Source organism: Ruditapes philippinarum, unplaced genomic scaffold (genome assembly GCF_026571515.1).
Source record: "Ruditapes philippinarum isolate M1 unplaced genomic scaffold, ASM2657151v2 ctg723_1_1_1_1, whole genome shotgun sequence".
Taxonomy (NCBI): Eukaryota; Metazoa; Mollusca; class Bivalvia; order Venerida; family Veneridae; genus Ruditapes; species Ruditapes philippinarum.
Window position 1 is genome coordinate 245,422 of NW_026866929.1, and position 72,089 is coordinate 317,510.

Below are 72,089 nucleotides of genomic sequence, written 5' to 3' on the forward strand. Positions count from 1 at the left end.
TATTTTGAGCGGTATAAGGGTAAAAGCAATTTACCAAAACATGTTAAAGTTTTTAATGTTTTTAATTAAACAAGTTTTCTTTTTTAAAATGTCGTCCATATCCATTGTATTATTTCACGAGTATTTACTTTATTACGGTTCCTGCAAAGTAAACTTGATTATTATAAGGTGATATTTAATTAAGAATAACAAGTGCTAGTAATATTTAAATACATATTTGTATCCTAACATATCCATTTAATAATTGATTACTTTGAAATTGTGTTATTTATCGCGCTTTGTGAGTCAATGAAATAATAACCAAAACTTTGGTAAAACAACGATAAACTCTGCATTTTTTTATTTGAAACAGACAAGTTTAGATGAATCATTTCAATTCTACTCAGAAATGTTCTGAAACTGATCATTACTGATTTATTAGCGATGAATTGTACTAAAATGAACTACTTCATAATTTATATTTAATCTTACAAAAATAAAGGAACATGTATTCTGGTTGGATAACTCTATCTGATTTTATCATAGTTTGCTATCATTTTTATTACCATGCTTTATATAAAAGATACCATATCTAAGTTGTTTAATAATATTTTGTTATTGTTTGGTTCACTTTATGTACGAAGTTTTTTCACTGACAGCATGATTACCTACAAATACACGTGAAATATATAGTTCGGCATTTTTATACGTCTTCCTTGTCAAATATTATCTCATGGATATCTTCTCACTGCGAGAATAAATACAAGTGCAGGCTTTATACCTCAGTATAAAGTGTCTAATTGTATTCATATGTTGAAAACATTCTTAAGTACATTTTAAGTTCAAATCATGGAAAAATGAATTGATTTTAAGTTTCCTATTGATGCGAATTCATTTATTAAATAAAAAGTACATTTTACTTTGGAATGAAAATAAAGTTTAAGAAGTTGCCGGTAGATAACACTTGTTAACTCTTCTGTACGCTATCTGTGAGTGCTTTCTTTTTTCCATCATAGTTTGATAATTAACTGCAATTTAATTAAATAAAAAATATATTTCCTACAATCATAGACAAAGTTATTGACAAAACACACAATGAAAACAGCACTGATCGTGTTTTAACAAGACACTGCAGTCTATAGTCTTTTATATGGGATACATAAAATATCATTGAAGAAAGAGAACACTGAGGACCCCATTGCATTATGGTGTCCGATCAGTCAGCCGTAAACATTACAGACCGAAGCCAAAATCTCAAGCGGTCTTTATACATTTTTGTCGGACCGCTGACGCCATCGTGAATATTATATTTCAAGGCCTATATAAAAAAGGAACATATTCATGTAAGTAGAAAAAAAGTTTCACTTAATGTGAATTGGTAATTAAAAAAAACCCCATTACTTTATAAATTCTAACGTACCTGTTTCAGTTTTCCTCTAAGCAAAGTTTTCAAAAGAAAATATTAATAAGAAGTTCAAATCTGATTTACTTGTTGTTTATTTTCTTCAAATAATCATTTCTTCATAAGTCAAAATCATTATGTGATAGAAATGTCCGCACCTATTTTCATAGTGTCATTTATTCACTGGTTATTGTTTCACATTACGAGTTAATCATAAAAAGCACGCACAGACATGCACTGTTAATATCTGCGCACATGCAGCTAAAAGAGGCCTGTATCGACTGCCTTTTCTAGCGGTGACTACAACAATATTGCGTAGTGAAACGAGATTTCCCATATTCATGTCAGCTGATAAGAATGAGAGAAAAACAAATAAAAATTTGATATAAATATGACTATAATAATGGTTTATTTGATTGAAGGTTGATCTTTTGTGCGACCTTATAGGCAGTCTGTTTATATTCGAACACGCTCAGTTATTTAATTATAAGGTCTGCAACGATCGATTCCAAATACACACACATTTTTATGTTATCAGTCTTGAGTGTGAAAAATACAATTTGAAGTGTTACCTTAAATTCATATGAAAAATATTCTTTATTAACTTTGTATTTAAATATGTTATTACTATGTAGATAATCTTTGGAGTTTATACCAGATAAATACTTTTGTTTTTAAAAATATCACAATTTCGTCTGCTCCTTATTCAAGCATTAATCAAGAATGCCAGAGTGATATTATTGTTCGAGACAAAGAAGACATTCGGCAAAGAGTTTTCTTGTTTAAGTGAAATCATTCATACGGCTAATGTCGTCTGTTATAAAATTTCCTTATAGACTGACATGATATTACAATCACATCTGGTTTAAAATCACTTTAAATTAGTCTCAATTTAGATTATAGGAATATCTTGAGTAAAGATTCAGACAGGGAAAAAAGTTATTTTTTTAACATAAAAGGTTAACAACAATGCTAAATCTGTTGAAACTGCTTGTTTTTTCGTCAACATTTACAGTGTTTAGGCTATTATTGTTCGTAATTTACTATGAGGATATCATATGATGTTAAATATGATACTGAATTCCATTGGACGGGTACACAGCTGTCAAAACTATATTGAACGATACCGCTAGCTAGATGGAATATAATATACATTTGATAAAAATATTTTGAACTCTTAAAATGGAAACTATTCTATATGGGATGTGATATTGATTTGATATGGACGTTTAAGACTCTGGAAATGAAATCGAGGCTTAATTGATAAGATTAGATCTAATAATTATTTAATTTGGTGGTGTAAATGCTGAAAGTGCATTGGTTATATTTCATAAGCTGTGAACTAAAGACTGTTTCATTAAAAATATTTTATATGTAATTTTTCGTTGCCAACTATTACATCAAAAGTTAAAGGAAAGCAGAACATAGATTTTTTATGATATAACAATTGTGTCATATCAATTATTAAATTTCAAAAAGCGCGGAATAAGGCACAAATAAAAGCAAACATTTAAAGTTAAGCATGGTAGCGATTCTCTTTTTTGTTCCTTTGTGAATCATCAGAAGAAAAAATATTCTCAAGGCTTCGAAGCTTGTGAAATACACGATTACATGAAAAAACGTGCAAATTAAAATTAAACAAAAAATACTGAGTACACAGTAACATTCCTTAAGATTGTAGTTTTATGTTAAAGCTCATATTCCTTTTAACCCTCAAGTTTTTGAAGAATAAAAATGATAGGAAATCTGAGTCAAAATTGGTCTATAATTTAAACATTAATAACAGCAACTGTGATCAAAGAGATAAATAACTAATTACATCAACCAATGACGAAACACAGAGAAGGAAAATTGCCCTTTAAAAATAAAAATCTTGAAAAAGGATGATCTTTCTGAAACAATGAAAACAACAAATTTATACGAAATTGCAGACTCGGTTTGATGAAATTGTCCATGAAAGGTTATGTAAATGTGCAGCATCTATCACGCCCCTAGCACCGCCTCAAGATGTGTATGGGGTAAAGTGTTGACATAACTTCATTTAAAATAAAATTTCAGCTATTTTCTTCAAGATTATCACTAAACACATCGATAAAACTGTACAAGTAAGAGAGTTGTAATTTATTTCAAAGACAATAAAAATGCATTGCTATAAATTATTTTATAATACTATTAATGATGTATGGTCGTTCGGTAAAAATTAAGGATTGCATATTGCTTTAACCGGGGCTAAAGGTTTAACTCTTAAATAGACTTTCAGACATTTGCTTCTGTTTTCATTTCACATCTGTCCAGAAGAAAAACTGTTTCAAAGATATTTTTAAACCGTGCATAATCTTAAAATATTATTACAGAAACATGTTCAGCTAAAATGAATGTGGTTCGTCGATATTGATTTTTCTTTTGTGCTTTCTACCTTGAATGAAAGTGAGTGTGTGATTTTCAACTATTTGTTTTTATTTCCATTGTCCTAGGGATTCCCCCTTTCCAGAATTCATAGAACGTTGTATGTGATTTTTGAAATTGTTCCTCATTTTAAAAGGCCGCTAGTGAAGAATCCTATACTCTTTCACTGACTGATTTCCTTTTTCATATGTAAGTTCAGATGATGGTAATATCGCAAACAAATACGCTAGCACCTGCCCATGAACATTCAAACTGATCCCATTATAAGCTTCGATTTGAACTATCATATATCTTTACTGTGTTATGGTTCTTTCGCTTAGATCTTACGCTGGAAATATGTATAAGTTTTATCTATTTTTTGAAATTTTTATTTCCTAAAGTGGTTTTGAGATTTAATTAAAAGAGAAAGAAAGGAATCCCTGATATTCAAGAGATTACAAAAACTGTGCGAAGGTCAGCCACTGTTTACGATGTAATGGAATGTACTTTAATAAAAGAATGACCTTAATTGAGCTAAGAAAAGGAGAAAGGAAGCAATATATATGTCATTATTCTAGAGCTTTCTAACAAGCTTTTTCTATTTATAGCTCATGTGACCTAGTTTTTGAACCGAGATCTCGATCCCATCACCTCTTCGAACTTGATCTGTATTTTATTGACAAAGTTTGATGATGATCCAATCAAATCTGTGACTGCTAGACTGTTAACAACCAAATTGTTCACGACGCACGATGACGGACGCCGTACATAGCCACATCACTATACCCCCCCTTTGACCACTTTGTGGTCATTTATGCTTAAAAGGGTAACAAAGGAGAAGCTATATATTTGAATAGATGTTATAGATCAAAATGTATTTTGAATTAAATATATTTTTATATAATGTGACGACGTAACCAAAATTGTTGAATATTTTATTCGTTTATTTAGCGGGATATCGCGATAAACATGTTCTTGCATAGAAAACTGGTGTTTTCGTGTGTTTTACCCATGCCGGAAATTTCATCTTGTATGGGGGTTGCCAGATGAGTCGCGTGCTGTACAATGGCACGCTTAGGATGACGTCATTCTACCAGTTTGATTGAAGTTGCAATTTCATACGCTGTTGTGGGAAAATAGTTACGGCTGTAATGATATAAATTTGCGTTGAAAATTAAGATAAAGAAATTAAAATATAATTGAATATTTTGGAATATGCAAGAAAAAATTTCTGACATATGTTTGCGGTTCGGAATATCCGTCCCGAGGTAACCCGCCCATGGGCGGTAACTCGGCAAGCCTCGTTACCGCCCAATGGGCGGGTCACCTCGGGACGGATATTCCGGTCCGAACCGCAACATATGACAGATATTATTATTCTAAATTAAGTTGCTTATATTGTTATAGGTTTTAATCTCATTATAACAAAATTAATTATCTGCAGCATTCAAAATTATTTATCTGGTTAATTTATCACATCAAATTAGTCAATATACCTCCCCCGAAAAACCGTAATTTAGTTCCCAGCACACTTATATGTCTGATACGAATGATAGCCAGTCACCAGCTCATTCATTAATATCCCATGAAGAATAAAGGAGAATAAAAATCATTAATATTTATATTTACTTACATTTTTCGTTCAATAAATGGCCAATAATTCTAATGACTTCCTATTCTACGCCATATTTTCCAAGTGGTCATTATAACATTTACTTCGTTAGAGTTGTTTGTTCCTGGTTTATAGGGATTCACCTGGTTACCGTTAAAAGCAGCAACATTTCAATTCTTATAACGAGCCAAAATAGAAGAAAATTATTGCTAATGGCGCCTTGTCGGATATGAATAAATTGTGAAGATATAAACAGCACGTTTACTGATTAAGTCAAATTGTATAAAGAAAATTAAAACAAACTGTTTAAAATACTAGTAATTGTATATGTACCAATTATATGGCTTGCTTCTGTTGTCCATTTCATAATATTTTCCTGTTTTATACCTTTTAGAAATTTTCATGAAAATTAGCAATGAATCTGGAAGTATGCTGCTTTAAATGGATTGTGAAAAATATTTTATGCTCTAAATCTTACTTTTCTTTTAACATTCGTTTTCTTTCATCTTGAAGCAGACAGAATTAAATATACCAAATCGATTTTATTAAATTGGAATTTCACTCATTAGCATATATACCAATTTCTATATAAATCAACAGCTAAAAGAGATGTGTGTTCTGATGAATAGAACGCTGATATTTTTTGAGCAATTTGCAGCTATTGTTGCTGTTCTAATTTCCGACAAGAACGTCGGATGAATTAAGGATTGGACAATCTACCATGATATTAATTACGTTGTCAGTAATATATAAAAACGAATACATAGGGTGACAATTGTATGATTATATCACAATCACGAATATGTACGGTAACCATTGTATGATTATATCAAAATCACGAATATATACGGAAACATTGTATGATTATATCACAATCACGAATATTTACGGTAACCATTGTATGATTATATCACAATCACGAATATATACGGTAAACATTGTATGAGTATATCACAATCACGAATATGTACGGTAACCATTGTATGATTATATCACAGTCACGAATATGTACGGTAACCATTGTATGATTATATCAAAATCACGAATATATACGTAAAAATTGTATGATTATATCACAATTACGAATATGTACGGTAACCATTGTATGATTTTATCACATTTACGAACATATACGGTTTACATTGTATGATAATATCACAATCACGAATATGTACGGTAACCATTGTATGAATATATCACAATGATGAATATGTACGGTAAATATTTTATGATTAAATCACAATCACGAATATGTACGGTAACCATTCTATGATTATATCACAATCACGAATACGTACGGTAACCAGTGTATGATTATATCACATTCACGAATATGTACAGTTAATATTGAATGACTATATCACAATCACGAATATGTACGGCAACCATTGTATGATTATATCACAATCACATTTTGGAATCAATACAAAAAAGAAACACCAAGTAAACGAAATGGATCTGAATAAAGAAATGGCAGCAAAATGAGTTTGGACACTGCATGAAGTGATTTTTATCACTATCAAAATTTAAACATTGAAGTATTTTTAATTTCCACCAAAAAGAAATCCCAATAAAGATGGTGAATAATTATATTTTTAATTGTGTACGATATAATCTTAATTTTGTACCTTTGTTTGAAAACAATTATCTGCTATGGAAACAATGGTCACCGTTGTAAAATAAAATTGTGTTGCAAATAAGTCTTACAGGAACTTCACTGAGGTAAAAAGCCTGAAGGTCGAATAAGTCTTAAAGGAACTCCATTTAGGTAAAATAAAGCCTGAAAATCTAAAATTTTAATTTCATATTTTTAGCACTTGAAACAGAAAGAAATGCAATAGATTGCAAAGAAATAAATTCATAAATTAATTGAAAATCGTATTTGTGTGCTATTTTTAACTTTGAAGTAACGAACAATGAACTCTTTCAATTTATAAATGTGCATTAGTTTCAAATCCAAGTGCACTCAGTTGCCAAAATACACTATGTCTTTGGTATTGAAATGAAACAGTATTTGCAAACTTTTCTTAATAAGAGTGTTCAAATTGCAAGAATGACTTTTGTAAAAATATAGATCCACATATAGTTAAGATTGGCTAACAAAATTAAATTGTAATCAAACGTCCTGCTTCCTTTGTGAAAAAAAGAGTTAATTTCCCAGTAAATGTTTATTCAATATGATATAAAAATTAACAAAAGTGAGCGAGCTAATGATAAGATAGTACAAAATTATCATTTGCGTACTCAAGGCTTAGTTAGAGGGAGCCAGTTCGTCAGGAAAACAAATGAAGTTCATACAACAATCACCAGTTTATACAGTTTCCAGTCATTAAACGTATACGTTTGGCAAAATACGGATTAGAACATTCGCAATTTAGTGCAGTGCTTTTTAATAGAACTAGTATTTGTATTAACTAATATCAATACAAACATAATTTAAGAAACAAGAAGTGATTCAATTATTGTAAATACCAACGACGTATGCTTAATGTATTTTAAACCTACTCATAAAAGTTGTTTGATTTGACTCATTTCTATGTACACATTGTTCGTGACTGTCCTCCTTTGATGTTAACCATTTTTATTAGTTCTGGTTGTTGGGCACATTATGCCTCAAAAATCTGTTATTAAAATATTTTTAGAAATGTGTAACATGTGTTTAGAAATGTTTTGATAATGAATTGAGAGCATGTTAGATATTTTACATCTGAAGAAGTAGCACTGAATATGCAGTTATGTACTGTAAAGGTAGCAAAATGTAAACAAAGTAGTATTCTGACTTCAATCTAAATTCTAAATATCTATAATTATACATATTGCGAACATAAAAAAAGTCGTAAAAGAGTTTATATATATCCCAAATGAGTATTTTCTTGAAATTGTAACAAAGTTTTTGGGAAATGAAAATGATAGCATTTTCTGAGGCATAATAGGCCTTTAAAGTATAAATCGTATCATTTTAAACACCACTGATTTCACGGAGAGCTTCATCATTTTTCTGTCAGAATGATCTTACTTTCATCGTCAATTAAACGTTGAAGGTGACATTGTTGCTGCCATCCATTCAGAGAAATGTTTCTTCACTGTGTGTACTTTCTGCAGATTCTACATCTGAAAGTTAGGTGAATTTAATCCGGAGGCCCGATCTGAGCTGGCTGTCGATGAACCAAAAAAGTGGGACAACTCCAACAGTTGACGCTCCAATCCATGTTATAACCTGATTTAATCCGGTAGAAGGAATACATGATGCGGTCTGACAAAATGATAACAGAAAACTAATACACTGAAAAGGAAATGACATTGCCGCAAAGACTGTATTAACTGTGCACAGAGAAACAATGTCATCTTTTTTCTCCTTATTGGGCATTAAACTCGTGCTTGGCAACGGCCTTGACATTGGGGAGCATTCACTTTCAAAGTCAATATCATTTTGCTGGCTGTGATAGTTTTTCAACGACATGCGCGTGCTTTCTATAGTTACAGGAGTAGGGGTGGATAACTCGATCTTCAACAATAGTAATCTGAATATTAGTGCTATGATACAAAATAATGGAATGAAATATGTTACTAATGGACATAATATTGCAGATTCCTTGCTGATGATAACAAAATATTCTCCACGGAATTGTTCCAGATGTCCAAATCGGAACCACAACAATAAAGGCTATAACCCATGCCATACAAACAGTTATTGTTTTGAACGTCTTCTGAAATATCCAGGAATGAAGATTCAGGTGAATTATTGACATAATCCTTTCTACATTTATGATGATGATAATTGTGAATGAAGTAAATGGTAGCAAAACATCACTTATCACATATATTTTACACAAAGTTTGCCCTAAATGCCATTCTTTCTGAATATGATAAATTGTAAGCGGAAGTACAAATACACTTATGAATAAATTTGAAACCGATAAGTTTACTATATGACAATAATAGCCACACATTCGAGGTTCTTTGTTCCGAAAACATGCTATTATTACAAGTACATTTATGATGAAAGACCACACTGACAGAAACACGGCAAATGCAGACGTATGCTGATGGATACTGTTAAGAAATTCCTCGTGAATCTCTGCTCGGAAATAGTTATAATCGTCGTACATCGAATCCGTTTCATAATCTCTGTTGATGTCGGAGTCTGAATACTAAACATTTCCGGTTTGTCCACCATCGACTGTTCCATTTTCATGGTGCGGTGGTTCCAAGTCACTAGTAACCGTAATATTGAGCAATCGGAAGTCAGTCATCTGAAATAATTATTAAAATTGTATACTAGATAGAAATAGCCTTAAATAGAAAACGTTTTGTCTAAAATCATATTTAAACCAGATTTGAACACAACAACGCATATGTATATCTTACATTGAATAAAAAGACCAGTATATCATTAGAAATTGACTTAAATGGTAAATTAATCCAGATTTTATATTCCACATGTTCAGCTTTCTTATTGTCAGTATTCATGAAGTATTGATACAAAAAAACGTGTGTTGTTCAGAAAATCATGAATTACTCCCTCCGTAAAACACAATGTATCTTTTACTGATATTTCACGAAATTGTGTCGTATGAATCCAATTAAAAAGTCGTTTGGTTCCGCTTTATACAGAATGTTATATTCCTAAAATATAACCTACTCCCTAATCGATATAAATCAGCTAAAAGTATCCGGAATTTTCTGATAAAAAATGTAAGAAAACAAAAAGCAAGGTTTCACCTTTCTCCTTGCTGATAATGTTCAATATAATTTTCATGCCGCTAATTTGGACCAAAATACTTTTTATATCTGTAATCAATTTACAAAACACGAGAGTCTTATTCTCAGGGGAAAATTAATAAATAAGACGATTTGAAAATAAATATTTCTGAAGGTCACCGGTTTTTCTTTCCCATTACTACTTGGAGGGTTGTCCTTGTAGTCTGCGGAATTATAAACATGCATTTTAATTGGCTTAAAATTTCTATTGTTTAAACTTTTTTTTATAACATTAAGCATTTGTTAAATATTTTCATTAATCAAAAGCTATTAGATACTAACTTTCTGTTATGAAAATATTGTACCTGTATGTAAACATAATAATTGTTAAAGCGAAGTTCTGCAAACGTTCAGGACGACCCTCGTTTTTCTATTTAGATTACAGATAAATGGGCCATAAACATTTATGTAACCTACGTAAACTCGGTCAGTGATGGTATTATTATTTTATAAACTTTAAGGTAATACGAGTATATTAAGCTGTTGAAATACTTGGTACTCTTGAAAATTCAATGTATTTATCTTTCAAAAGCAAATTGTCTATTTTCATCATTAGAATATATTTGACATTTTCATTTGTTTGATATTTATTGCTTAATGATAGTCACCTTCAATGTCATCACTTACACATATGATGCATTATACTCATATTGCTGTTTACTTCAGTTTTGTCACTTTTCTGTGGACTAAATTGGATTTTTTGTTTTAAATTGTTAGATTTTAAATGAAAACTTTAAGAATCATTTGTTGCCTTTTATCCTTGATATATTCTTGGTATATTAAGATTAAATGCTTAAAACTGTCATTGAATTACGTCCCGTATTTTGCTCTATTATCCTCGTACTTTTTTGAATTACTGTTCTGTTCAAATTTGTTACATTTCTCTGTTTGGTCTTTCTTAATAATAAAATAAAGTCATTTTTATTAGTGTTTAGAGTAAGAATAGCGTCGTTTTGTGTCAGTGTTTTTGGTAAAGAATAACATAATTTCTGCTAGTTTTTCAAAGAAGAATAAGGTCATTTCGTATTTACTCCTTTGAAAAAGATTAACGTAATTGTGTGCTTAGTGTTTCAAAATAGATTAACGTCATTTAATTAGTAGTTTTTTTAATAGATTAACGTTATTTTCTTCTTAGTGTTTCAAAATAGATAAAAGGTAATTTTGTGCTTAGTGTTTCAAACAAGGTTAACGTTATTTTGTGCTTAGTGTTTCAAAATAGATAAAAGGTAATTTTGTGCTTAGTGTTTCAAACAAGATTAACGTTATTTTGTGCATAGTGTTTCAAAATAGAAAAAAAGTAATTTTGTGCTTAGTGTTTCAAAATAGATTAACAACTTTTGTTTTTAATGTTTCAAAATAGATTAACGCCATTTGCTGTCGTTTTTTATAACCTTGAAATACAGATGTTTAAAAAAAACATGCTTGATAAAAAAATTCGAAACATAAAAGACAAAATTTGATATTGTTATCTACATTGAAAATGAAAAATGAACTATTTGAACGTTAATATATATCAAACTAGCCTTACCTAATAAAATAAAGAACGTACATTTGTGTTTGCATTTTGTTCTATAATTCGCACCTTATTCTTGCATTCTTTGCTGAAAATCACGTAAGTATTGTTAGTTATTTAAAAGAGTCTAAGATGAATTATTATTATTCAGTGTGCTTCAAGGTAAATCCTCCCTCATCGCTTCTTATACTAAAATTATTTTCAAATTTCACAGATTTTGCAATATATTTCATTGTGAAAATAAATGACTTGAAACAAATGTAGTTTAACGAAGTTACATGCTCACATTTTGGCTTGATGTGATTCAACTATGATTGCAAACAATTTATTATTTAACTCTAAGTCTGCTTGTGGCTACATAATCTACCCATGTAACCCGTGCAAACAACGACCAGCCGGCTAGTCAAAATTTTCTCTAAATTGAAGAACGGTCTATTCCTTTAAGCCCATCTCACACAGAACACACGGCTTATACGGTTGGCCACCGGTGTAAACCGTACATACAACCGAACTAACCGTGAGTTTAACCGAGTTACACTCGGGCCATTCGAGTGAATCCGTGTAAGCCGTGTATGATTTTTAAAACTTTTAAAAAACTGGCACGGATGTAATGTCCGTATGTAATCGTTTAAACGACCGTACAAAACCGTAAGAGACCGTGTGAGACCGTATGAGACCGTATATACAACCGTATTTGAAGTCCACTCCACGAGAGAGCCCAACCGTGCAAAGATCGTATATAAATCGTATGGAATCGTTCGAGACCGCCCCCAAGTCCTACATTCAACGCCCGATTAACACCCGAATGTCTTACGATCACGGTACGATTCACTCGAGTGCACACAAGGTTTCATACGATCGCTATACGACCAATACGATTCAAGTAAGAATTATACATGGCAGACACGGTATAGTACGGGTAAACACGGTCTTACACGGCCTCTACATCAGCATGAACTGTACAATGAAAACCACAACTACCTGCTGCCACCCTCAATTGCTAGATCTACCAAGAGTCCTTGCTGCATCATACTAGAATGTATCCAAAGATGAAGGTTCCCACGCACAGAAGGAATGCAAGAAGGGCCCGCCGACCACTCCAACCTTCTGACACATCCGAGCCTGATGAGCAGGGGGACCTACCAATGTCTATCAGTCTTACCATGATTTCTAATTCCCTTATCCTGTCATCTGTTGCATCTGGCATTGTTTTATATTACCAATATCGTTAAAAGTTCGAATATTTATGAAGCCATGCCATCAGAATGGGTCAATTTATATCAAAACATACATGGATATGTGATAATTCGAGCAAAACTCGAACAAAGGTCGGCGGGACCCTATGTAAACCCTGTGAAAGTCGAGTAAATCGAGTAAAAATCGTGTTTAATCGTACCAGGCCGTACTAGACCGTACTTGGAACCGTGTAACAGTCGTAAGTATTCGTATGCAAATCGTGTTCAAACCTTGCTTGACCGAGTATATCCGTCCTTTATTCGTACATGCTCGTGCTACATTCGAGTCTAACTCGTGCCAACTAATCCCCAGGCACGGTTGGAGGGACATTCTCGTACATACTCAATCCGTGTATACCCGAGTATACCGTATAGGAACCGTGTGCCCAACCGTGTTTTGTGTGAAACGGGCTTTATTGAAAGAGCGACAAGTATATTTTATATTTTAAGCGGGATAAGTGTAAAAGCAATTCACCAAAGCATGCTATTGCTTTAAATTGAATAATACTACTAGTAATGTTAGAATCACACGGACTAAGACCGTACATAAAATATATAGATCCCGATCAATAATAATAAATATTTTGTCAGACTATCTATCATATCAATCATCTAAACAAACAAGTTTCTTTTTGGTTAACATGTCATCAATTGCAATTGTTCTATTTCACGAGTATTTACTTTACTCCGTTTTCTGTAAGCCTGATTATTATATGGTGATATATAAGAATAACAAGTGCTAGTAATATTTGAATACAAAATTACTTTGTATCCTGAAACCTCTATCTAATGATGGATTATATTGATATTTTGTTGATTATTGCGCTCTGTGAGTCAAAGAAATTAAAAATACAAGTTTGGTAAAACGATGAACTCTGCATCTATATTTTAATGTTAAACATGCTCTCACATATTATCTGAAACTGATGATTTTTGATTTGTTAGTGACAAATTACTGTACTACCAACTGTACCAACCTGAACTATTTCACAATTTATTTTTTATCTTACAAATGCAAAGGAACATGCGTTTCCGTTGGATTCGTATGATATTATCACATTTTGTTATCATTTTTCCTCCCATGCTTTATAAGATGATAACAGGTCTAAGTTGTTCAATAATATTTTTGTTATTGTTTCGTTCACTTCATGCACGAATTTTTATTTTTACTGACAGCATGATTAACTACAAACACGTAAAATAGTTTGGTATTTTATAGTCATATCTCATGGATATCTTCACACTGCGAGAACAAATGAATGTGTAACAAGTGCAGACTTTATTCGTCAGAATAAATACTCTGATTTTATTTATATGCAGAAAACATTCTTAAGTACATTTTAAGTTGATTTCATGAAAAAATAAATTGATTATAAGTTTCCTACTGATTCGGATTTATTTATGAAATAAATAATACTTTTGGAAACAAAATGAAATGAAAAGAAAAACACTAATTGATACACGCCAATATTATATTAATGTTCAATTCTGCTTTAGTTGCCGGTAGATAACACTTGTTAACTCTACGTTACCTGAGAGTGCTTTCTGTTTCCCCATCATATTTTGATATTTAACTGCAATTTAATTGAATTAAAAAGTATTTCCTACAATTTTTTTTCAATACCTATGTTTTGGTGTATTTTCATACTATAAATACTATTTAAAAAAAACCCATTTAAAACACACTATCACTCCAAAATTATAGACAAAACATACAATTAAAACACCCTCGTTAGTTTGTATTAAAGCTACAATTGATTTATATTCTAAAAGTCAAACAAAAGTCTAAGAATAGTTTGATATATGTTATGGTGTCCGATCAGTGAGGCCGCAAACATAACAGACCGGAGCCGAAATCTCAAGCGGTTACTAAAAATTTTTGTCGGACCGCTGACGTCATCGTGAATATTATATTTCAAGGCCTATCTAAATAAGGAAGATATTCATGTAAGTAGAAAGAAAAGTTTCACTAAATGTGAATAATTAATTAAAAAAACCGATTACTTAATAATTTCTAACGTACCCGTTTCAGTTTTCCTTTAAGCAAAGTTTTTGAAAAAAATTATCAATAAGAAGTTTCGATCTGATTTACGTGTTGTTTATTTTCTTCAAATAATCATATTCTTCTTAAGTCGACATCATCATGACTTGTGATAGAAACGTCCGCACCTATTTTCATAATGTCATTTATTTACTTGTTATTGTTTCACATTGAGAGTTAATCATACAAAACACGCAGAGTCATGCACTGTTAATATCTGCGTACATGCAGCTACCAGACGCCTGTATCAACTGCCTTTTGTATGTTAATATTGATACTTTAGCAGTGACTACAACAATAATGCGTAGTGAAGCGAGATTTCCCATATTGAGGTCAGCTGATTTGGATGAGAGGAAAACAAATTAAATATTGTCATAAATATGACAGAATGTTTTATTTGAATTTGATGTTGTCAAGAATGGACAAGTATAATAATAATAATAATTTCTTTGGTGGATAAGCGAGTATCAATTGAACGGTTAATCATAAAAGCACTGGATGTAGTAATGTGGTTACGACACTAGTGTAAAGTATCTAGACAATTGCCGTTCAAACTAGCTGATCTATGTACATTCTTCTTTGATTTTGTGCTTAATGTAATTAGAAAGAATAATTTTCACACGTTTTGCTCCAAAGAAAACAAGTGTTGCAAAAGGTTGATCTTTTGTGTGATCCTTTAGGCAGTCTGTTTATATTCGAACACGCTCAGTTATATAAATTATAAGGTCTGCAACGATCGATTCCAAATACACACACATTTTTATGTTATCAGTCTTGAGTGTGAAAAATACAATTTGAAGTGTTACCTTAAATTCATATGAAAAATATTCTTTATTAACTTTGTATTTAAATATGTTATTACTATGTAGATAATCTTTGGAGTTTATACCAGATAAATACTTTTGTTTTCAAAATATATCACAATCTCGTCTGCTCCTTATTTAAGCATTAATCGAGAATGCCAGAGTGATATTATTGTTCGAGACAAAGAAGACATTCGGCAAAGAGTTTCCTTGTCGAATGTTCTGGTTTAAGTGAAATCATTCATACGGCTTATGTCGTCTGTTATAAAATTTCCTTATAGACTGACAAAATATTTCAATCACTTCTGGTCACTTTAAATTAGTCGCAATATAGATTATAGGAATATCTTGAGTAAAGATTCAGACAGGGAAAAAAGTTATTTCTTTAACATAAAAGGTTAACAACAATGCTAAATCTGTTGAAACTGCTTGTTTTTCGTCAACATTTACAATGTTTAGGCTATTATTGTTCGTAATTTACTATAAGGCTGTCATATGATGTTGAATATGATACTGAATGGACGGGTACACAGCTGTCAAAACTATATTGGACGATGCCGCTTGCTAGATGGAATATGATATAAGTTTGATAAAAATATTTTGAACTCTTAAAATGGAAACTATTCTATATGGGGTGTGATATTGATTTGATATGGACGTTTTAGACTCTGAAAAAGAAATCGAGGCTTTACTGATAAGATTAGATCTAATAATTATTTAATTTGGTGGTGCAAATGCTGAAAGTGCATTGGTTATATTTCATAAGCTGTGAACTAAAGAATGTTTCATTAAAACTATTTTATATGTAATTTTTCGTTGCCAACTATTACATCAAAAGTTAAAGGAAAATATATCATAGTTTTTTATGATATAACAATTGTGTCATATCAATTATTAAATTTCATAAAGCGCGGAATAAGGCACAAATAAAAGCAAACATTTAAAGTTAAGCATGTTAGCGATTCTCTTTTTTGTTCCTTTGTGAATCACCAGAAGATAAAATATTCTAAAGGCTTCGAAGCTTGTGAAATACACGATTACATGAAATATAAATTTAACAAAAAAATACTGAGCTAATCCCTTTTATACACAGTAACATTCCTTAAGATTGTAGTTTTAGAGGAATAAAAATGATAGCAAATCATAGTCATAATTGATAATTGGTCTATAATTCATACATTGTTAACATGAGCTGTGATCAAAGAGATAAATAACTTTCATAATCTGAGGATAGATAAAATTACATCAACCAATGACGAAACACGAAGAAGGAGAAAAGTGCCCTTTTAAAATAAAACTCTTGAAAAAGGATGATCTTTCTAACACAAAGAAAACACCAAATTTATAAGAAATTGCAGACTCGGTTTGATGAAATTGTCAATGAATGGTTATGTAAATGTGCAGCATCTATCACGCCAATAGCACCGCCTTAAGCTGTGTATGGGGTAAAGTGTTGACATAACTTCATTTAAAATAAAATTTCAGCTATTTTCTATAGGATCATCACTAAACACATCGAGAAAACCGTACAAGTACGAGAGTTGTAATTTATTTCAAAGACAAAAAAATGCATTGCTATAAATTATTTTATAATACTATTAATGATGTATGGTCGTTCGGTAACAATTAAGGATTGCATATTGCTTAAACCGGGGCTAGAGGTTTAACTCTAAAATAGACTGTAAGACATTTGCTTCTGTTTTCATATCACATATGTCCAGAAGAAAAACTATTTCAAAGATATTTTTAAACCGTGCATAATCTTAAAATATCATTACAAGCTAAATGTTAAGCTAAAATGAATGTGGTTCATCGATATTGATTTTTCTTTTGTGCTTTCTACCTTGAATGCAAGTGAGTGTGTGATTTTTTAACTATTTGTTTTTGTTTCCATTGTCCTTGGGATCCTCCTTTCCAGAATTCATAGAACGTTGTATGTGATTTTTGTAATTGTTCCTCATTTTAAAAGGCCGCTAGTGAAGAATCCTTTACTCTTTCACTAACTGATTTCCTTTTTCATATGTAAGTTCAGATGATGATAATATCGCCAAAACATAAGCTAGCACTAACCCATGAACATTTAAACTGATCCAGTTATAAGCGTCAGTATTTGAACCATCATATATCTTTAGTGTGTTTATGGTTCTTTTGCTTAGTTCTTACGCTTGAAAAATGCATAAGTTTTAAATATTTTTTTGATATTTTAATTTCCTAAAGTGGTTTTGAGATTAAATTTTAAGTGAAAGGAAAGAATCTCTGTTATTCAAGAGATAAAAAAACTGTACATGAAACTTCAGAAGCGTGTGGTCCCCTCTCAAAGAATGAGATTTTGAAATCAAATCTGGGGTTGAAAATGGTGTTATTTCCTTGACTTTCTAACGCTTTTAATGGTAGCTGTTTATTCACATCCATGAATCTTTTTTAGATATGAATCTTTATAATACTTTTATAGATATATTAGATATTAAAGAGAACATAACAATTTAAAATAAATGCAACAATCATTAAATCAAATGACCAATTATTTTATCTTACTATCTGTAGTGAAGATGTTCTGTACTATATATTTGTTTTGAATATTCACATATAAAAATAAAAGGTCAATATAACAATTAAATGGAAACAAAAAAATCATGATTTGAAGAAGAAGTTTTGAAACTCTTTTCAATTTTTAAAAATATCTATACCCTTCATTTAAACTTCAGTAGTAAAGGGAAAAAATAAGTTCACGTCTTGTAACCCTTTCCACTGCTTTATTCTATTAGTGCGTAGGTCAGTCACTGTTTACGATGTAATGGAATGTACTTTAATAAAAGAATGACCTTAATTGAGCTAAGCAAAAGGAGAAAGGAAACAATATATATGTCATTATTCTAGAGCTTTCTAACAAGCTTTTTCTATTTATACCTCCTGTGACCTAGTTTTTGACCTGAGATAGCCCATCTTCGAACTCGATCTGTATTTTATTGAGACAAACATTCTGACAAGGTTTGATGATGATCCAATCAAATCTATGACTGCTAGACTGTTAACAACCAGATTGTTGACGACGCACGACGACGGACATCGGACATAGCCCCATCACTATATCCCCCCCTCCTTGACCACTTAGTGGTCAGGTGAGCTAAAAAGGGTAACAAAGGAGAATTTTTATATTTGAATAGATGTTATAGATCAAAATGTATTTTGAATTTAATCTATTCTTATAAAATGTGACGACGTCTGTTGTCTTTAGGTGAACCTGCAAGATGCCCAATGAACAACTAAATTTGCCATACCAATTTTAACAAGCTTTTTAGAATGCCTGACCCACGTCTTCTTGTGTGTTAGGAGATCTCACATAACAAAGTCTATAATCAAAATTGTTGAACATTTTATCCTTTGTTTAGAGGTATATCGTGATATACATGTTCTTAATTAATAAATAATTGTCTGCAAAATTCAAAATTATTTATCTGGTAAATTTATCACATCAAATCAATCAATATATATCCCCCAAACCGTAAATGAGTTCCCAGTACATTTACATGTTTTTATTTTTATGTTTATACTAATGATAGCCAGTCACCGGTTCATTAATTAATATCCCATGAAGAATAAACTTTAAGGAGAATAAAATTCATCAATATTTATATTTTTTGAGTGAGACTAAAAAAAGGATTGGAGCACCACACTAAATACCGTATTTCGGTATAAACCGGACAAAGCACTTGAATGATAAAATGCTAAAATCTTGCCTTTTTACCCAACGGAATGAACTTTTATAGGTCTAATTCATCTTTTCACACCGACTTATATATGATAATGAATAAAAAACGTAAAAATCGGCGAAAAAACGATATTTGTCTATTTTGTGCAAGCATCTAGAGGTACTGCTCCAATCCTGTATTGAGTTAAATCCATATTTTTTACATTTCTCATTCAACAGATGGCCAATAATGCTAATGACTTCCTATTCTACGCCATATTTTCCAAGTGGTCATTATAACATTTACTTCGTAATTTCAAGTTGTTTGTTCCTGATTTATAAGGATTCACGTAATATGGTTACCGTAAAAAGCGGCAATTCTTAAAAGAAGAGGATATAAGGAACCAAAATGAAAGAACGTTATTACTAATCGAGCCTTGCCGAAAAAAGAATCTATTGTGAAGATATAAACAACACGTCTGCTAATTTAGTCAAATGTTATAAAGAAAATTAAAAAAAAATATTCAAAATACTTGTTATTTTATATGTACCAATTATATGGATTGCCAACTACACTTTAACTCAAATGATAAGCCTCAAATGTTTTTAAGATATGAAAACAATACCATTTCTTAGTTGGTAAAGACGAAGAAATACGACAATAAATACAATAAATTTACACAACGTAAAAGCTGCATGCCTCCAGATGAGCCAAAATATTTCCAGAAAATATACCTGAATTAACATGTTTATAATATGTACAAATAACAACTGATTTTGCAGTATTTATAACCATATTTATACTGCTTACTAACGCAGTACTGATTTATTTTTGCATATTTTACGTCTTTTTTAAATTTTTCGTAGAGTTAAGGTCCCGTTTGCAATGTGTAAATTACTTTCGTTGTCCATATGACAATATTTTACTGTTACATTGTGATACATTTAAAAAGTTTTCATGACAATTAACAATGAATCTTGAGGCATGCTGCTTTAAATGGATTGTGAATAATATCTTTTGCTCTTAATTTTACTTTTTTTCTGACGTTTTCTTTTAACATTCGTTGTTTTCATCTGGAAGCAGACAGAATCTTATATATCAAATCGATTTTTTAAAACTGGAATTTCACTCATAAGCATATATACCAATTTCTATATAAATCAGCAGCTGAAAGAGATGTGTGTTTTCATGAATAGAACGCTGATTTATTGAGCAATTTGTAGCTATTGTTGCTGTTCTAATTTCCGCCAAGAACGTGGATTGAATTCAAGATTGTTCAATCTACCTTATTTATAACGCTGTCAGTTATATATATATAAAACGAATATGTACGAAACCATTGTATGATTATATCACAATCACGAATATGTACGGTAACTATTGTATGATTATATCAAAATCACGAATATGTACCCTTAACATTCAACAGTTAAAGAAATCTCGAGTAAGATGGTGAACAATTATATCTTTAATTGTGTCAAATATAATAATAATTTTGTACCTTTGTTTGTCAAAAATTATTACTATGGAAACAATGGTTGTAAAATAAAATTGCGTTGCGAATAAGTATTAAAGGAACTGCACTTAGCAAAGAAATAAACTCATAAATTAATTGAAAATCGTTTTTGTGTGCTATTTTAAACTTTTAAAGTAACGAACAATGAACTCTATCAATTTATAAATGTGCATTAGTTTAAAATCCAAGTGCACTCAATTGCTAAAATATATAACATTGTATATCTTTGGTGTTGAAATGAAACTTTGTTCAAATTGCAAGAATGACTTTTGTAAAAGATTTAGACAGACAAAAATAACTACAGATGTTTATGTCTGCATTGGTTCATTAGAGTTTATAAATACATCGTTATTACAGATACACAAATAGGTAAGATTTGCTAACAAAGTTCTGATGTTGTCAAAATATCTGTTTCCTTTGTGAAAATAGATAAAAGATAATTTCTCAGTTAATGTTTATTCAATATGAATAAAAAGATTAACAAAATAGAGCAAGCTAATGATAAGATAGTTGAAAACAATATCATGTGAGCACTGAAGGTTTGTTTAGAGCTAGCTAGTTCGTCAGAAAAACAAATTAAGAATGTATTAGCTCTCATACAATAAGCACCAGTTTATATACAGTTTCCGGTCATTAAACGTATAGGATTGGCAAAATACGGATTTAGAACATTCGCAATGTGGTGCAGTGCTTTTTAATAGAAGTAGTATTCGTATTATCAGTACAAACATACTTTAAGTTACAAGAAGTGATTCACTTATTGTTAACACCAACTACGTATGCTGAATGTACTTTATGGCTACTTATTAACTGTTGTTGTATTTGACTCATTTTTATGTACACATTGTTCTCATGACTGCCCTCCTTTGATGTTGAACATTTTTACTCTTTCTGGTTGTTGCATGGGCACATTATGCCTCAAAAATCGATTTTTTAAAAATTCTTAAGAAATGTGTAACATGTGTTTAGAACTGTTTTGATAATGGAAAGTGAGCACGTTAGATGTTTCACAACTGAAGAACATGCAGTTATGTGTTGTAAAGGTAGCAAAATGTAAGCAAAGATATATTTTACCTCCATATAAATACTCATTCTCTATGATTATACATATTGCAAACATAACAAAGTCGTAAAAGAATTTATGTATATCGCAAATGAGTATTTTTTTAAAAATTGTAACAAGATACAAAAAGAAAAAATTTTGGGAAATGAAAATGATAGCATTTCTGAGGCATAATGGACCTTAAGAGTATAAATTATATCTTTTAAACACCATTGATTTCACGGAGAACTTCATCATTCTTTTGTCAGAATGATCTTCATATCATCGTCAATTAAACGTTGAATGTGACTTTGTTGTTGCTATCTATTCAAAGGAATGTTTCTTCACTGTGTGTACTATCTGCAGATTCTACATCTGAACGTCGGGTGAATTTAATCCGAAGGCCCGATCTGAGCTGGCTGTCGATGAACCAAAAAAGTGGGACAACTCCAACAGTTGACGCTCCAATCCATGTTATAACCTGATTTAATCCGGTAGAAGGAATACATGATGCGCTTTGACAAAATGATAACAGAAAACTAATACACTGAAAAGGAAACCACATGGCCGCAAAGACTGTATTAACTATGCACAGAGACACAATGTCATCTTTTTTCTCTTTAATAGGCATTGAACTCGTGCTTGGCAACGGCCTTGACATTGGGGAGCATTCACTTTCAAAGTCAATATCATTTTGCTGGCTGTGATAGTTTTTCAACGACATGCGCGTGCTTTCTATAGTTCCAGGAGTAGGGGTGGATAACTGGATCTTCAACAATAGTAATCTGAATGTTAGTGCTATGATACAAAATAATGGAATGAAATATGTTACTAATGGACATAATATTGCCGATTCCTTGCTGATGATGACAAAACATTCTCCGGGTCTATTTTCATACGGAATTGTTCCAGATGTCCATATCGGAACGACAACAACAAGGGCTATAACCCATGCCATACAAACAGTTATTGTTTTGAACGTCTTCTGAAATATCCAGGAATGAAGATTCGGGTGAATCATTGACATAATCCTTTCTACATTTATAATGATGATAATTGTGAATGAAGTAAATGGTAGCAAAACATCACTTATCACATATATTTTACACAAAGTTTGCCCTAAATCCCATTCTTTCTGAATATGATAAATTGTAAGCGGAAGTACAAATACACTTATGAATAAATTTGAAACCGATAAGTTTACTATATGACAATAATAGCCACACATTCGAGGTTCTTTGTTCCGAAAACATGCTATTATTACAAGTACATTTATGATGAAAGACCATACTGACAGAAACACGGCAAATGCAGACGTATGCTGATGGATACTATTTAGAAATTCCTCGTGAATTTCTGCTCGGAAATAGTTATAATCGTCGTACATCGAATCTGTTTCATAATCTCTGTTGATGTCGGAGTTGGAATACTTAACATTTCCGATTTGTCCACCATCGACTGTTCCATTTTCATGGTGCGGTTTCCAGTCACTAGTAACCGTAGTATTGAGCAATCGTAAGTCAGTCATCTGAAATTATTAACAAAATTTTTATTCTAGATAGAAATAGCCTTAAATAGAATGTTTTGTCTAAAATCAGATTTAAACCAGATTTGAACACAACAAAGTATATGTTAATCTTAAACTGACTAGAAAAACTGGATATCTTTAGAAATTGACTGTAATAGTAAATTTATTTAGATTTCATATGGCACATATAAAGCTTTAGCAGTATTCATAAAGTACTGATTTTCAGAAAATCATGAATATAAGTTCCTACGTAAAGCACAATTTATCTTTTAATGATATTTCACGAAATTGTGTCGTATAAATCCAATTAAAAAGTCGTTTGGTTTCGCTTTATATAGAATGTGATATTCATAAATCTGCTAAAATTATCCGGAATTTTCTGATAAAAAATATAAGAAAACAAAAAGCAAGGTTTCACCTTTCTACCTGCTGATAATGTTTAATATAATTTTCATGTTTCTTATTTGGACGAACTTACTTTTTATATATGTAATCAATTTACAAAACACGAGAGTCTTATTCTCAGGAGAACATTAATAAACAAGACGATTGGAAAATAAATATTTCTGAAGGTCAGCGGTTTTAATTTTCCAATACTACTTCAAGGGTTGTCCTTGAAAGTTCTGGAATTATGGTCAGGCATTTTAATTGGCTTAAAATTTCTTGTGTTAAAAACCTTTTTTTATCACATTAAGTATTTGTTAAATATTATCATTATTCAAAATCTATTAGATACTAACTTTCTGTTATCATAATATTGTACGTGAATGATACTAATAATTGCTAAAGCGAAGTTCTGCAAACGTTCAGGACAACCCTCGTATTTCTATTTAGATAACAAATAATTGGGCCATAAACATTTATGTAACCTACGAAAACTCGGTCAGTGGTGGTATTTTATTCTTTTATAAACTTTAAGGTGATACGAGTTGAAAGACTTGGTGTTTCTTAACGTCTCCTCTCGAAAATTCAATATATTTATCTTTCAAAAGCAAATTGTCTCCCCTTTTTTTCAATTTTGAATATTTTTCGACTTATTTGTTTTGATACCCTTTTTGTTTAAAGATAGTCATTTTCTTTTGACAACGATTCCACAATTGATCCTTATACCATATTCCCCGTTTTCTTTTTTTTTGCACTGTTCTAAAGGACTAAAATTTAAAATTTTTTTGTTTTAAATTACTAGATTTAGAATGAAAACTTTAAAAGTAATTTGTTGCATTTTTCCTTATATTTTCTTGGTATATTAAGATAAAATGCCTCGAACTGCCCTTGGATTAAGACCAGTTGTTTTGCTGTCTTTTTTTGCTTGTACTTTTATAATTACTGTTCTGTTCAAATGTTTTAAATTTCTCGATCTTTTACAAGCATTGATTTGAAACAGATATTTGTCATTTTCTTTCGGTCTTTCCGAACAGAACGTTGTCGTTATCTGTTAGTGTTTCCAAACAAAAAAACAAAAAAACACGCCAACTTTTTATTTGAAACAGACACGTTTAGATTTCAATTCTACTCAGATATGTTCTGAAACTGATCATTACTGATTTGTTAGTGATGAATTGTACTAAAATGAACTATTTCACAATTTATATTTTATCTTACACATATAAAGGAACAAGAATTGTGGTCGGATAACTTCATCTAATTTTATCATGTTTTGTTATCATTTTTTTGCCATGCTTTATATAAAAGATAACAAATCTAAGTTGTTATTGTTTGTTTTACTTTATGCACGAACTATTTTCACTGACAGCATGATTACCTACAAATACACGTGAAATATATAGTTCGTCATTTTGATATGTCTTCCTTGTCAATAATTATCTTATAGATATCTTCTCACTGCGAGAACAAATAAAGTTTCAGTATAAATTGTCTTATTACATTATAAGCAGAAACAATTTTTAAGTACATTTTAAATTGAATTCATGAAAAAATAAATTGATTATAAGTTTCCTACTGATGCGAATTTATTTATTAAATAAACAATACTTTTATAAACAAAATGAAATGAAAAGAAAAAAACTTATTGATAAACGCCAAAATTATATATAAATGTTCATTTCTGCTTTAGCCGGTGCCGGTAGATAACACCTGTTTACCTTACGTTATCTAAGAAAGCTTTCTTTATTTCCATCTTGTTTTGATATTTCAATGCAATTTAATTAAATTAGAAAATACTTCCTTCAATTCATTTTTCATTGACTTTGTTTTAGTGTATTTTTATACTATAAAGTAATATTTAAACAATCATTAAAAACAATTAAAACACACTCGTTACCAAGAAAAACAGTTTGTATTAAAGCACTATACTGTTGTTTTATATATTCTTAAAGTCAAACAAAAGTCAAACGAACGTTGAATTAAAAATTGTTTGATATTATCTTATATATATTTAAAAAAGTAAATAAATCTGTACATATCATATGATATTTGGATTGATATACACCAATTAAATGTACACAATTATATTCACAAATTTAATGTACATAATTATATGCACACAATTATATACACCAATTAATGAACGCAATTATATACACCAATTAAATGAACGCAAAAATATACATTACAGAAGTCTGAATTAATTAATAGGTTTAGGTAAATATTTGTATTATGCTACAAAACATCGAATTGAACTACTAAATGCTCTGTAAATCAATGTATAAATTTGTCTCATTGTATTTAAAAGTGATATTGTTTATTTCTTCAAATTACTTGATAATGTGTCTAGTATGAAACATTGTTAAATGGAATCTTATCAATGCATATGATTAAGTTTAAAATCCATTTTTTTATATCTAAGAATGTAAACGCTTTATAATAGATAAGCTCACTTTAGTACTAAATGGTGTTAACGTTCATTCTCCAAAAATATGTAAATTGAAAATTTGTGCTACAACTTTGTTCATGTACCATGATATTGTGTTTGATTGTACTATATAAATGTGTGTAATATGACTATGTACTGAATGTATACGTCAATAAATTATCTATCTATCTATCATTAATTGAATGTACACAATTATACTCGTACATATACATATAACAGTACTTATCGTGTTTTTACAAGACACTACAGTTTATAGTCTTTTATATGGGATACATTAAATATCACTAAAGAAATAGAACACAACACTGAGGGCCTCATAGCATTACGGTGTCCGATCAGTCTGACCGCAAACAGTACAGACGGAGCCGAAATCTCAAGCGGTCGCTATACATTTTTTGTCGGACCGCTGCTTTCATCGTGAATATTATATTTCAAATTCATGGAAGAAGACAGATAAGTTTCACTTAAAGTGTATAAGTAATTAAAAAAAAATGCTTTCTAACTTCTAATGTACCCGATTCAGTTTTCCTGAAATATAAATAAAATAAATAAAAATAAAAAGATAAATAAAAGATAAGAAAAAAAATAATATCAATAAAATGTTCAAATCTGATTTACGTGTTGTTTATTTTCTTCAAATACTCATACTCTTCATAAGTAAACATCACCATGTGATAGAAATGTTCACACCTATTTTCATAATGTCATTTATTTTCTTGGTTATTGTTTCACATTGAGAGTTAATCATACAAAACAGTCATGCACTGTTAATATCTGCGCACATGCAGCTAAACGACGCTTGTATCAACTGCCTTTTCTAAGTTAATATTTGTACTATAGTGTTGACTACAACAATATTGCGTAGTGAAGCGAGATTTTTAAACATTTGTATTAAGGTCAGCTGATAAGATTGAGAGGAAAAAAAATAAAAGTGTTCTTTTTGTCAATATAACAGAATGGTTTATTTGATATAATGCTGGCAATAATAATAATAATAATAATAACAATAATTATATTGATGATGATAATAATAACACAGATATATATTTACCTCCATGATAATCATCTTATAGGCAGTCTTTTTATATGCGAACAAAGTAAAAGGCCTACAACGACCGTTTCAAAATGTATACATTTGTGATCCGATCATTTTTCAGTGTTGAAAGTACAATTTCAAGTTGTGCCTTAAATCCATATGAAAACTTATGTTTTATCAGTCTTGTTTTTTAAACATGAAATAACGATGCAGGCAATCTTTCCAGTTTATACAAGAAACGTATTTCTGGTTACAAAAATACCACAATCTCGTCTGCTCCTTATACAACTATTAATCAAGAAACTTATTCTTGCTGCATCATTTGCCCAGAGTGATATTATTGTTTGGAGACAACGGAAGACATGCGACAAAGATATTTCTTGTTGAATGTTCTTGTTTAATGAAATAGTTTATACGGCTAATGCCGCCTGCTATGAAGTTTCCTTATAGACTGATATAATATTGCAATCACTTCTGGTTTAAAATCACTTTAAATTATTCTCAATATAGATTTTAGAAGTTTCTTCAGTACAAATTCAAACAGGAAAATAATTATACTACTTTCATATAACAGGTAAACAACAATGCTAAATCTGTTAAAATTCGTCAGTATTTACATTTTCAGGCTATTCCTGTTCGTAATATACTTTGAGGTCATTATATATTGTTTAAGGTAGCTCGCTACTTTCCGACCGAAATATGACAACATCTCAGATCTTGATGAATTTTGGTATGCAAACATATAAATATGTGAACTTTACTTCTGCAGTATTATTTTATAAATAAACAGCGTTACTATGACGTCAAAGCGCCCTCTATCGGTGGCGGTGAAATTGCGTCTTTTTTATCAATAAACCGGTCTGTTCTTATCAATTTTCATCCGATTTCCTTCATTTTAATATCATAATGTTCAGTAAATGTATGTCTTTGTAATGATGTCTTTCTTTAACATTTACTTAATAGTCTGCGATTTTACGTCATTTTTCTCTACTTTCTGACGTCCATATTTGATGCAAATATCGCGCGATATCGCATTAAAGATTGTGTAATAAAAAAAATTCAACACGGTGAATTTTGCTATAATTTTCCGAGCGTGTAGTGAGATAGTGACGGAAAATATTTATGCAATAAAAATATAGGGTCAACGCGTAAGATATTTTGCTATTACTGTTTTAAAATAAAATAAGGGTGAGTGAAACGTTATGATTTTGGTGACGTTAATAGTTGTTGGAGTTCAAAGAATAATACCAAATAACAATTTTCTTACGTCAAACATTACGATAGTAAGTATAAACAACACAGGGACTTGATGAAATGTATATTTTTTAAATTGTTGATTATTTTCTCATTGAAAGCATGCGCTAGATGAGCACATTTACAATGTTTAATCCGACAATCCCTTTTTAAATACTTTTTTAATTTGCAGGACACAGTCTCATACATCTTTTAATTCTAATTTTATAATGTGATGTTGTTAAAGTGTTATATTATTATATGAATTAACTAGTTTCAGCGCAAAAAATAAGATTCACATATTGCTGTATGAATGTAGTAAGAATATAAGGTCGCTTACCCGTAGAATATTTATTTTACGTTACATTCAGTCTTTAAACACTTTCATAAAATCACATAAAGGCAGACGAGCCTTGGTGTCAAAACACATCGTAAAAATACAATTCAGATAGATATGCATACAAATGTGCCGAAATAAGTGATAAATAAAATTCAGAAATAATATTCAAATATGTTAAAGGGACTGAGGTATTTTGACATGATGGAACTGAAAATATTTTTTCCAGATAAATGTACCATTTGATGTAGGTTTACACCACGAATCTTTGTGCAAAATTTCAGAGCATTCGCGCACTTCGTTTTTCCAGAATAATTATTCAAAATGAAAAGTGTTTAAACACTTTTCACCCAAATCGGGCCAATAAAAACATAAAAATACGATTTTCAATTTATTTCAAAGTATATTTCTTAACTATCTTCGCATATATTTCTGTTTAAAGTGCCCAGCTCATTTATGTAAGAAATTCAAATGTTATGTGTTTAGCTTTTCAACCTCATTGGAGTCCCTTTAAGAATATTTAAAAACAAACTGTACAAGAAACAAAAACCTTTATTTTGTTTTTATTTTTGCTTACCATTTCTAAGTCTGTGCAATACATAGATTATATAATTATAATCTAATTAAAATGTCATGATAATTAGAAAATGAGCACTTATGTGACAAACTATAAACTATTTTGGAAGCAAAATCATACTGAATAAAAAAATATATATGCATATTCGCAACTGCAGACTCGAATGTACACCCAATATAACCATTACTCAACTCGGATTCATTACCGTTTTTTCATTACTGTACAGTATAACATAGCGGCCCTCAAAGTATTATTTATTTCTAAAGAGTTCCACTACATTTTACCTCTGTAGAGCAACCACTCTAGGCAACAAAGGGCATTTCTCTGTAGAGGTTATACTGTATATTTTAGTTAAATACAAAATATAATTATTAACTAACTTGTGCAACTTTTGTTACCACTGAATACGAATAATGTATTATGTTGACGTTATCTTGTTCATTTTTTAATACAATACAGTTTGCTTTAAAACAAAAATAAAAAAAAATAAAATAAAAAAACAACCTCAAACACACACCAACAACACGTGTTTATGATGTTAGCAATAAAATGGACTTCTCCCTTATTAACGGAGATCATAATCAGGTTTTTTTTACTTTGAATATTCTTCTGTTGCCACGTTGTAATCGGTAAAGTGGTCTTACGCTGAATTCGGAAGGCATGGATTCGAGACACGATTGCTTATTGTACTAATAGATTATATTTTAGAATTGTTTACTGTCTATGAAATGTTTCAAGGTCCACCTCGGACTCCTGTCATTCATTTCCAAAAAGAAGTTGATACTGTGAGAAACACTGGTACCGTTAAATTCCCTCCGCTTTAATTGAAATACGTTGAAAGCGGCGTTAAACCCAATATTAAAAAATAAGAAAATATAAAACATAAAATGCATAGTTCATTATTTTCATAGGCTCTACATAGCACTGCATTATGTGCAGACAAAAAACGAGCTTCTCCCACAACCATATTCTCAAAAATTGAGGATCCTACATGGTCTTCAATACAAGGGAATCTGTATTTAATATGCAAAATTCTCCGCTTCTGAACATACAAAATAAATCAACGGAACTTTCGCCTTTAATCGAGAAATGATCGCGGCTTCAGATCGCCTCAAAGATGCGCTAGTAAACGCATACCGCGAGTCAGCTAGTTTAAAATAAATAAGAATATCTGTAATTATGTGAAATACGTGAGAAATTAAAGCCATAGCATGAGAGCGTGATTCCTGCTTTAAATGTGAGTCTCACGCTTAGTGCAGGGTATTTAGCTGCGAGAGAAAATAGAATATCTGATGGCTGTTAATAAATAAATTTTTATACGTGTAGAAAATTTTTGAATTAAATGTCTGCTAGATTTTAGAATATAATTAAGACTACCAGTGAATCATGGCTTACGTACAAATCGTTGCTACTTCCAGTTGATCATATATTTTTGAAACGTAAATTTGATTTATTTCCTACCACAGACATAGATGTTATCTATGTCTCTGTTCCTACTAACTGATATATACAATTCAAAATTGTTACATATGATAACATGGAAGTTTATGTTGTACCGAGATATACATAACATGATGACATTGCGACTGCATCAGCCTTTTCATTCTTTTTTTCTGACATTCTTTGCAAAATTTATGTTTTTATAATTTCCACTTAGGTGGCCCTTTAATTATATCTTTCAATATTCTGAATTGTCTTTCAGTCCTCGAGGTATTTATATCCATTCGTTGCAGTTTTTCAGCGATTGATACCAACTTTTGCAGACAGTTATACCCTGATTTGTTGTACATGTATATAATTGAAGATATTCATCGAAATGCAGGCATCTGCCAGGACTTTTAAAAGAACATTTTTACGGAACATGTCTACAAACTATTGTTGTTGATGGTTTTCACACATTTTTATTCCTATCAGTATGTTATTTATCGAAAAAGTCGTGAAAATTTCCTTGAGAAAAATATTTGACGTCACCAAAATCATTACGTTTTACTCACCCTTTATTTTATATTCAAATAGTAATAGCAAAATATCTTACGCGTTGACCCTATATTTTTATTGCATAAATATTTTCTTTTATGACTTCACTACATGCTAAAAAAATTAAAGCAAAATTCACCGTGTTGATTTTTTATTATTTCACAATCTTTATTGCGATATCGCGCGATATTTGCATCAAATATGGACGTCAGAACGAGAGGGAAAATAACGTAGAATCGCAGAGTATTAAGCAAATGTTAAAGAAAGACATCATTACAAAGACATACATTTACTGAACATTATAAAATTAAAATGAAGGAAATCGGATGAAAATTGATAATAACAGACATGTTTATTGATAAAAAAGACGCAATTTCGCCGCCACCGATAGAGGGCGCTTTGACGTCATAGTAACGCTGTTTATTTATAAAATAATGCTGCAGAAGTAAAGCTTACATATCTACATGTCTGTATACCAGAAATCATCAAGATCTGAGATATTGTCAAATTTCGGTCGGAAAGTAGCGAGCTACCTTAACATAATAATTAATTCTATTGGACGAGTAAACAGCTGTCAAAACTATATCGGACGAGACAACTAGCTAGATGTAATATGATATGCATTTGATAAAAATAGTTTGAACACGATTGTATATGAGGTGTGATATGGATTTAATATAGACGTTTGAACTCTGGAAATGAAATCGAGGGTAAATTGATAAGATAAGAACTTATAATTATAGAGATTGGAACCTCACGTGAAGCAAATGCTGAAAGTGCATTGGTTATATTTTATAAGGACTTTATCACTGAAAACACAAGTAGTATCATGAAATTTTTATATGTAAACTTTCGTTGCCAATCAATACATCAAAAGATAAAGGAAAACAGAACATGGATTTTTAAGAAGTAAAAATTGTATCAATAATTATTAAACTACAAAGATCGCGTAATACGGCACAAATAAAAGCAAACATTTAAAGTTAAACCTGTGAGGGTTTCTTTTTTTGTTCCTTTGTGAATCTCCAGAGAAACAATTATTCTCATGGCTTCACAACTTGTGAAAATATCATCCTGGTACACGATTACGTGAAAAACGATCACATTAAAATTCAACACAAAATACTCAGCTAATCCCTTTATACTCTTAATGCTCAGTCACATTCCTAAAGTTTTATGTTAAAGCTCAATATATGACTTTTAACTATCAAAATTTATTTAAGTGACTATGTTTGGTATACTTGTATTAAACAAATATTAACTCTATCCCGATACCATGTTTAACAGATCATTCAAGACCTGTGCGATAAGTACATAATTATTTAACATGTACATAAACATTAATAGTACATAAAATGATGTATTTATAATTAGAAAATGAGTATGTTTTTTAGAAATACAAAATACCATTGAGAAATAAAAATAATAGCATTTCTGAGTCTTTATGGACCTTTAATTCATAAATTGTTTAGAACAAATGTGATCAAAGATACAAATTACTTTCATAACCTGAGATTAGATATATTCACATCAACCATTGACTAAACAAAAAAAGGAAAATTGCCTTTCTTATAAAATCTGAAAAAGGATGATCTTTATGAAGCATTAAAACTACAAATTTATACCAAATTGCAAACTCGGTTTGATGAAAATGTTTATCAGAAATAATGTAAATGTACAGCAATTATCACGCCCGCTAGCACCGTCTGAAGCGGTGTAAGGGGTAAAGAAATGACGATAAACTACATAACATAATTTAAAATAAAGTCTTCAGGTCTTCAAAATCATCACTAAACACATCGTTAAAACTGAACAAGCAAGAGAGCTGTAGCAGTTGATGATTGCATACTGCTTTTACCAGGGCCCGAGGATGTGAGAGATATTTAGCTTCCCTTATCAGTAATAAACATACTTGAATACAATTGCTTCTGCTTTCACACAGTCAGAACAAAAACAGTTGATAAATTGTTTAATTAGCCCATTCTCTTAGAATATGATAACAGAAAAAACAACTGAGTTAAAAAAGGATGGAGGTCGTTGAAATCGTGTTTCTTTTGTGTTCTCTGCCTTGAATAAAATTGAGTATGTGACTTTCAACTATTTGATTTTGTTTCCATTGACCTCGAGAGAACCCCCTCCCTTTTCAGAATTCATAAAATGTTGTCTGTGATTTTTGTAATTGTTCTTCATTTTAGAAGGATACTGATGAAGAATCATATAATATTTAACTGACTGATTTCCTTTTGTCAGTTCTGTTGATGGTAATTTCGCCAAAATTATAAAATTAGAAATACGTGTGTATTTAGATATTTTAGATAATAAAGAGAACATTACAATTTAAAATTTATTCAAGGCATATAAATTCAACTGCCGTATTATATATTATTTGAAAAAGATTATTAAGTCAAATGACCAATCATTTCGTCTTACTATCAATACAAAAGAAGCACAGGTGTTTAATCTCATTAATTAAAATGTGCCGGAACGTGATATGATTTCCGTAATGTACTAACGATTTACTGTATTATATACATTTGATTTTTTTTCCAAAGTCACAAATTAAAACTAATCAAATGGATAATATGTTCATGATTTGAAGAGGTGGTTTCGAAAATCTCTTCAACATTTAAAAAAAAATCATACCATTCATTTAAACGGAAATAATTTCACGTCTTGTAACTCTTTCCCCTACTATATTCTATTAGTGCGTAGGTCAGCCACTGTTTACGATGTAATGGAATGTACTTTAATAAAAGAATGACCTTAATTGAGCTAAGAAAAGGAGACAGGAGGCAATATATATGTCATCATTCTATAGATAAAAGATATTAATAACAAACAAATTTATATTAAAAACAATATGATTTGTGTTTATTAAATGTAATAATGCAATCATTTTCTTATCCTAGCCGAGAAGTTCTCAACGATAACAGAAATATAAAAGAATTAATGGAAGGAATCTTTATGACATGACGTTACTAAAGACGTGTGTACCTACGCTGGATTAACAGGTATTACTGAAATATTTGTGCAACAATCATATCAACATTTTGTAAAAATCATGTGAGTAGACGTGAATCATAAGGATTTGATAATTGTACAAGTTGCATTAAATTTTAATTTATTATTTAAAATATCTATGAAAGCTTTATTCTATATAAGCCCTGTAAACTTTTTGTTTTACATTACAGACGCATTCCATTAGAAAAATGAGGAAAACAAGAAAATAAAAAAGCACAAAGTTCAAACAAACCTTTGTTTAATAATCCTTATCCCGGTCGGAATGAAACAAACAATTAATATCTAGTTCATTTGATATACTCTTTATTTTAAAACATCGTTTCATTTCATTACAAACTATTTCCATATGATAAATAAATAGTATGAATATATGTTCGCACATCTTCTCACAGTCATTTCACAGGTTATTATCTTATTGGTGTGTGGTAATACAGTTAAGCACGCACACTCTTGTACTGTAAAGCCGCTTGGAGATACTCGTAGCAAAGCGATTGCTTTCCAAGCTTGAATGTATTGGTTAATGATGTTATTTTATTGGCATATTGTACAGCATTCCATATAAACTGGCGTGGAGGTTTTCTGATATTGAAAAACAAATTTGTTTTCTCACCTGAAAATATGGCAATTTCTGTCAAGCAAATTCCCAGACAAAAAAGTGATTTAAGAAGATGACATTTTAGTCTGATTAATGACAGGTGTTACATTGAAGACATAACTTGGAATATGTAATGAAATATTAACGATTTATTGACAACTAACATGTTATTATCAATGATATCTGCAGTAAGAATGGTTAAAATGAACAGACACACTATTTTCAGTTTTGGAGCTAATGTTTTTAATTTTTTGACAGTGATATAAATGAAAATTAATAAAAGTTATTTAGTTCACATAATCTACCATTAAGACATAATTCCATAAAAACGTACACTTTTTAGAAATGGAAGCACAAAGAAAGTCACAATAGTATCAAAAGAGGGTTTGGCAAGGTGGGTTTCTTTGTATGATAAGAATATTTTAGGAAAAAAATAGATTTTCATCTTCCTTCTGCCATTTTCTTGTATTATATTATATTTGGATATGGTATAGAACAAAGTAACAGAAAGTTCAGTTAATAAAGCGTTAGACAAGCTTTACAACGCGTTCTAATTATTTGGTCATTTTGAACAATAAGAATGATTATCATGGACACAACTTAGTGAGAGAAAGATCTGAAAATTTTCAAACACGTGATGGGTCCAAATCTCAATTGGTTCTTAAATGACAGGAAATATTTCCCATGCCGTAATGTCAAAAAAGCCTTAATGGAGTATCTTTAAAACAAGAAATAGAAAATAAAAACAAAGCAAACAAAATACAATAACAAAACAAAAAGCTCAATACAAATAAACAACAAAGAAAATACAACATCAAAACACCCATACAACCCCCTTCCCACAAAAAACAAAACAAAAAAAACAACACAAAAAAACCCATAAAAAACACTAATACACACAAAAACACACAAAACGGAATACATACGTGTTGAATGAATAATTTAACAGTACTATATTACCATATTTGAATAATTTAACAGTACTTTATTATCATAATATACTAAAAATTATGTATAAATGCAAACCCTGGATGTGTACAATTTGTAAACAATAACCATATTAATAAGTCAAGAACTACATAGTTACAATCACAAAAATAAATTGTTGGCCAGTCCAATAACTGCACAGGAACCCTTCTTAATGTTAACATATGATTTTCTTTCTGTTGGTTTTTGTTGTAACAATTTAAAAGGTTTAAGGCGAGCTGATATTGTTTACTATCAATAGTTCTACTTAAATCAATATTTTGCAGTAGAAACATACAGAGCACCTTTAATAATCTCTTTACCACTGTATTTTATAATAGTCTGCCTAGTTGTCCTTAAAAATGTGCTAGGTGTTCCATACTGTACTTACAACCGTAAATAATGTAAACTATCATTAATAGACTTTAAAAGTGCACTTAAGTCCGCAATATTTACAATTATATAATCTTAAATGTATATAACTTTAAATATTATTACTGAGTATTGTATTTCAGATAACTTAAGGCTGTATTTCCTAGACAAATGCAGATACTTACCCACTCAAAGAAAATCAAATTACGTTTTTATATAAGCGAGACTGCCTCTGCTTAAAATACGCATTGTTTCCTTATAAATTATGGAAATATTCATGTGATCGTAAAGGAATTAAAATGACAATGTGCATAATGAAAGGGGTATGACAATGTGTATTATGATAAAGATATGGCGATGTGCAATGGGACAAAGATATGGTAAATTGCATGATGATCAAGATATGGAAATGTGCATTATAATAGAGGTATGGCAATATACATTGTGCCAAAGATATGCAGCGTCCATTATGATTAATTAAATGATTATTAAAAATGGCAATGTGCATAATGATACTGGCAAAGATATAAAAAAGCGAAATGTGATAAAGTAATGGTAATGTACATTGTGATAAAGATATAGTAATGTACATTATGTTAAGGATATCGCAATGTACATTTTAACAAAATTACGGTAAAGATAAGACAATATACTCATGATATGGATAGGACAATATGAATTTGATAAAGACCTGGCAATGTGATAAGATATGACAACGGTATTATGATAAATGTATGATAAGGTTCATAATGTGGAAGTATGGAAATGCGCGTTGAGACAAAGATATAGTAATATGCAGTATCATAAAGATATGATAATATACATATGATAAAATATGATATTGTGCATATGTCCAAACAGTAAAACATGTTTTATCTGTACAATATGTTAAAGGTTTGAAACTTGGATTTTAATCACCTTCTTACGATTACTTTATACGTTGTGATTTGCTAAATTAATAAATAATTATCAAAATGGTGATAAAAAAAATGTACCAACATAACCTTTTTCCTATTTTACTGAACATCATAGATATTTCCCAGAATACATTCCTCGTTGCCAATAATTTGTACAACCGTACATCAATATCTTCAACTGTAATACTAGTGATAAGAAAGTTTACTCAATAATCTGCGGCTCAACAGGGGATTCACATCGATCGAAACTATAAACATGGAGAATCAGGGTAAATTGGCTTTTTCTTTGATATCAAGTTAACTTAAAATCACAAATAATGTCATTTTGTTGTCCGCCCGCTTAGTTCAATTGGGAGATAATCGAAAATGTTTTCAGGTGGTGTCTGGTTCGAACCACGGAAGAAGCCGAATTTGTTGGACATGGAGTATAATGGTCACTTGCTCTTTCATAGCTGATTCAGAAATCAAGTGGCATAAATAGCTGGTCACTTGCAGAGTAATTGGTAATTACTAGTTAGTTATCCCGGGAAGCATGTTTCGATGGACAGCCGAGTGAAATCCAAAATGTGTAAAGTCATCGTAAAAAGCAAACAAACTTTAATTGATAACATTCGGTACATATTTCAAACATACTAAGTGAGTGCATAGTTTATTTGTTTATATAATCATTATACAACATCTGTTTTTCAGTGTTTTTTTTTCTTCATATTCTCTAATCATTACGCAATCCCCTTACCAAAACTATTAAAATAAACATTAAAATCCACCAAAGGGTGATTATAAAACAAATTTGTAACGAAAAGACTTTGACATCAATAAACATTTCATACAAAGTTTAAAACTCAGAATTGTATGAAAATTTTCATGGAAATAATTGGTAATGTCATATAGATGATTGTGTAATTGGTGTATGTTAAAAGAACCACTTATCTCTTTTTTCATTTCTGCAACAAAAAATCTTTTTGCAAACCTGTTGAGTTTATCAGTTGTTATTATTATTATTATTATATACCAAACTTCTTAAGCATTTTTAATGCACATTGACATATTCAAAAGTACTGTACAGTATAACCAAATAAATGATACAATATTTAAAAAACAAATTAAAACATCAATATTGCTCAAGTCACAAATTCAAATCAAATGTAGTTAAAAAAGTTATAAAGACCCAAATAAATAATAAAGTACAGGTAAGACTTAAGAATTGTTTAAAAAAGAGCGAACCTAAAAAATAATCAGTCCAAATAAAACCTCCTAAAAAAGTGAGTTTTAAGTGCTCTCTTAAACACTGTTAGAGTTTCACAGCTTTTTAGTGTTCTAGGTAGGGCAATCCAGAGTTTAGGGGCTGCGTCATAAAAACACGATCACCATAAGTCACAGTCCTACTACGCTGCACAACAAGTGCTAAGCAATCATTCTAGGACCTAAGTTGTGTGGATGGGATATAAATGTCTAGCATTTTTCGTATGTACGTAGTTACGTCTTATATTTGTCATATTGGTATTCCATTGCCCTTTTAATAATCGTTTTTATTAATGATATTAGTGTAAAAATAATCATATTAGAAACAGAGATATTCATTCAGACGTCCGTCATGTTTTTTTATGTAATCACCGTAACTTTTTGTTTTTTTGTTGTTTTTTTTTTTCTATCAAACTAAGGAAATTTTCCTATTAATGCGGACACGTGCTTACACGCATAACCTATTATTATTTAATGTTATATGAGAGTCAAAAAAATAATCATATGGAAATGATTGTCACAAAGTAAATATTGTCATGTGGGGAAAATTAAAATATACATTGCAAATGGCACTTTAAATCTACAATAAAACATACCAAAAATATATGTAAGAATATGCAAATATAGACCTTACTTCGTTAGTCACGCAGAAAAAATATGTTGACAAAGTGTAAAATTAGTCGATGATTACATAAAAAATGTATATTTTTTTGAATTGTAGTTATTTTTACTTTTTTAAAACTTAGTACATTTTTCTTACGGTTTATTTATTTCAAATATTTTGGCTTCAAATTATCTGAAGGCATGTAGCTTTAATAATTCATCCGATATTTTCTTTTTTCATTGACATTTCTTTAAAAAGAAAGGAAATAGAAACATGCTGGTCAGTTTTGCATGGAAACAATATACCGATACCTTAATTGAAACAGTTCACTTTTACTTAGAAACTATTTGCCTTTGCCTTCCAAACAGTACATTAGCCTTTCTCTGAAAAACAGATAACCGTTCCCTGATGCCACATAACCAACACACATTGTGGTTTAATTATGGAACAGTTTCAAGTTTAAAAAAAAAAACAAAAAAACAACAACAACAAAAAAAAATAGCATTTTGCACAAATAGAAAAAAATAAACATATGCATTTCGCAAAAATGTCTAAGTAAAGATAAGCTGGTTGAACAGGACACAAAGAGCGACCTACAAGTAAATTATAACAAATGGCAGCTCTAATTGTGTTTTACATAGTTTTGGAAATAATATAGTAGGCGTCTAATGATTTGTAATGAATGCGTCAAGAGCTATGAAGGAATGTGCACTTATTTTATATGATAATGAAGATAATCATTTTTATATCTATTTATCCGTCCTCTTGAAATAGTAAACTCCTTTGATTTATACTATTATATTTGCCATTTTTCTAGAAATGTATTTTTTGTATCTACTATGTATACAATATGTTAAAGAAATTAAATAAACTGCGAAATAAAAACGTGCTCTCAAGTAAGTCTACGTTTTTCACGGTCGATTATTCAATAACATTTTATCATAAAAAACGTATTGCGTTTAAGCTTTATGAAATAAAACAGATGGGATTCTCTATAACATAAAATTAATGTTCTTTACAGACTTTTACTGATATAAACTAATCTACAATTTCCGTCTCTTCTTATAAAATACTTTTTTTATCTATCAAATACACATATATGAGAACGACTTCTAATAAAAGAGCATAAATAAGACAAATAAACTTTCCTTTCCTATCAATATGATAATGTACTATCAAAGATATCACTAAAGACAATCTGATATTTGTTATCTTCTTCTGTTGTTTCCTCCTTTTTTGTATTCTATCAAGCATTTATTACCAAAAAGACAGTTTATTTATTTTTACTCTTCTATGTATTTACATTTATTTCTTTCTCGATTAAATAATTTAGATTAAAAGCATTAAAATGGTTATAAATGATTGACATAAACAAGCCAAATCTCTTTATTTTACGGAAGACCCGTATGTGTTGCAAAATAGTCACAATACACATAAAGGTTATCTATATTGTTTGATAACTATTCGAATAATTGACCTTTCCCAATACTACAGTAGAAGAATTATTATGCTCAAATTTGATATTTGTAAATGCTGATTACTGGTATATAGTCTCTTTTAAATGCAAACATCTTTAGTTTACACAGAGAGAAAGTTCACACTATAGTTAAAAACAGTACGAATCCATAGTATCATTACAATTGTATTTTTGAAGGAAGGAATGATTTAACTTCACGTAGCTTCCGAAACACAGACTGTTCATTCTCTAACTCAAAGTAGAAAAAAAATCAGCAAAAATTTCCTACATTTCAATTAATCATTTTGTCATGATTATCTAAAAACAGGTATGTGTTGCTGAATTGCAAAGATAAAAAAAACCTTCGTATTTTTGTGATATTTATAAATCGTCCTGCAAGGGTATTGTGCAGTTATAGGATGGTATATTTGGCCATCTTTGTTGGCCGTCTTTTTAAAAGAAAGTTTTTGTCTTGTTTGAGTCTAAACATTCTGGGTTATTGGTGTAGTTTTATATTTGGTTATGCTTAGTCCTCATGTAAACTTTGGCAAGGTCACACAGTCAGAGTTCACACCAGTGTAAGCGCTTTCAAGTTGGTCGCAAGTATGGAGATGATGTCAGTAGGTCTCAAAAACTATTTTTGTCCTCCAGCATCCATCTGCGTTCACACCAGTGTAAGCGCTGTCAAGTTGGTCTCAAGTATGGAGATGATGTCAGTAGGTCTCAAAAACTATTTTTGTCCTCCAGCATCCATCTGCGTTCACACCAGTGTAAGCGCTGTCAAGTTGGTCTCAAGTATGGAGATGATGTCAGTAGGTCTCAAAAAACTATTTTTGTCCTCCAGCATCCATCTGCGTTCACACCAGTGTAAGCGCTGTCAAGTTGGTCTCAAGTATGGAGATGATGTCAGTAGGTCTCAAAAACTATTTTTTTGTCCTCCAGCATCCATCTGCGTTCACACCAGTGTAAGCGCTGTCAAGTTGGTCTCAAGTATGGAGATGATGTCAGTAGGTCTCAAAAACTATTTTTGTCCTCCAGCATCCATCTGCAAGGTTGTTTTGATACAGCAAAATAAGGAAATATTAAATTATCAATGTTCAGGTTACCTGATTTAAATGTAAAGCTATATTTTGCAAAGGTGGGGAAGGGATTTTCGTTAGTTTTTTTTCTGTTGTTATTGGTTTTAAGATTTGTCAATTAAAAGTGACTTATAGTCAATCCTATAAGCCTATAAGCCATATATAGGCTCTAATGTATGCAAGTATATAAAATATTCACAGTTACATTGTTGCACAGAAAATGCTGTTATAAAGTGTACATACACACTGGTCTTAACTATTTATGTTTTAACTATTATGTGCATTTTATACTTTTGTCTTTACTGCGCAATAATATGTGTACCTTTATTGCTTATGCGCCATCGTTGAACATTGTTAAGGCATTGTCAGCAATTTAAACTTTTGTACAACAGCCTCGCTGTGCAGACAGAAGGGTTTATAAACTGTTTGAGTTTCTATTTGAGTTAGAATTGAAAATATGTTTTACTTGTTACTTTAGTTTTAAGTTGTTGCATAATTATGCTTATTATATAACATGTGTTTGAATTAGTAATAACTGATGCATCACCCTGCATATCGTCGGATACCCAAGGTTGATTATCATGTAATCAATAATAAATGATGAATTTTAACGGTTCGGATATCGGACGATGCACCCTGCAATAAATATAATCAAGCTTTCCCTTGAAATTGGGCTTACTGTACCAGCCAAGGGAAATGATAGACGCATTCAGCGAAAACCTGTTTAGATATATTTCTGTTAAAACAGGTTAAAATGTTTCATAACTATATTAAAGTACGAGCGTGTACATGTAGCAAATATGTTAATTAAACTGCATTCTTTTCTCATTCATTTCAATGATGTAGAACTGTGATCATAGTTAATTATACAATTTGACACAATCTCCCATTTAATGCTGACTGTTTTCATACGATTGGCAATATTATCGTTTTGATGACAGGTTTAGGTTTGTTGTGTTTTAATTTCCTAAGAATAATAATTCAAACTATTTCATATGTGCAATAAGATTTTGCTTTCATATTTGTCAGTTTCAATCAGGAATTTGTAATACTGATATTCCATGCCCTATAATCGGCGTCATAATATCAAAAGACAAGGAATATCCAGACTTTACTCTTTCTATATTATTAATATTTATATTTCATATTCATGCTACTATAAACACGTGTTCATTCTACTTTCCCTACACTTGTCGACTTCTAATATAAAACAAGTGTGAAACGGTTAGTATTGCAGACTCTTTTCAGGCTAGTTTATGCCATAAAAATTACGTCTGAATCATTCAACTGATATAGACAAAAATTATTCGACGGTATTTGATTTAATAACGGGGACAGTTACAATTCATAAATAAGCAAACCGAAGGAAACCAAAATTATATAATCATTTAGTCTATTACAAGCCGTGTTCTATTTTTTCCTTTTTTTCCTTGAAAAGATACTTCACGATTAATTTTTTGTTCGGTTTAACTAAGATATTTTCCTAAAAAAAGTTTTTAAATATTACGTCACATAGGTTCGAACATATTCATTACAACGGAACTGGTTAAAACTCCTATTTTCGAGGCATATGTTAATATGTGTTTCAAATACTATCAATTTAATGAAATCAGGGTTGTATAAAAATGATTTCTCTGTTTCTTTGTGGATGGATATCAACAAAAAAGCAAACAAACAAAAACGAGATTCAATCATAATGCATTCTTGAATCCTTAAAGTTTTCCTAGCAGGTTTACAAGTACACAATCACTCATCAATACAAACTACACATATCATAATAAATCAAAATTGATATTAAACAGATGGGTTTCGGTTTCATAAAACATAATCAATGACGTATCTATAATTTTTATTTTAAAAAAAATCAATATAAAGGTCATTCATAATATCTTTGTACATTATTATTCAAGAAATGCTTCATAAATACTTCATCCTATTGCAATTTTCTGTACTGAAACACTCTGCTTACAAACGACAGCATAGAGTTAAGAAATTTTCAAAAAAAATTGTCCACACCTTTAAAAGCTATTACCAATGATAGCTAATACTGTAAGACACGCATATTTTCTTGCATTGAATGTATCATATAACATTGGCTTAAACATGTTAAAGTAGCCTGTGATATATTTATTTTATAGTAAGAATTCACGTGAAAAAAAAACTTACATGTATTAACTATAACTATTCTTTTTAAGCAAACGTTTTTCCCAAGTATCCTTACGTGCGACATTAAATTATAACTTTTAGATAATACATGTGACGGTATTGCATTGTACATCAGTTGAATTGTATATATCCTTTACTATTTATGAAACAACAAGTCACTGAATCAAGTACAAAGCAGACACATGTAATTCTTATTGTGTGTATGGATATACGTGTCAATGTTTATACCTTTATCCCTATAATATGAAAGTAAATATCAACAAGAGTGAGAGATGTTCTTGCAGATCTTTAGACTATCCAGCTACACGGGGTCAATAGAAAGGCTTCACGTAAAAAGGGCAAACACACTGAGGGGAGAGCAGTTTTAAAAGAAAAGGAAGGAGTCGGCAAATTGATCTAGCTCTATAATATTCTTAAACAAAACAAGTATATTTCGTCTAAGTTATTCTTTTACTATACGTATTTAACTCTATATATATTATGTATTTTCACATTCATTTAACTGGTAAAAAAACACACTTTAATTATGTTCAGAATTATTTTGCCCGTCAACAGATAAAGAGTTCAGAGAAATACGAGCATATAATAGATTTATAAAAGCCTAGTGGTTTGATTTATTTACGTTTCTGTTTCGGCAAAATAAATCTTGCTTAATGCAAAGCAGGGTAAATCAAAGACATTCGTGAGAAACTTATTACGGTGGATAAGTAGATAGATAAATTCAGTCTTGCATTATAATGATAAAACAACTTAATATGATAATCACGATAAACAACTTGAAATAACATGCACACTCAAAACATTACGTATAGGTTTTTATTTATTTCTTTAAATTTTTTTTAATTTCCTTTAATGTTTTTTAGATGCTTTTTGAAATTAACAAAGTTTACCAAACAAAAAGCAAATTCCAGTTACAAGGAAAGGCAATTATTTGATTATAAACCTATGTCGATTGCATTATATATGTTCAATATGTCATTTCATTGACTTCTAATTCATAGACTTTCCGATAAATAACTGTTTCAACTGTCACATAGATTGTTCAAAGTTCAGAGCTGAACAAATTCCATCACACTAAATTAGCAAACTAAAAAGTAACTAACATCTCTAATCAGCTAATATTTCCGACATAGTGGGTTGTACTTTAATAAAAAATGACGGAAATTTATCTAAAAGTGAAATAAAGGACTCCCTGTTATTCAACAGATAAAGAAACTGTACATTAAAATTGAGAAGGGGTGGTCCCTTCTCAAAGAATGAGATTTTGAAATCTGTGGTTGAAAATGATGTAATTTCTTTGTCTTTCTAATGCGTTTAATGGTAGATTTTTATTCCATCAATGAATCTATTTTAGATACGAATCTTTATATCCTTGTACTTTTTAGATATATTAGATATTAAAGAGAATATAACAATTTAAAATTTATTCAAGGCAAATAAATGCAACAATCATTAAATCAAATGACCAATCATTTTATCTTACATCAATACAAATGAACCACGGACAAGTGTTTAAAGCTATAAAAGAAAATGTGTCGGAAAGTGAAACTTTTTCCGTAATGTGTAGAAGATATTCTGTACTATATATTTGTTTTAAATAGTCACACATAAAACTAAAAGATAAATATCACAATCAAATGGGGAAAAAATGTTCATGATTTGGGGAGGTGGTTTCGAAACCTTTTTTCGACATTTTTTGAAATCAAATCCTTCATTTAAACTTCAGCAGGAAAGCGGAAAAGTAGTTTCACGTCTTGTAACTCTTCCCACTGCTATATTCTATTAGTGCGTAGGTCAGCCACTGTTTACGATGTAATGGATTGTACTTTAATACAAGAATGACCTTAATTGAGCTAAGAAAAGGAGAAAGGAAGCAATATATATGTCATTATTCTAGAGATAAAAGATAAACATATGTATATTAAAACAATATGATTTGTGTTTATTAAATGTAATGATGTAATCATATTCTTATCTTAGACGAGCAGTTCTCAACTATAACAGAAACATAAGAAAAATAATATAATTTTTATGACATGACGTTACTAAAGAATTGTGTACCTACGCTGGATTAAAAGGTATAACTGAAAAAAATTGTGCCATAATTGTAAAATCATTTGAGCAGACGTGAATTATAAAAATTTGATAATTTGATTTCAAAATACAACTTGCATTAAATTTTCAATTATTATTTAAAACATGTATTAAAGAAGCCTTGCAAATTTATTGTTATCCAATACAGATGCATTGCATTGGAAAAATGAAGAAAATGAGAAAAAAATAGTACAAAGTTCAAACAAACCTTTGTCAATAATCCTTTTCCCCGTCGGAATGAAATAAACAGTTAATAATTTGTTAATTCGATATCATTTTGTTTTAATTTTAAAACATCGTTTCATTTCATTACAAAATATTTCCATATGGTAGATAAATAGTATGAATATATGTCCTCACATCCTCTTACAGGTTATTACGTTATTGGTGTGTGGTAATACAGTTAAGCACGCATACTCTTGTACTGTAAAAGCCGCTTGGAGATACTCTTACAATGTAGCACAGCGACTGCTTTCCTATTTTGGCTGTATTGGTTAAAGATGTTGTTTTACTGGCATATTGTACAGCATTCCATACAAAATGGTGTGAAGGCTTCCTGATATTGGAAAACAAATTTGTTTTCTCACCTGAAAATATGGCAATTTCTGTCTAGCGAATTCCGAGAAAAACAGTTATTTAAGAAGATGATATTTTAGTCTGATTTATGACATGTGTTTCATTGAAAACATAACTTGGAATATGTAATGAAATATTAACGATTTATTGACTATTGACATTTTATGAATGATATCTGCCGTAAGAATGGTTAAATTAAACAGACACACTAATTTCAGTTTCGGAGCTATTTTTGTTTATTTTGTTAACGGTGATATAAATGAAAATTAATAAAATTTATTTAGTTTACATAATCTACCATTAAGACATAATTCCCATAACAGTTTAAGTGTTTACAAATGGAAGCACACAGAAAGTCACATTAATAAGTTGGGGTTGGCAAGGTGGGTTTCTTTGTCTATATGATAAGAACATTTTAGGGGGAAAATACTATTATTAGATGAACCTTTTCCTTCTGCCATTTTCTTGTATTATATCATAGTTGGATATGGCATAAAAGAAAGTAATCTAAAGTCTAGTTAGTATATCGTTAGACAAGTGTTGCAACGCGTTTTCATTTTCTGGTCATTTAAAACATTAAAATGATTATTCCGGACAAAATGGAGTGAAAGAAAGATCTGTAAATTTTCAAACAAGTGTTTGGTCCAAACCTTCAATTGGTCCATAAATCTCGGGAAATATTTCCTATCCCGTCATGTCAAAAAGTCTCAATGGGAGTCCCTTATGAATAAGAAATAGAAAATAAAAACAAATCAAACAAAGCACAAAAAACAACAAAAAACACAATACCAATAAACAACAAAGAAAATACAACGTCAAAAACACCCATTAAACGCCCTCCCCCCATAAAAAATAACTAACTCCCCCCCCCATAAAAAACACACAAACATACACAAAAAACCCCAACTCAAAACAGAATACATGCGTGTTGACAGTACTTTAGATAATCTATATTATGACGTATAAGTGCAAACACTGGATGCGTACAATTTTTAAACAATTACCACATTAATTAGTCATGAACAACATGAAATAACTCACATAAATTGTGTGTCAGACCAATGACTGTGCACAGGAACCCTTCGCAATGTTAACATATGCTTTTCTTTCTGTTGTTTTTTTTTTGCAATTTTTTAAGGTTTAATGCGAACTGACATTTTACCCATCAATTGTTCTAATTTAAGCAATATTTTGCAGTAGAACCATACAATGCACGATTAGCATTCTAAATACCACTGCATTTTAGAAAAGTCTGCCTTACTGTCTTTAGATACATCTTAGGTTTTAAAAAATGACAACCGTAAATAATGTAACTATCAAGTTATACGACTTGTAGACTTACAAACGCACTTAAGTCCGCAAAACTTACAATTATATAACTTTAAGCATCATTAATCATTACTCAGTATTGTTTTTCATATTACTTAGTGCTGTATTTCCTAGATTAATACAGATACTTACCCACTCAAATAAAATCAAATTACTCTTTTATATATGCGAGACCGTCTGCTTGAAAAAGGAACTGCTTCTTGATAAAATGTGGCAATATTCATGTGATAGTAAAAATAATAATGACAATGTGCAAAATGATAGAGCCATGGCACTTCGTATTATGATAAAGATATGGCGATATGCATTATGACAAAGATATGGTAAATTGCATGATGATAAAAGATATGGCAATATGCATCATAACAGAGGTATGGCAATGTTCATTGTGACAAAGATATGACAATATACATTATGATTAAGAGTGGGCTATGTGCATTATGATAAAAAATGGCAATGTGTATAATGACACTGAATGGCAATGTGAATTATGATAAAGATATCACAATGTAAAATGTGATAAAGTAATGGCAATGTACATTATGATAAAGATGGAGTATCGAACATTATGTAAAAGATATGACAATGTGCATCATAATAAAATTATGTTAAAGATATGGCAATATACCCAAGACATGATAAAGAAAGATAGGACAAAATGAATAGGATAAAGACCAAACCGGCAATTTTGAGTCTGATAAGATCAGGCATCCGCATTATGATAAAGGTATGATAATGTTCATAATGTGGAAGATATGAAAATGCGCGTTGTGATAAAGATATAGTAATGTGCATTATGATAAAGATATTTTTGGAAATAATATAGTTGGCGTCTAATGTTTTGTTAAGAATGTGTTAAGGAATGTGCAACTACTTTATATGATAAAATACGATATTGTGCATGTGTTCAAAAAGATTTAATGAAAATTTATATATAATGAAAATTTGGCAATGGTGAGAACATCTAAGGATAGCCGAAATATATAATTTGTGGACCTTTTATCTCAGAAGTAAATCTAAAGGTTTTATCATAGGTTTTCAAGTGATTAGATATTAATATTAAAACATGTGTTTTTTATCCATTTATCTTATTAATTACCTTTTCATAATAACACAGTTAAACACGTTTGTCTTTACAATATGTTAAATTTTTGAAACTTGGATTTCAATCACCTTTTTACGATTATTTTATGCCTTGTGATTTGCTAAAACATTGATGAGCAAGAAAAATTGTACCAACATAACCTTTTCCCTATTTAACTGAACATCATAGATATTTTCCAGAAAACATTTTCGTTGCCAATAATTTATACGACGCTTCATCGATATCTTCAATTGTAATAATAGTGATAAGAAATATTACTTAATAATCTGCGGCTCAACAGGGGATTCACATCGATCGAAGCTATAAACATGGAGAATCATGATCAGGATATTAAATTGGCCTTTTCTTTGTTATCAAGTCAACTTAAAATCACAAATAATATCATTTTTTTTGTCCGCCCGCTTCGCTCAATTGGGAGATAATCGGAAATGTTTTCAAGTGGTGTCTGGTTCGAACCTCGGACGAAACCAAATTTCTTTGACATGGAGACTAATATTCGTTTGCTTTACATAGCCGATTCAGAAATCACGTGGGATAAATAGCTGGTCACTTGCAGAGTAGTTAGTTATCCAGAAAAGTCGGTTTCAATAGACAGACAGCCGAGTGATATCCAAAATGTGTAAAGTCATCGTAAAAAGTAAACAAACTTTAATTGATAACATTCGGTACATATTTCAAACATACTAAGTGAGTGTGTCGTTTACTTGTTTCTATAATCATTATTTAGCATCTGTTTTTCAGTGTTTTTCATATTCGCTAATCATTATGCAATCCTCTTACCAAAACTATTAAAAAAATATTAAAATCCACCAAACAGTGATTATAAAACATTTGTTTTGTGACAAAAAGACTTTGACATCAATAAACATTTTATACAAAGTTTAAAAATCACAATTCTATGAACATTTATATGCAAATAATTGGTTATGTCATATAAATGATTGTGAAGTTGGTGTATGTTAAAAGAACCATTTATCTTTTTCTTTTCACTTCTGCAACAAAAAACTTCATGCAAACCTGCGGATTTTATCAGTTACGTCTTATATTTGTCATATTAGTATTCCACTGCCTTTTTAATTATCGTTTTCATTAATGATATTAGTTAAAAAAATATTTATATTGAAAACAGAGAAATTCATTCAGACGTCCGTCAGGTTTTTATGTAATCACGTAACTGTTTCTTTTTTGCTTAATTTGCTAATTTTCAAAATGAGGAAAATCTCCTAAAAATGCGAACACGTGCTTATTCGCATTACCTATTATAAATGTTATATGAGAGACCCAAACTTATCATATGGAAATGATTTTCACAAAGTAAAAAAAATGTCATGAGGTAAAATATACATTGCAAACGGCACTTTAAATCTACAATAAAACATACCAAAAAATAAGTCAGGATAAGCAAATATAGACCTTACTTCGTTACAGTAAAAATATGTTGACAAATAATACTGTAAAATCAGTCAATGATTACATAAAAAAATGTATATTATTTTTTGAATTGTAATTATTTTTGCTTTTTTAAAACTTTTTCCTTACGGTTACTTCTTTCAAATATTTTGGCTTCAAGTAATCTGGAGTCATGTAGCTTTAATAATTCACCTTATGTTTTTTTCTATTGCCATTGTGTATGACATATCAGTCTTGTTTCACCTACCCATCCTTCTTCATATCAATTTGCTAATTATGATATAAAATCTTCATTCTAAAATCATATTGCTATGTAAATAATTTGGTTGTTTTTCAATTGTTGCAAACTTTTAGGAATATTTATCAAAATATTAACAATTAAAATGTATTTGTTTTTCTAAGCATATCTACATTGTCCTATGTTTCTTAAATAATGTACTGCTGTGTGCTTGTTCTCTGTTGTTTTTTTTATTTTGCAAACACCTTTAAAAAGAAAGGAAATAGGAACAAACTGGTCAATTTGCCTGAAAACAATAACCTGAAACAGTTCACTTTTACCTAGAAACTGTTTGCCTTTGCCTTCAAAACTTTAGCCTTTTTCCTTTTTCCTGAAAAACAGATAACCGTTCCCTGATGCCACATAACCAATACACGTTGTGGTTTAATTATGGAACAGTTTCCAGTTAATAAAAAACAAAACAAAAAAAACCCCAAAAAACAACAACAACAACAACAACAAAAACAGCATAATGCACAAGTAGAAGAAAATAAACATGAATTTCGCAAAAATGTCTAAATAAAGATAAGCTGGTTGAACAGGGCACAAAGGGCGACCAACCAGTAAATTATAGCAGATGGAAGCTCTAATGGTGTGTTATATATTTTTGGAAATAATATAGTTGGCGAAATAATATAGTTGTTTTGTTAAGAATGTGTTAACGAATGTGCAACTACTTTATATGATAATGGCTATAATCATTTTGATATTCTTTCTGTCCCCTTTAAATAATAAACTCCTTACTTGTAAATATCACTTTATACTATCATTTTTGCCACTTCTTTGGAAATGTATTTTTGTATATACTATGGTTACAATATGTTATAGAAATTAATTAAATCGTGGTATAAAAACGTGCTCTTAAGTAAGTGTTTTTTTTCCCAGTCGATTATACAATAACATCTTATCATGAATACAGTATGTATTGCGTCAAAACTTTGTGAAATAAAACAGAAGGTATTCTATATAACATAGAATTAATGTTCTTTGCAGACTTTTACTGATATTAACTTATCTACAATTTCCGTCTCTTCTTATAAAATAGTTTATTCATCTATTAAATACACATATATGAGAACGACTTCCAATAAAAGAGCTTAAACAAGACAAATAAGCTTTCCTTTCCTATCAATATGCTAATGTACTATCAAGACCATCATTAAAGATAATATGATACTTGTTATCTTTTTCTGTTGTTCTTTCTTTCCCTTTTGCCTTTTGTATAATACAAAACATTACCACATAGACGATCTGTTTAATTTTACCAATTTATGTATGTCCATTTATTTCTATCTCGATTGAATCATTCTGATTTAAATGACTTACATAAACAAACCAAAGCTCCCTTTTTTACTGAAGGCAAGCTATCTTAATCAAAAGAGTCATAATACACATAAAGGCTAACTATATTGTTTGATGAGTGTTTCTATGTTATCCGAATAATTGACCATTCCAATTTCTTTAAGACATTATTATTATGCTCAAATTTGAAATTTTAAAATGCTGATTATTGGTATATAGTCACTCATTAAATGCGATATATTTTGGTTTACTCTCAGAGAAGATATGCTTCATTTTAAACAGCACACACTATAGTTAAGGACAGTATGAATCCATGGTATCATTAAAGTTGTATTTTAAGGAAGGCACCAATTACTTTGTCCGGTAATAGGGAATGCAACTTCCGAAACACAGGTTGTTCATTCTCTTACTCAAAGAAAAAAACATCAGAAAAAAATCCTTGATTTCAATTTATCATTTAATCATGATAATCTAGATACAGTTATGTGTTGCTGAATTACAAAGTTAAAAAACCCCCGTATTGTTGTGAAATTTAAAACAAGTCTCCTGCAAGTATATAGTGCAGTTATAGGATGATATATTGGCCATCTTTTCTGGCCATCCTTTGAAAAGAAAGTTTTTCTTGTAAAACAATAGAGTCCTAAACTTTCTGGGTCATTGGTGTAGGTTTATATTTGGTGATGCTTAGTCCTCATGTCAAATTTGGTAAGGTCGCACAGTCAGAGTTCATATCACTGATTGCGCTGTCAGGTTTGTCCCAAGTATGGAAATGATGTCCAGAAAGAACTAAAATTAGGTCGCGAAAACTATATTAGCCCTCCAACATCCATCTGCAAGGTTGCTTTGATACAAAAAAATAAGCACATATAAAGTTAATAATGTTTTATCTCTGTTCAGGTTACCTGGTTTAAAGTGTATAAAGCTTATATCTGATAGAAAAATTATTGTTTGGATTCGAAAAAGAGAATAGTTTCAAAATGTTTGTACGAAAAAAAAATGGCAATAAATTGCCTTAAAGCGACTGGCACATGCACAAAGTCATTGTTAAACGGATAAAACCCTATTTCAAATAGCAAAATAATATTTTGTTTCGTAATATTTTATCAGTTTACGTACATTTTTTATGTGTAATAAACAACAGAAACATTCAATGTTACAACTTTTTGGGAATCAGCCATATTATAATAATCATTATATTTTTTACTGTTGATAAATTTTATAAAAATATTTCATAAGATATAGATTTTAAAAACCCTTTGAATGTTGAGCTACATTTTGCAAAGTTGCGGAGCGGATTTCTTATAATTTATTATTATTTTGTTTGGGAATTAAAAGTGACTTATAGTCAATCGTATAATCCATATATAGGCTTTAACGTATGCAAGTATATAACATATTCTAAGTTGCATTGTTGCACAGATAATACTGTTATAAAGTGTACATACACATTGGTCTTTAACGAGATATGTTTTAATTATTATGTAATGTCTTATCATTTGTCTGTACTGCGCAATAATCTGTACATATTGACTGCTTGTGTGCCATTTTTAACAATGTTAAGGCATTGTCAGCAATTTAAAATCAGCCAATTTTTGCACATCTTCCAAGCTCTGTAGACAGAAGGGTATATACAACATGTAGTTTGTATCTAAGTTAGATTTGGGAATTTGTTTTAGCTGTTAGTTTTGTTTTGTTTTGTTGCTTATGCTTATCATAACATGTGTTTAAATAAGGAATAAATGATTCATCACCCTGCACATCGTCCGATACCCACAGTTGATTAACATGTAATCAATAATAAATGATGAATGTTAATGGTTCGGCCATGAGTACCCGGCGATGCCCTATGCAAAAAATATAATCAAGCTTTCTCTTTGATTTGTACTTTATGCACCAACCTAGCGAATGATAGACATTTTCAGCAAAAACATTTGTAGATAGATTTTTGATAAAACAAAGTAAAATATTTCATAACTGTATTGAAGTACGTATAGCAAACATGTTTAATGAAACTGCATTCTTTGCTTATTCATTTTAATGAGCGAAGTTACTTAAACAATCGGACACAATTTCCGATTTAATGCTGACTGTAGTCATACGATTGGCAATATTGTCGTTTTGTTGACAGGTTTAGGTTTGTTGTGTATTATTTCCTAAGAATAATAATTCAAACATTTGATATCTGTAATAAGGTTCGTGCCGTACATTTTAGATTCTGCTTTTATATTTGTCAGTTTCATTCAGGCATTTGTAATACTGACATCCAATACCCTATATTCAGCATTATAGTAATAAAAGACAATGAATATACAGACTATAATTTTTTATATTTTTTTATATTTTTAATATTTATTTTTCATATTCATGCTACAATAAACACGTGTTCAGTCTACTTTCCATACACTTGTCAACTTCCGATATAAAACAATGAAACAAGAATGATAATGTAAGAATTAAATCTCTAAGGTGAGATTATGCCATAAAACTTTCGTCCCGATCATTCAACTAATAGAGACAAAAATATTCCACGGTCCTCGATTTAATAACGGGGACATTTATAGTTATATACAAGCTATTCAAAGCAAACCAAATTCATATAATAATAAAGTTTATTACAAGTCGTGTTCTATTTTTTTTAATTTTTTGTCTTGAAAAGATTTTCAAAGATAATTTTTTGTTAGATTAAACTAAGATTATTTTTGCTAAAAGAAACGTACTATTACGTAACACAGGTTCAAATATATTCATTACAATGGAACTGGTTAAAACTTTCTTTTTTTCTAGGCATGTGTTAATATTTGTTTTAAAATACTATTCAATTATAGTGCCATATTGATTTCTTAGCTTTCCTTTCAGTTTTACAAGTACACAATCACTCATCAAAACACACAACAAATATCACAATAAATCAAAACTGATATGACTGATATTAAACAGATGGGTTTTGGGCTAAAAAACATAATCATGACGTCTTTATCATTTTTAAAAAAAAAAATCAATATAAAGTTATTTTCATCATTTCCATCTGAACCAAAAATACACATACTATAACATACATAATACATATTTTATTACTTACATAATGCACAAATCATTTACGTAGTTACATAATAAACAAAAACTTTGTACACATAATACACATTATTTCACATACATATTAATGTACAAAAATATACATTACTCCGTCTATATGTAGTCAGGTGTGTTAATGTGGGTAAGTTTTTGAAATTAAGATAATTCCAAAAGATAAATGTAAACATTGTTTACTATAATTTCTCAGGAACACAACTTTTTTATAATACATATAAGCCTTTTTTATATATGTGTGGATAGTTCGAAATATATTCTCTTTAGAAGCAAAGACGTTGAAATAGAAATTTTGTACCAATCTTTTAATCTATAATGATTGTTAATGATTATGTCTATGATAATTTTATTTTCTCTGCTAAATAGATACACTGAATACAATAAAACATGTGAATATGATTAACCATCATTATAAAATAAATGCGCAAAGTCGTTGAATTGATATCCAATGTCGGATGATTCAAATCACTCATATCAAGCTTCTCAGTATTATGTATCTCATAGTATAAATACAAAGCCCACGAATACCAGCGCTGTAAAGCATCACCTCTGTTCTTAAGTTTTGATTCTAGATAAACTAGGTTTGAGAAATTACAAAGGGCGATAATTTAGTTATGCATAGTTCTCAAATATATCGAAACTGCTTTATGGTTCTTGAACAATGTAGTTTTCCTTTATGACATGTGTAAAAGTAACAAGTTTTAAGTTGATAGTTCTAATACTTTTTGAGTTTAACCGAGAAATAATAAATTTGAAAAAAGAGGGCAAAAATTCAGATAGGTAAAGTTCTAAATCACCGTGCTCCTCATTTATTAGATAAATACATAAATATGCAATTTAATTTACTACGCTTTGCCTATATAGGATCTATCGATCTATAACTTTTCAAGAAAATTATCTGCTTTGCCTGTTTAGTTAAAAAACCGAAAAGGACAATACATTTTGTAAAAGAGTTATGATTTTTAGCCACAACACTTGTTCTCAGTAGCATGTAACAGCGGTTATAAAATTTAAGATCTAATACTGAAATATTTAAACTTTATGTTCCATTCATTTCCCTGGCAGACAATTTGTGACAGACGGTCGGAACGGACGTAAATAGCCTTAGACGGGGATAATAATTTAAAATGTGTTATGAATATTGAAAAAGTTCTGAAGGATTTTGTGCAAATAAAAACACTTTACAATTATTAATTATAACTATTCTTTTTAAGCAAACGTTTAGAAAAGTATCCTTACATGCGACATTGACTTATAGCTTTTAGATAATACGCGTGAATTGTACATCAGCTGAATTGTAAATATCCTTTACTATTTATGGAACAACTAGGCACTGAGTGAAATACAAAGCAGACACATATTAATTCTTATTGTCTTACAATATGAAAATAAATATCAACAAGAGTGAGAGATGTTCTTGCAGATCTTTAGACTATCCAGCTACACGGGGTCAATAGAAAGGCTACCAGAAGAAACGCGTACCAAAAAAGTGCAAACATACTGAGAGGAGAGCAGTTTAAAAGAAGAGGAAAGAAGTCGGCAAATTGATATAGCTCTGAAATATTTTTAAACAAAACAAGTATATTTCCTCTAAGTTATTCTAATACTATACGTATTTAATATTGATTTAACTGGTCAAGAAAAAAAAACTTGAATTATGTTCAGAATTATTTTGCCCATCAATAGATAAAGAGTTTAGAGAAATGCGAATATATAATAGATTTATAAAAGCCCAGTGGTTTGATTTATTTCTGTTTCGGCAAAATAAATCTTGCTTAATGCAAATCAGGATATATCAAAGACATTCGTGAGAAACTTATTACGGTGAAGAAGTAGATAGATTAATTCAGTCCTGCATTATATTGATAAAACAATTTAAAGTGATAATCACAATAAACAACTTGAAATCACATGCACGTACAGGTTTTTATTTATTTTTTGATATTTTTATTTCCTTTAATGTTTTTGAGATGCCTTTTGAAGTATCAAATTTTTACATAAACAAAAAAGTAAATTCCTATTACAATGAAAGGCAATCATTTGATTATAAACCTATGTCGATTGCATTATATATATTTACAATATGTCATTTCATTGACTTCTAAATCATATTCTTTTCAATAAATTACTGTTTAAAAAGCAATCAAAGTCAAAAATATAGAAAATAAAAGTAATATTTCGACCATGTAGAGAATGTATCGTGCGTATTGACTATATACTCTGTATTTAAACTGTCACAAAGACTGTTCAAAGTTCAGAGTTGAGCAAATTCCATCACACTAAATTAGAAAACTAAAAGGTAACTAACTATCTCTGATCAGATGACATTTCCGACAGAGTGGGTTGTACTTTAATAGAAAATGACGGAAATTTATCTAAAACTGAAATAAAGGACTCCCTGTTATTCGACAGATAAAGAAACTGTACATTTAACTTGAGAAGGGGGTGGTCCCTTCTCAAAAAATGAGATTTTGAAATCTGGAGTTGAAAATGGTGTTATTTCCTTGTCTTTCGAATGCGTTTAATGGCAGCTTTGTATTCCATCAATGAATATATTTTAGATATAAATCTTTTTAGTACTTTATAAGATATTTTAAATATTTAAGAGAACATAACCATAACAATTTTAGATTTATTCAAGGCAAATAAATGCAACAATCATTGAATCAAATGGCCATTCATTTTATATTATAAACAATACAAATGAACCAAGTACAGGTTTTTAATGCCGTAAAAGAAAATGTCTCGGAAAGTGAAATTATTTCCGTAATTTGTAGAAGATGTTCTGTACTATATATTTGTTTTAAATAGTCACATATAAAAACTAAAAGATAAATATTACAACGAAATGGGGAAAAAATGTTCATGATTTAAAGAGGTGGTTTCGAAACCTTTTTTCGACATTTTTTAAAATAACACCCTTCATTTAAACTTCAGAAGGAAAGCGGAAAAATAATTTTACGTCTTGTAACTCTCCCCGCTGCTATTTCGTATTAGCGCTTGGCCATTCACTGTTTACGATGTAATATAATGTACTTTAATCAAAGAATGACCTTAATAAAGCTAAGAAAAGGAGAAAGGAAGCAATATATATGTCATTATTCTAGAGATAAAAGAGAAACATATTTATATTAAAAACAATATGATTTGTGTTTATTAGATGTAATAATGCAATCATTCGAGAAGTTCTCAACTATAACAGAAATATAAGAACAATAATGCAATCTTCATGACATGATGGTACATAAGAATTGTGTACCTAGTACTACCTACGCTGGATTTAAAGGTATAACTGAAATAATTATGCCACAATCATTTCAAAACAATATGATAAACAAGATCAACAACGAAAGGCGGCATTCAATGAATGCAACCCCCTTACGACCCAGCAACAGGAACCAGTAGCAAGGAGCCAAGGCGGACCCCAAACAGAAACAGGACAGGGCACTTGTAAAATCATTTGAGAAGACGTGAATTATAATAATTTGATTTCAAAATACAATTTGTATGTTTTCTGTTATTATTTAAAACATTTTTGAAAGCTTTTAGTCCAATAAAGTTATTGTTATTCAATACAGATGCATTGCGTTGGAAAAAAATGAATAAAATTAAAAAAATAAAATTGCACAAAGTTCAAACAAACCTTTGTCAGTAATCCTTATACCAGGTCGGAATGAAACAAACAATTAATATTTTGTTAATAAGATATCATTTTGCTTTTATTTTAAAACATCGTTTCATTTCATTAAAAACTATTTCCATATGATAGATAAATAGTATGAATATATGTTCTCACATCCTCTGTCAGTCATTTCACATGTTATTATGCTATTAGTACGTTGTAATACTGTTAAGCACGCATACGCTTGTACTGTAAAATCCGCTTGGAGATGCTTGTACAATGTAGCACAGTTACTGCTATCCAATCTAGGATGTATTGGTTAAAGATGTTATTTTATTGGCATATTGTACAGCATTTCCTACAAACTAGTGTGGAGGCTTCCTGATATTGAAAAACAAATTTATTTTCTCACCTGAAAATATGGAAATTTCTGTCTAGCGAATTCCAAGAAAAAAAAGTGATTTAAGTAGATGAAATTTTAGTCTGATTTATGACATGTGTTACACTGAAGACATAACTTGGAATATATAATGAAATATTAACAATTTATTGACAATTGACATTTTATTATGAATGATATCTGCCGTTGGAATGGTTTTTCAGTTTGGAGCTATTTTTTAAGTTTGACAGTGATATAATTGAAAATTTATAAAAGTTATTTAGTTCACATAATCTACCATTTAGACATAATTCCCTTAACGTACATTTTCTACAAATGGAAACACAAAGAAAGCCACAATAATATCAAAAGTGGTGTTTGACAAGGTTGGTTTCTTTGTATATATGATAGTAATATTTTTGGAAAAATAGATGTTCCTCTTCCTTATAACATTTTCTTTTATTATCTTATGGTTGGGTATAGTATAAAAACAACAGAACGTTTACTTAGTATATCGTTAGACAGGCCAATCAACGCGTTTTAATATTTTGGTAATTTTGAACAATAAAAATTATTATTCTGGACAAAACGGACTGAAAGAAAGATATGTAAATTTTCACACATGTTATTGGACCAAACCTTCAATTGGGAAATATTTCCCATCCCGTCATGTCAAAAAAGCCGCAATGGAGTCCCTTTAAAATAAGAAATAGAAAATAAATACAAATCAAACAAAGCACAAAAAAAACAACAAAAACACAATACAAATAAACAACAAAGGAAATACAACATCAAAAAAAGCAATGCAAAAAAAAAAAAAAAAAAAAAAAAAAACACGCATCGCATACACAAAAAAAAACAATACAAAACGGAATACATACGTGTTGAACAATTTAACAGTAGTATAAATTATTTATATTATGTATAAATGCAAGCGCTAAAAGTGCACATTTGTAAACAATAACCCTATTAATAAATCAAGAAGTACAAAGTTACAATCGCCAGCATAATTTGCTGGTCAGACCAATTACTGTTCACAGAAACCCTTCTTTTTTTTCTTTCTTTCTTTCTCTTTTAATGTTCACGTATGATTTTTTTTTCTGCCAATATTTTGCAGTAGAAACATACAGAGCACCTTTAAAACTTCTATACCACTGTATTTTATAATAATCTGCCTAGTTGTCTTTGAAATATGCTACATTTTCCATACTAACAACCGTAAGTAATGTAAGCTATCATTAATAGACTTTAAAAGTGCACTTTAGTCCGCAATACTCACAGTTATCTAACTTTAAATATATATAACTACAAATATTATTACTCACTATTGTTTTTCATATTTCTTAGTGTTGTATTTCCTAGACTAATACAGATACTTTCCCACTCAAAGAAAATCAAATTACGCTTTTATATAGGCGAGACCATCTGCTTGAATGACACATTGTTTTCTTATAAAATATTTGTATCCATATGATCGTAAAATAATTAAAATGACAATGTGTATAATGATAAAGATATAGCGATGTGCATTGTGACAAAGATATGGTAAAATGCATGATGATAAAGATATGGTAATGTGCATTATTATATAGGTATGGCAATGTACATTGTGACAAAGATATGAGAATTTACATTATGATTAACGTATGGCAATGTACATTATGATAAAAAATGGCAATAAGCATAATGACACAGGAATGGCAATGTGAATTATGATAAAGATATAACAATGTGAAATAGGATAAAGTAATGGTAATGAACATTGTGATAAAGATATAGTAATGTATATTGTGTTAAGGATAAAGTTATGTCCATTATGATAAAAGTATGGTAGAGATAAGGCAATAAACTCATATAATGTTAGGACACTATCAATATGAAAAAACTTGGTAATTTTCAATGAAATAAGATATGAAAACGGCATAATGGTGTATGAAGGTATGATAATGTACATAATGTGAAAGATATGGAAATGCGCGCTGTGATAAAGATAATATTAAAGTGCGATATGATATAATTTGATAATATGCATATGATAAAATATGTTCAAAAATTTATACAAAATTTGTATATAATGAACATTTGGCAATGGTGAGAAAATGTAAGGATAGCCGAAATATGTAATTTGTGGATTTTTATCTCAGAACTAAATCTAAAATGTTATCTTAGGTTTTCCTGTGTTTGGATATTTATATTAAAACTGTTGGTTTTTATCCATACATATGTCTATAAATATATTTCGTATTACATGTATTAATTACAAAGTTGGAATATTAGATTGTAAACACCTATTTTATTATTATTGAATTCCTTGTGATTTGCTAAAAATAAGTATAAAGATGGTGATGAACAAAAAAATGTACCAATACAACATTTTTTTCCTATTTTACATCATAAATATTTTCTAGAATACATTTCTCGTTGCCAATAATTTGTACAACCGTACATCGATATCTTCAACTGTAATACTAGTGATAAGAAAGTTTACTCAATAATCTGCGGCTCAACAGGGGGATTCACATCGATCGAAACTATAAACATGGAGAATCAGGGTAATTGGCTTTTTCTTTGATATCAGGTTGACTTTAAATCACAAATAATGTCATTTTTGTTGTCCGCCCGCTTAGATCATTTGGGAGATAATTGGAAAAATTATCAAGTGGTGTCTGGTTCGAACCACGGACGAAGCCAAATTTATTGGAAATGGAGTCTTATGGTCGTATGCCTCATCGATGATTCAGAAATCATTTGGGATAAGTAGCTGGTCACTGGCAGAGAAATTGGTAATTACTGATAACTTATCCAGGAAAGTCGATCCGAGTGACAGACCGGCCGAAATATAACCAAAATGTGTAAAATCATCGTAAAACGCAAACAAAATTAAATTGATAACATTCATAACATAGTCCAAACATACTTAGTGAGAGCATGGTTAAATTCCTTATATAATCATATAGCATCTGTTTTAGTGTTTTTTTTCATATTCGCTAATCTTTATGCAGTCGCCATACAAAAATTATCAAAATAAACATTAACATTCACCAAACAATGATTATGAAACAAATTTGTGACGAAAAGACTTGTTCATCAATAAACATGTCATGCAAAGTTTAAAACTCAGAATTGTATGAAATTGTCATGCAAAAAATTGGTTATGTCATAAAGATGATTTTGTAATTGGTGTATGTCAAAAGAACCACTTATCATTTATTCATTTCTGCAACAAAAAGCTTCGTGATAACCAGTGGATTTTATCAGTTACGTCTCATATTTGTCAGATTGATATTCCACTGCCATTTTAATTATCGTTTTTATTAACGATATTATTGTAAAAGTAATTCATTCATACAACTGTCATGTTTTTATGTAGTCACCGTGACTGTTGCTTTTTGTTGTTTTTGCTATCAAATTGAAGAAATGTTCTTATTAATACGAACACGTGCTTACACGCATTACCTATTATTAGCGTCATATGAGATATCAAGATGTATTCAAATGGAATATATTTTCACACAGTAAAATATTGTCAACTGAAATCAGTAATTTACACATTACAAACGGCATTTTAGATCTACAATAAAACATACCAAAAATTGCGTTAAAGCTTTATGAAATAAAACAGATGGGATTCTCTATAACATAAAAGTTATGTTACTTGCAGACTTTTACTGATAGAAACTAAATTACAATTTCTGTCTCTTCTTATGAAATAGTTTATTTATCTATCAAATGCACATATATGAGAACGATTTCAAATAAAAGATCTTAAATAAAACAAATAAGCTTTCCATTACTATCATTATGATAATGTTATATCAAGACTATAATTAAAGACAATTTGATATTTGCTAGCTAATTCTGTTGTTCATTCTTTCTCTTCCCCCCTTTTTGTATTCTATAAAGCATTACCACATAGTCTTAATATTTTTACTTCTTTAGGTATTTCAATTTATTTCTTTCTCAATTAAAAATTTTAGATTAAAACATGAAAATAGTTATAAATGACAACCATAAACAAGCCAAAGCTCTTCTTTTTACGGAAGACCAGTATCAGCTGCAAAATAGTCACAATACACGCAAAGGTTATCTTTATTGTTTGATAACTATTTGAATGATTGCCCTTTCACAATACTACAGAAAAAGAAATATTATGGTTCAAATTTGATATAAGAACATGCTGATTATTGGTATATTGTCTCTGTTTAAATACAATGTAAGCATCTTTCGTTTACACATTGTATTTTTGAAGGAAGGCACAAATAAACTTGACAAATAATAGGGTAAGCAACTTCCAAAACACAGATTGTTCATTCTCTTACTCAAAGTAAAAAACATCAGCAAAAAATCCCTACAAATCATTTTATCATTGTATCATGAAAATCTAAATATAGGTATGTGTTGCTGAATTGCAGAGTTAAAAACCTTTGTGTAGTTGTGAAATTAAACAAAACCGAGATTTAATCATAGTGCAATCTTGATAACTTAAAGTTTTCTTATCAGGTTTACAAATACACAATCACTCACCAATACACGCTTCAATCATCATAATATATCATTACTGATATTACACAAATTGGTTTCTATTTGATAAAACATAATCATTAACGTCCTCGTAATTTCTCCCTTTTTTGCAAAATCCATATAATGTGATTTATCATTTTTGTTTTAACAAAATGTATGCATAACGTTTATTTCATACATAATACACTAAAATCTTTCATACATAATAAACAGTTGGAAAAAGGCGTAAAATGAAACAAACAAACAAACAAAACATAATAAAGATTATATCACAAACATAATGCTACATTTTATGTAACATACATTATACATATTATATTGTATTCGTAATACACATTATATTACAAAAATAGTACACATTATATTTCATACATAATACTCAAAATGTTACATACATAATACACAAAAATGATACATACATAACACATTATATTTCATATATAATACACAAATATATTGTTCTGTCTATATGAAGTTTTATGTTGATGTTGGTAACTTTGTGATATTAAGATATTTGAATTTATGAATACAAACATTGCTTATTAAAATTCGTCACAAACAAAATTTAGAGATAAAAAAATAGAAATAACACCTTTTTTATATTTATAAATTGTTCAAAAATGTTTCCGTAAAAGATTTCTCATATCTAAATCTGTAAGAAACTTATTATCAATAATAATTGCTTCAAATAATTATTTCTATTTTCACTTTATATTTTGTTTTCTGAAAAGATACACTGAATACTATAATACACATGTTGAGTATGCATTACATCATTTTAAAATAAACGAGCAAAGTCGTTGTAAGAATTGATATCCAATTTCGGATGATTCAAATCACTCATATCAAGTTTCTTACTATCATGTACCACAGAGCATAGATACAAAGTGCACGAATATGAACATTGTAAAAAATAACTATTCTCTTAAGTTTTGATACAAGGCCGATGATTCAGTTATGTGTAGTTCTCAATACGAAACTGCCTTATGATTCTTGAACAATATAGTTTTCCTTAATGAGATCTGTCAGTGTAAGAAGTTTAAAGTTAATAGTTCTAATAGTTTTAAAATAAATATAAGATCTGAAAAAAAATAAAAAGGGCAATAATTCAGATAGGTATAGTTCTAAAACAGCGTGCTTCTCATTTATTAGATAAATACAAAATTATGCAAGCAATTTGATTTACTGAGCATTTCCTATATGCGGTCTATCGATCTATAACATTTCAAGTTAATACCTGCTTTGCTTTTTCAGTTATGTCCAATACAAAATGAGGTATGAAAAAAAAACGAGAAAGGCAACACATTTGTATAAGAGAGTTATGAATCTTAGGCAAAGTACTGTTCTCAGTGGCATATATTAGCACTTATAACGTTTAAGATCTTATACTGAAATAATTCAAAGTTTATTCTCCATTCAATTCCCTGACGAACAGATACAATGAACGGACATAGCCTTTGACAGGGGATAATAATATAAAATGTGTTTTAAGTATTGAAAAGGTTCGAAAGGATTTTTTTGCAAATATTAGGTAGTTTATAATTTCTTTTCATTACTTCCTTGTACATTATTTTTCAAAATAAATGCTGTATTAATATTTCATCCTATTTTAATTTTCTGTACTGAAACATTTGGCTTACAAACGACAGCATATTGTAAAGAAACGTTCAGAAAATAAATTGTCCACACCTTACCAAAGCTATCACCAATGAAAGCTAAGTACTACCATAAGACACGCATATATTTTTGGATTGAATATATCATATGGCATTGGCTTAAAGTAGTTTGACTGTTTTCTTTAATATCTTTATAACACAGAAACGTCAGAATTCTCTGGACATGTCACTTTGTATGCATAATATATAATTATTCTTTTAAGCAAACGTTCGAGAAAATAAATTTCAAAAGTATTCTTGCATGAGAAATTGCATTTTTGCATTAGCTTAATTGTATATATCATTTATCCTTTACTATTTATGAATCAAAAGTATTCTTAATCAAGTACAAAGCAGACACAACGGAATTTTTAGTTGGTGACGGTGTGTGGAACACGTACGTGAAAAGGGCAAGCAAACTGAGGAAAGAGGAGGTTTAAAAGAAAAGGAAGGTGACAGCAAATTTATAAAGCTCTAAAATATTTTAAAACAAAACAAGGATGTTTTGAAGAGTTTTATTCTATACATATTTAACTTTATACGTATTTACACGTTTATTTAACTGATCAAGAAAAAAAACTTCAATTATGTTCAGAATTATTTTGCCCATCAATAGATAATGAGTTCATGTGAATATGAGTATATAATAGTTTTATAAAAACCCATTGGTTTGTTTTTATTTAGTGACATACGTTTCTGTTTCGGCAAAATTAATTTGCTTTTTCTTGCTTAATTCAAAGCAGGGTAAATCAAAGACATTCGTGAGAAACTTATTACGGTGGATAAGTATGTAGATTAATTCAGTCCTGCATTATAATGATAAAACAACTTAGTATGATAATCACAATAAACAACTTTAATTAGGACGCACACTCAAAAGATTACAGCAACCGTTATGTAGATATCACAATCAATGTTACCTACTAGGGACATATAGAAGCGTTTTATTACCAAACCATCACGGAAACTGACTGTATTTGTATACTATATATCTCTATTTACATTGTGTTTGCTTTAAAGTTAAGTTACATTTTACTTTTATGTACGCAGTAACATGATTTAAAAAGAAACAAGTTATTATTTGTTTTACTGAGATACAGAACCAGTAAGTTGTCCATGTTGTAAGCCAAAGTAAAAAAAAAAATACAAGCGTCTTCTGAAAATATAACCATTTGCTGCAGCTTTTGTAAACTATATTTGAATTAAACCTGCACAAACAATCCTTCAAATAAAACGAACAAAAAAAAAATGAAAATCTACGCTTTCCGTAATAATTTTCCAAGTATGATTAGAGTGCAGGTAATCATATGGAATAAGCAACCCTATAAATGATATAGATAGAATAAAATCTTACAGATGAGTCTGTGGTAATAACTTTTTTTATTGATACAGACATGGGCGTTAACTATTTTGAATGGTATTGAGAACATGTGTTGTCGCAGTCAATGGTATCACATGCATTTTATCCCGGAAGAAGTAACATAAACTTGATCTCACCCTTTACCTTTATTATATTTAATCTTTTTTCAATTCATTTACATACATTAAACAAAGTTTTTCTTATGACATTTTTTAAATTATTTTTTTTGCGTTTCATCGTTAATTATTATTTCTATTTAAGACATTATTATAACAATTATGCGTTTATGTAATCAATTAACATGTCAAGGACATGCAATAATACTTTTGTGACTTTCGTGTACGGAAAAGTCGAAGTTATGAGATTTAAATGACAAATAATTGCTGGGCTATAAAAATGTGCTAGACAAGTTCAACCGTTGGTAAGGAAATTATATCCGCTTAATAAATTCAGTAAGCAAGCAATGAAAGTTAACATTAATACGATACTTAACAATAAAGTATTCTTTCTTCATTATTCTTATGAGACTCTTTGAATGTCAAATGCCGGTTGGAAATAACAACGACATCCGCGACAAGTTTTTTTTTCCACCCGACTGCTTGAATTTTATTGGTTTACAACTGCTTTTAAATCTACTTACCAGTAACAATTGTTTCTTGATAAAATATGGCAATATTCATGTGATGAAATAAAAATGACAATGCGCACCCTGATAGAGGTATGACAATGCGCATTATGATAAAGATATGGCAATGTACATTGGGACAAAGAAATAACAATATACATTATGATTGGGATATGGCGATGTGCATCACTTTTTTAAAATTAAGTACATTTTCTTTACGGTTATTTCTTCCAAATTTCTTGGCTTCAAGTTATCTGGAGGCATGTAGCTTTAATAATTCATTTTATTTTTTTTTCCATTGCAATTTTTTTTATATGAAATATCAGTCTCGTTTCACCTACCCATCCTTCTGCATATCAATTTGCTTATTATGATATAAAATTTTCATTCTAAAATCATATTGCTATGTAGACAATTTGGTTGTTTTTCAATTGTTGGAAATTTTAAGGAATATTTATCAACATATTAACATATGAAATATATTTGTTTTTTCTTAGCACCTCTACATTGTTTAAGGTTACTAAAAATTATGTTCTGATGTGTGCTGCTTTTCTCTTGTGTTGGGCAATTACCTTTAAAAAGAAACTTGTCAGTTCTGCCTGAAAACAATAAACCGAATCCTTGACACAGGTCTATTTTACCTTGAAACTGTAAGCCTTTGCCTTCGAAACAGTGAATTAGCCTTTGATAACTGTTCTCTGATGCCACATAACCAACACACGTTGTGGCTTATTTTCGGAACAGTTTCCAGTTTAAAAAAAACAACAACAAAAATTCAACAAACAAACAAAAAACAGCATTATGCACAAATAGAAAAATATTTACAAAAAAATCACAAAAATGTCATGATAATAAAGACAAGCTTGTTGAACAGGGCATTCAGGGCGACCTACAGGTGTACATGTATTATAGCAAATGGCAGTTCTAATGGTGTTTTACATAGTTTTGGAAATAACATAGTAGGCGTCTAATGTTTTGTAATGTATGTATCAAGGAATGTGCAATTATCTTAATATATGATAATGAAGATAATCAGTTTGATATTTTTTTCTGTCCTCCTTAAATAGTAAACTCCTTCGATTTATACTGTTATTTTTGCTACTTCTCTAAAAATGTTTTTTTTTGTACTATGTATACAATATGTTAAAGAAATTAGTTAAACTGCTGAGTGAAAACGTGCTCCAAATTAAGACTACATTTTCTCAGTCGATTATTCAATTTTATCATAAATACGTATAGCGTTAAAACTTTATGAAATCAAATAGATGGGATTCTCTATAACATAAATTTAACGTTCTTTGCAGACTTTTACTGATATAAACTAATCTAAATTTACGTCTCTTCTTATAAAATACTTTATTTATCCATCAAATACACAAATTCTTTCCTTCCCCCCTTTTTAATAATGCTAAACATTACCACATAGACGATCTGTTTAATTTTACTCATTTATGTATGTCCACTTATTTCTATCTTGATTAAATAGTTAGTATTTAAATGACTCACATAAACAACCAAGGCTTCTTTGTTTACGGAAGGTCAGCTATCTAAATAAAAAGAGCCACAATACGCATATAGGCTATCTTTGTTGTTTGATTATGTAATCCGAATAATTAACCATTCCAATTGCTTCAAGACATTATTATAATGCTCAAATTTGAAAATGCTGATTATTGGTATATAGTCACTTTTTAAATGCAATATAAACATCTTTGGTTAACACTCAGAGAAGAAATGTTACCTTTTAAACAGTATAGTAAAGGACAGTATGAATCCATGGTATCATTAAATTTGTATTTTTAAGAAAAACACAAATTACTTTGATCTGTAATAGGGAATGCAACTTCCGAAATGCAGGTTGATCATTCTCTTACTCAAAGTAGAAAACATCAGAAAAAAATCCTAGACATCAATTTATCATTTCATCATGATAATCTAAATATAGGTATGTGTTTCTGAATTGCAATGTTTAAAAACCTTCGTATTGTTGTGAAATTTAAAACAAGTCTTCTGCGAGGGTATAGTGCAGTAATAGGATGGCATATTTGGCCATCTTTCCTTGCGATGGTTTTAAAAGAAAGTTTGTTTTTGTAAAATAATAAAGGTTGAGTCCTAATTATGTTTGGTTCAGATAAGTCCTCATGTCAAATTAGGCAAATTGTGCGAGAAGTTAATTAAACGATTGGACACAATATCCGAATTAATGCTGACTTGCAATATTGCCATTTCGCTTACAAGTTTATGTCGTTGATGTTTTATTTCCCTGCTGAATTGCAAAGTTAAAAATAATATTTGTATTGTTGTGGAATTTAAAACAAGTCTCCTGCAAGGTTATATAGTATATTTGGCCATCTTTTATGGCCATCCTTTTAAAAGAAAATGTTTTCTTCACCAATAATATTCAATTAAATTAATAAAAAATGATGCAACATCCTGCACATCGTCGGATACTCGTGGTTGATTAACATGATGTAATCAATCATAAATGATAAATTTTAATGGTTCGGCTGTGGATTTTGGAAGATGCACCCTACAATAAATATAATCAAGATTTCCCTTTGATTTGTACTTATTGTACCAACCTAGAAAATGTTAGACATTTTCAGCAACAAACATTTTTAGATAGATTTACAAAATGTATGTTAAAACAGGGTGAAATGATTCATAACTGTATTGTAGTACATTTAGCAAACTTAAACTGCATTCTTTGCTTATTCATTTCAATGGTGTAAAATTGTGAGCATTGTTAATTAAACGATTTGAAACAATCTCCCATTAAATGCTTACTATTATCATACCATTGATGACAGGTTTAGATTTGTTGTGTTTTATTTTCCTAAGAATAATAATTCTGAACATATCATGTGTGCAATTAGGTTCATGACGTACATTTTAGATTTTACTTTTATATTAATTAGTCTCAATCAGGCAATTTTAATACTGACATACCATACCTTATAATTAGCATCATAATAATAAAAGACAAGGAATATCCAGACTTAGTTCTTTTTATATTATTAATATTTATATTTTATATGCATGCCAATATAAACACGTGTTCATTCTACTTTCCCTATACTTGTCAACTTTTTATATAGAACAAGTATGAAAAGGTTGGTATTGAAGACTCTTTTCAAGCTAGTTTATGCCAAAACAATTACGTCTGAATCATTCAACTGATATAGACAACAATTATTCGAAGGTATTTGATTTACGGGGACAGTTATAATTCATTTATAAGCAAACAAAAGCAGCCCAACATTATATAATCATTTTATTTATTATAAGTCGTGTTCTTTTTTTATGTTCATTTTTTTAACAGATATTCTTCACGATTTATATTTTGTTCGATTTGTACCAGGGTTCGAATATATTCATTACTAGGGAACTGTTTAAAACTTTCCTATTTTCTAGGCATACGTTAATATTAGGTTTCAAATACTATCAATAATGATACCCGGGTTTTGTTAAAAAATATCAAATCAGCTTAAAACAAGATTCAATGATAGTGCAATCTTAATAAAGTTTACAAGTACACACTCACTCATCAATAAACGCTACAAAAATCATAATAAATCATTACTGATAATAAACAGAATGGTTTCTATATTTAATAAAACATAATCAAAAACGTCCATATATTATCTTTTCTTTTACGAAATCAAAAAGTCATTCATCTTTTAACCCATTACTTCATGAGCATTTTGTGAAAAATGGATGTTGCCAAAAATCACTATTTTGCGCTGATTTTTTCCATCAAAATTGATTTCAAAGTGCTGCAACTTCTGAATGGATTGAAATAGAGTCAAATGCTTTTCAGCGTTGGTTAAAAGTTACCTTATGATTAATCTGCGGTCATTTATAGCCTCTCACAAGTCCAAAATTTTCTTGGCGATGAGGGGGACTCCGCTCCCCTTCAACCCCTCAAACAGCTGGCAACCCCCTGATGTAATTTTTGGTTGGGGCCGCGCTGAAAAAGGAGTCACTTTTTTAACAACATTTCTCAAACAAAAACAAGTATTGGGGGTCTAAATAAGGCATTTGTTTCACCATTAGAAACAAAAAATAAAATGGAGGGGTGAAAAAGGCGTTAAAAGGCGTGTATATCGCGTAATGGGTTTACAAAAATACACATCATATTAAATACATGATATATACAAATATTACATACATAATGCACATTAAATTACATACAGAATACACAAAAGTGTTACATTGTTCCGTATAAATGCAGTTATGTGTGTTGATGTGGGTTAGCTATGGGAATTAAGATATTTGCAGAAGATAAATGTACACATTTCTTATCATAATTCGTCATGGAAAAAAAATTAATAAAACATATAAGTCCCTTTTTATATATGTGTTAATTATCTTAGATATATTTCCTTAAAAGTTTTCTCAAATAAAATATAAAATTAAAAACGAGACGTTGAAATTCAAATTGTGTACCAATCTCATTTTCTATAATGATTGTTTCAGATGATTTATTTCTATGATTACTTTGTTTGCTAAACAGATACGCTGAATACCATAAAGCATGTTGATTATGCATTACCATCATCTCAAAATAAAAACAAGCAAAGTCGTTGAATTGATGTCCCTAGCCGAATGATTCAAATCACTCAATTTGAACTTTTTTAGTATTATTAACCTCAGAGCATAGATACAAAGCCAACGAATATAAGCACTGTAAAGCATAACTATTTTCTTAAGGTTTGATCCTAGAAAAACAAGTTATAAAAAATTACAAAGGGCAATAATTCAGTTATGTGTGGTTTTCATTATGGTTCTTGGACAATGTAGTTTTTCTAAATTATATATGTCAATGTC

The 72,089-nt window shown here is 29.9% G+C and overlaps 1 protein-coding gene across 2 annotated transcripts; it reads right to left on the bottom strand.

Annotated features, from left to right (window-relative positions):
* Positions 1-22,205: 22,205 nt before the first annotated feature.
* On the bottom strand, positions 22,206-46,377 carry LOC132734239 (D(1)-like dopamine receptor). 2 transcript variants are annotated; one of them, XM_060720944.1, is made up of 2 exons: positions 46,220-46,377; positions 22,206-23,506 (listed from the first exon to the last, which is right to left on the bottom strand). In XM_060720944.1, the coding sequence occupies exon 2, from the start codon at positions 23,504-23,506 to the stop codon at positions 22,307-22,309; it is 1,200 nt and encodes a 399-aa protein (XP_060576927.1). In that variant the 5' UTR covers positions 46,220-46,377; the 3' UTR covers positions 22,206-22,306. The 2 variants fall into 2 exon arrangements, with proteins under 2 accessions (XP_060576927.1, XP_060576926.1); XM_060720943.1 differs by lacking the exon at positions 46,220-46,377 and adding an exon at positions 34,753-35,017.
* Between the last annotated feature and the right edge of the window lie 25,712 nt (positions 46,378-72,089).

Bases quoted from the DNA above. Each gene is read 5' to 3' on its own strand.
- LOC132734239 (XM_060720944.1), bottom strand. From the start codon at position 23,506: ATGACTGACTTACGATTGCTCAATACTACGGTTACTAGTGACTGGAAA.